General features: G+C 38.8%; 2 protein-coding genes across 2 annotated transcripts; one reads left to right on the top strand and one right to left on the bottom strand.

Moving 5' to 3' along the window:
• Positions 1-24308: 24308 nt before the first annotated feature.
• LOC139741350 (exonuclease 3'-5' domain-containing protein 2-like) lies at positions 24309-35564 on the bottom strand. Its single transcript, XM_071651930.1, has 6 exons — positions 35496-35564; positions 33243-33365; positions 32261-32405; positions 31593-31756; positions 26644-27429; positions 24309-24837 (listed from the first exon to the last, which is right to left on the bottom strand). Exons 2-6 carry the CDS (start codon positions 33320-33322, stop codon positions 24309-24311), a joined length of 1704 nt encoding a protein of 567 aa, XP_071508031.1. The 5' UTR covers positions 33323-33365; positions 35496-35564.
• On the top strand, positions 33421-54627 carry LOC139741353 (lysosomal cobalamin transporter ABCD4-like). Its single transcript, XM_071651934.1, has 14 exons — positions 33421-33436; positions 33984-34002; positions 37269-37387; positions 40299-40426; positions 40647-40789; positions 41521-41637; positions 43869-43994; positions 45080-45225; positions 46161-46282; positions 47372-47463; positions 49120-49424; positions 53139-53338; positions 53874-54099; positions 54440-54627. Exons 1-14 carry the CDS (start codon positions 33421-33423, stop codon positions 54625-54627), a joined length of 1947 nt encoding a protein of 648 aa, XP_071508035.1.
• Positions 54628-72089: the final 17462 nt, after the last annotated feature.

Here is a 72089-nt window from a genome sequence, read left to right as displayed (position 1 = left end):
GGCTTTCGCACCCTACCCCTTGCAATATCTCTCATCAGTTTGCTTGACCGGAATAATTGGTGGATAATCAGATACAAAGATCTGGATGTTCTTTTGATCTAAGCAAAATTCTGATTATAAACGCTAAGTGCAACCATAAGCATGGGCGTAAATCCCGGGGGGGATGGGGGGGATATATCCCCCCCACTTTTGAAGGAGGGGGGGATGGCCTGTACAAATATCCCCCCCTGAAATTCTCCCAAGAAGAAGACGTAGGAACAAAAAAAAAAAAAAAAAGATGTGGTGATATTGATTTCAGCATGATGGATTATTGCATAGCCTATAATCTAGGCGGAGAATGCAGTTATTGTCTTTGTAATTTGCTGTTAAGCTAAACGTATGATGCAGCGAGATGATTGTCTTTGCCAAGCGATACATCTGATGCGGCGAGACTACGAACAGTGGACGCATCTACCGCGTCCGCTAGGCGCCACGATCGGTGGCAGTTTTTTTTTTCCGAGAAGACTGCCACCGATTAAAAAAACAACAACGACAAACAACTGGATCATAGGCACTGTATTCGCGCGCATCCACTGTTCGTAGTCTCGTCGCATCAGACCAGCTGCATCCCCACCTAGGTTATAGGCTACAAACTGTAATGCATGAGCCATGACGTTCGCACGCCCGCCTCGTGACGAGAGCATACTGCTGTGCTAGCAGCGCTCGCGTACTTCTCTCGCACGCCAATGCATGTAGAGCAATATCGACCGTAATGCATGCTTCGGATGTTGAACTACTATTGTAGCCACACAACCAGATGGCAACCAGCTGCATGCAACCAGGGAGGTGCTCTTCCCACCTCCTTGATGCAACACTGTCTGTAGGGCCATGGACGTAGGCAGGGGCGGATCTAGCTTTTTATAAAGGGGGGGGGGGAGAATTTTTGAAAATCTGTGTGTGAAAATGGCATTTTCTTGCTAAAACACCACTAATAATAATAATAATAATAATAAATAAAATAAATACATAAATAGAAAAAAATAAAATTACAAGTTTAAAAAAAAGATAAGATTTTTAAAAAATGGTCCCCGGATTTTTTTTTTTTTTTTTTTTTTTTTGGGGGGGGGGGGGTTGCAACCCCCCCTCTAGATCCGCTTCTGGTAGGCGTGAACGAGTGCACCATGCCGAGCGCGATACGACTCACGTCGAGCTCCGCATGAGTTATCCAAAGATCTAGATAACAAACGAGTTCGTTAACAGCCTTGTACGAGTTTCAGTCGTAGGAATTGCAACACATTTACCCTCTCCATATTGGCAGTGATTTTGCTCAGTTAGTATAATTCGTTTGCCTCCAGAAAAAACAAAAGGAACGGGTGTCGATTACCATATTTTGCCATATGCAAGTACCTCCTTTAATCTAATGAACATTGCTTTAGATTAATGGTTCAGACCTATTAACCAGATTTCTTTTTTGTTTTCATGGGAGATGTGCAAAAAACACAAGAAAATTCACCTGTTAACAAACATACATCAATAGATTAATAAGACAAGTTTATTCGCAGCCAATCTTATTGATATGCAACATTCATCTCACGAACAGAAAAATGGATTCTTTAATCCCTAATTAAACAATCCCACAGAAAAGGCAAGACATTCTAACAATTTGCCAGAATAGTACGAAAAGATTTTCACTTTTTTTCCAGTGAATAGGACCTACTTGGAATTGAGTACTGAAGCAGATATTGTACCTTACCAAATCATTTTCACACGTTGGTAAGAATGTATAAAACCTGAAGTGCCGTGATCCTTAATGAATTTTACAACTGTATTTATGAGCCTGTAATGTTGTTCAAAAATAACGTTGCTTTTCATGTCATTGTGCTTAGTAGGGGCCAGATATGAAGCCATTAACTTGACAAAGATGGAAAAAAGGTGAGCAAAATAAATAGAATTATCTCTACGAAAAGGAAGGGCAGAACTCATTTTGATTTCTGTAAATATGAATGGTGTTTAAATGGTAATAAAATATACAAAAGAATCTTTAAGAAAAGATCTCAGGAAATTATTCAAATTGTCGGCATCATATGCTCAATTATGTTTGAACTTTCAAAGGCTACAGTATGTAAACATCTGATAGACCTGGGCTTCCAGTCAGTCCGCAGCGTGTGCGATAATGAGGCACGAACGACAATTTTATTCAGAATCTCGTTTACGCAGTTTGTGCCCTTGAGACTGACGAGATTTCGCGATACTTTGCGAGAGTTTTTGCAGAGGTCGCAACAACAGCTTTCATAGCTTTCGCAGTGCATTGTTTGACCCAGGATGGTTAGTTAAATTATAGAGCTGATTATGCTCATTAATTTAACACCTAATTTCCCTATTTTTGATGTCAATATAGTAGTCCATTTTAGCATCAAAGTAAACGATTATTTTGCCAATGTTCAAGAAGCTTTTAGATCATAGTTTGATGTTTTGCTAGTTCCTGACTGGTATTGAAAATAGATCTCCGTAATTTCTTCGATTTCACAATCGTGAAACTTGAGCGAGTATGATCAATTAAAAAACGAAGAGGGGCACCATTTTTAAGGTTGTGAATGTTCCTGTTGAAAACAAGGCAAATTATGTTTTCTTACTGGAAGTGGGGTAGTGAATGAACACGCGTGGAATGTGTTGTTGATACCCAGACAATGGTCGTGGACAATGGCCAGGATTGGAATGTTTCATGAGGGATTCCACTATCGCAGCTAGTCTTTGTTCATTCTGAAATGTGGTGTGTGCAAGCACATGGAAACATGTGCTTACTTCTTTCATGAGCATGCATTTCACCCTGTGTCAAGAATTCAGACTAGCAGTGCTCGGGGCAATCCACATGAATAATTGATTAAGCATTCATGTGCCTTGCAGCAGAGCTCGGGACAGGTGGCAGCCAGGTCCATTGTTCAGGGTCATTGTAAGTACACACTCACATACACATCATTGGTTCCTGTGTAAAGTTCAAGTTTTGTATAGAGAGTGAAAATTCGATCACAATCTGGAACCTAACATTTAAAACTCACAGCATTGAGTCAGTAGCCAATGGATACTACGCAATGCGACACGCCGCGTCTTGCGACAGATTTCGACCAATCACAGACCCGGAATTCCGGTGCGAATGCGAGGATAATCTTTTTAAACTCGACGCTAGACATGTCTCTGAATTTTGCTAGTTCCTGACCCGTATTGAAATGAAGATGGGAAAACGTGCCCTTATTGTGATACTATATACTTTAGCGGACATAGTCTTCACCATATTTTAGAGGGGCATGAAAGATTTCAGGTTAGTTTTTTGGCGTCAAACGTGAAGGAATATTTTTGAATACAATACCGAACTTCGAGAGGGATTTTGATATTCTATATTCTTCTTTTCCGTTTATTTTGATCATGAGCATATTTGCTTATGTTTTTTCTTTCAGTCGATACTAAAAGTGTCGAAAACTGACGAGAAATACTCGTTCTACACGGATTTATTCATGACCATGTATCTGCTCATTACGTATGCAAGCACCGCTCAGCCGAGCATACGACTTGAATAAATACGTGCATTTTCGCTCGCGCTGCGGACTGACTGCTTCAGAAGTGCTCTGATATGTAGGCCTATGTTGCGAGATTTATAGTTAGTAAACGTTGGGTTGTCTTCAATTAAAGTACGGTTTGCTTAATCTATTCCTGTGAGGTAACTGAAGTTAAAAGGTAAAATTTCCTTCAATACGAGATGAACATTCAAGTTTTCAATCTCCGCCTATACGGTCCTTATCAATAACCTTGCGTTTCTGAGAATGTTTATTGTTTTGTCATTTTGTCCCCCAAGCAATTCCCGAGATGAGGACAAATCTCGAACTTTCTTTATGGAAAGTTGGACAACTACCGCCAGAATTATGCACCGGATCGCTGAATTGCAATCATAAATATGCAAAAGCTACTGGGTCCCTTTCGATAGACTTTGTACACTTTTGAGATCGACGTTTTATTTCCTTATATTTATCAAAGAGTGTGCAGCAGATCTTTCACTTACAAAAGCTCCCTCATAATTATGCAGAGGCGTCGATGGAGGGGGAGGGGGATGGTTCCCCAATAAAAGTATTGGGGACAAACAGATCATTTTGCTCCTCCTCGTAACTCCCGAGATGTGGAAATGTTCTTACTTTTTTTGATAGAAGACTGTCTAAATATTTCACCCAAAGATGGCTAGATTTCAATTCTGAAAATACAAAATCTCCCTCGCGTAAGAGGGGGATAGGCCTAACCCCTCCCATACCCTCCACGTTCAATCATTTCTACTTAATACACTTTAGATTGACAGATTTCAAAATGTTTCATCCAAAGTGTGCACCAGGCCTGTTACTTCAGTTTAAAGAAATGCAAATGTTCCTTGGGTGGGAGGAGATATCTAGATACTTTCAATTAACGGAGGATCCCCCCCCCCTAAAAAATAGTATACACTTCTGGGATTGAAATTTCCCCAGACTACATCATAAATGTGTTTACGAGATATTTGTTGCTGCCAGTAATTGCCGGCAGTTGCGCCCGGTGCGCCCCCATCCATTAATTTCCAAAGCGAAAAAAGTACAGCTACAAACGGCAGTTTTTGGACTGTAAAATGTCAAATTTTTCAAGCTCGCTCGCTTCGCTCGCTCGCATTGAATCGTCATGCCATTCTCCTGATGTTGCTGCCGGGTAATTGCCAGCAGTTGCGCCCGGTGCGCCCCCCTCCCCCTTATTTTTCAAAGCGAAAAAAATATAGCTATAAACGGCAGTTTTGGGACTGTAAGATGTCAAAATTTTCAAGCTCGCTCGCATCAGGGAGGTGGGAAGAGAAAGACCTCCCTGCTCGCATTTAATCGTTATGTCATTCTCCTGACGTTGCTGCCAGTCATTGCCAGCAGTTGCGCCCGGTGCGCCCCCACCCCCTTAATTTCCTAAGCGAAAAAAGTACAGCTATACAAACGGCAGTTTTTGGACTGTAAAATGTCAAAATTTTCAAGCTCGCTCGCTTCGCTCGCTCGCATTTAATCGTCATGCCATTCTCCTGATGTTGCTGCCGGGTAATTACCAGCAGTTGCACCCGGTGCGCCCCCCCCCCCCCCTTATTTTTTCAAAGCCAAAAAGATATAGCTACAAACGGCAGTTTTGGGACTGTGAAATGTCCAAATTTTCAAGCTCGCTCGCATTTAATCGTTAGGTCATTCTCCTGATGTTGCCAGTAATTGTCAGCAGTTGCGCCCGGTGCGCCCCCACCCCCCTTAATTTCCTAAGCGAAAAAATATAGCTACAAACTGCCGTTTTGGGGCTGTACAATGTCAAAATTTTCAAGCTCGCTTGCTTCGCTCGCTCGCATTTAAACGCTATGCTATTCTCCTGATGTTGCTGCCGGGTAATTGCCAGCAGTTGCGCCCGGTGGCCCCCCCCCCCTTAATTTTCAAAGCGAAAAAATGTAGCTACAAACGGCAGTTTTGGGACTGTAAAATGTCAAAATTTTCAAGCTCGCTCGCTTCGCTCGCTTGCATTAATCGTTAGGTCATTCTCCTGATGTTGCTGCCAGTATAAAATTGCCAGCAAATGCGCCCGGTGCGCCCCCCTTAATTTCCAAAGCGAAAAAAATATATATAGCTACAAACGGCCGCTTTTGGACTGTACAATGTCAAAATTTATGATCGCGTTCATGATCTTCAGTGTAAGAATTAAGACAAAAAATTTCTCTAAATGATACCATAATTTCTATAGGCAAAATTGTTCAATAATAATCTACATAAAATGTACTGCTACCTTAAACATGTTGGACTGTTTCAAGTCGATAGAACACGCAAAAAAAAAAATGAATCAAATTGCACCATTTACAACATCAATATGCAAAAAGTTCTCACTGTGGGAGGGGGAAACCCCCCTCCCACACCCTCCCCCCTCGCTCGCATCACTCTCTCGCATCTAACCGCTCCCCCCGAAGATCAAATCCTGGCTACGCCGGTGATAGGCCCCACTATTTAGTAGGCCTTCACAGTGATGTCGCACAGGCGGAGCAAGAGCTGAAATACCACGATGTAGTCATTCAATCATCTATTAATATTTCTTTTTCTTACTTGTTTTTTATAGGAAAAAAAATCCCAAATTTCACCAAAAGTGTGCACCAGATCGCTGAATTTGAGGTCTGAAAATGCCAAATTCTCTCGTGTGGGAGGGGGATACCCCCTCCCACACCCTCCCCCCCCCCCCGCTAGGCCGCTCCGCTCCCTCGCACAGATATTCGAACTCAAAGTCCCTCCCCTACCCCCCATCATTAAAACGGAACGATGCCCCTGTGATGATTGCTTTACTGACTTAAAGCAAGAAAATCGAAGAATACAATTAATAGCTACAGGAAAATATCTACTATACGTTATTCAAGAAATGGATATCCTAATTAGCATTTTATTGAATTCATTTGGGCATTATTCAGGGCTGCGCTACTTGTTTGAAAGGGGGGGGGGGCAAAATCGCCTGTCAGTCAAGAAGAAAGAACATCAAAAGACAAGAGAAACAACAGCAAAAAAGTCTTCATACTTTTAAGGTCTGATTTTCCGCGGAAAGTCGGCTGACAAGAAAAAAACAAACAAGCAAACAAAAACAAGAACAAAAAGTCGTCATATTTTTGCTGCCACTTCCCTCCCACTTTGCATGGAAAAGAATGGGACATTTGATCCCTGCAAAGTGTGTGTGTGTGTGTTTGTGTGCCCCCCCCCCCCCCCCCCCCCCCCCACGGCTGCGCCGGTCCGGTTATGGGCTTGAAATCGTGGTGATGGTGACTATCGCCAATCATCCCCCCCACTCCTCAGTACGGATTTACGCCGTTGACCATAAGGTGTGACAGATACGCACATTATGTTTACTATGTTAGGCAAGATGATCGGCCAAATCAATGGAGTAGGATTTCAGAATGGACTGATTGAAAGAATTAATTTCGGAAATTCGGAAACACGCAAGATGACGGTCACTCACCTGCAGTTGTATGTCGATGTCTCCGTCAATTCTCAGACGTCTGCTCCCGTGAAAAGTTCGGAAGATACTGACACACGTTTGGTCCAGTCATGCAGTATATAAAGCCATGCGGAAGCACCAAAGTAAAACGGTTTTTAAGTGCCGACAATAGCGAGCTTTAGATTTTCGACGCGAACGCTAAGACGACGCTAATTAGGCCCAAACTGGTGTGCTGCATACGCGCGATACGCTGTTTCCATTGTCCAACCCGGGAGGCTACGTCGTCTTAGCGTTCGCGTCGCAGATCTACAGCTCGCTGATAAATCACTGCGTACCAGCAATTTTTTCTGGGTTGTGTTCCATCTTGTTGCCAAGACAAGAGCAAGAAACATATGTCACGGTCTTCCGGTCATCTGTCTTTTTCAAAGACGGATCACCGGGAATAACGGTATGAAATGTAACCCCAAGCTCCCTCTTCAATCAACAGGAAACAGAGAAAATACCCAAACCCAGTGGGGGTTTTTTTTGTTCTCTCTCTCCGTTTGTCTGTCTTTTCACAGACATGGTGATTTCTGGTGTTTCTTACAGCACGAAATTATAAAATCCGCAGTGACTGATACAGGAAGAACGTTTTGCTGTTGTTGATGTTGTTATTATGTGGTTGTTGTTGTTTTGGGGTTGTCTCTCTGAGCGAGTATGCAGAATGTTTCTTTCTTTGTCAATTTCGATTATATCTAACGCATGTTGTCGGCAAAGTGTAGCCGACACAGTCGAGCAAAGTCATCAAGTGGATCATAATTTTCAACTTGGGTTTTGTTATTGACAATCATTATGTTAATTTGCAAAATGAATTCAAATGCCGAAAATGAATCGAAAGTGTAAACGTGAAATCAAACTCAAGATAGGATACACTCGTAATAACTACCTGAAGAAAATTACGATTGTCTCGCCGATCTCGCCAATGAGGCAAACTGCTATTCGCACTTTCTCGAGTATTTTACGGAAATTTTATTTGCTTTAGCAATACATGTATTATATATATTTTTTTCCGTTCCATTTTCATTTGTGCTTCTCTTTGGTATGTATTGTCATGAATAATTTATGCATTTGTACGAAGTAGGTGTGGCCTGTTCGGACCACGTTGGAAAAAAAAAGATGGATCCAGACGAGACTGGGACGATGTGAGGCGAGGGAAGAATAAAGTTTTTGTTACTTTGCGTCTGATATTAGTAGTGGTGGTTATTTATTTTAGTGTCAGAATGTGTGGCATACTGTTGTGCCACCAGCATTTACCTCCCTTCCGTAATAATAGTAATAATAATAATAATAATAATAATAATAATAATAATAATAATAATGATAATAATAATGGTAATATAATAATGATAATAATAATAATAATAATAATAATATATATTATATATATATATATATATATATATATATATATACATGATACATGTATATATATATATATATATATATATGTATACATGATACATGTATATATATTTCTCTCTCTCTCTCTCTCTCTCTCTCTGTCGTTCTTGCTCTCCATTCCCAGTTTAGCCAGCTCAGGATGTGTGGTCCCGCTACGCAAAAAAAATAAAAAATATTAAGTGACTATATCATGTATGATGAGCATTGTGTGTTTTTCGTGTATCGTATGCCTGTGTGCAGCTCTTTAAAGGCAGGGTCAATGTCTTTGCCTTTCCAATTACGGATTTCTTTTTTTCGTTCTGTATTTTCTCACTCTTTTTTGAAAGTCAAAATCCCAGAGAAAAAGATTTAAAATGTAGTATACAGCTTTTGTAACTCAAAGCTCATGCCAAAGATTTTTAGCAGCACTTCACATGTACATATTACTGCACAATGTATTGTTCACTCTATGTAATATTGATTGGCCCTTGAGGGCCCGTCTCTCAAAGTGCCATGACGGCATGCACACCACTCTGCAGTGCGCTGATCTTCAACTATGAAGGATGCACTTCTACAGAAGAAGAAGAAGAAGAAGAAGAAGAAGCTTCGTCGGTTTGTCGACAAAGCTTTGAGTGATTCAGAGTTCAACATGTAACCCTTATGTGATTCAAAGTTCCTTAAAATATTATGTACCCATGTAAGCGTTATGTATATTGTTTGTATTACTTTACAAGGGAATAAAATCATTTGATTTGAATTGAATTGAATTGATTGTCGAATTTATAATTGTATAGAATTCTCATCTAAAATATTGATCCAAATGTATGTACTTGGGGTTTTCTCGTGTAACTATCGATACTGCTTTGTTATTGTTTCTCCTCTACATGTAAGGGAGCCGTCTGTAAAACAGCGTTGTTGCGACAACAGTGTTGAAAAGAATCGTAATCCTCCTTAAAAGTATCCATTTGTCTGCAATTTATCTTTGTGTGCATATTCTTTATGTTGAAAAATTAAATACAATGTAACAATGCAATTTTCCGAGTATGCATACTCTTTTACAAACACTCGTGCATGACTTGATTTGCTTGGTACCATAATTAATTTCAGCAACACATGAAGCCCATCTCATTATGTTGTTTTATTGCCAATCAGGTACAAGTTCAAGTGTAATAACTTGCCATGCCCTACCCCTGATATCAACAGAATAAAGAAAGAAATACAAACAAATGATCTTGCACATGGATTCTACGACAGATATCAGATAATAATGATAATAAAAAATGACCCCCAAAAGATGATAGAATAAAACTAGATCATCCTTACGCGTCATTTTCATTTTTTTCGTGTTGGTTTCATTCCTTTGCTTTCGTTTTCTCCAAATACCGACAGCAGTGGACAAAATCTGACACAGTGCAGAAGCACGAGAATGTGGGCGAAATTTAAAACTTTGAAGCGACCTATACGGTACAGCACATTGTGCGATGCCCATGACACGTCTGATGGTCTACTTTCTTTGACACAACAACGGCAAGAAACTTCCTAGCCATGGAGTATAGAAATTAATTATAGAGATTAGGTACTTAAACAGATTATTCTTATATTAAAGTTATGATTATCAGGACACGCCCAGTAAAACTCCACTCCCCATGTGATCACTAAAGGCCGGTATGCCCTTGCTGGAAAGAACACAGTGTCTCACAGTGTGAGAAACACAGTGTGAACACAATGTGAGTCATCAATTCACAGTGTGAAACGAAACATTACTTTGCGAACGCTCTGTGAAAAACCACGCCACATATCAGTGTGAAATCATCTCATACTGTTAATTTCGAGCGTTTTCACATAGTCGACTAGTGGGACACTGTGTTCTTTCCAGTAGAGAGATAGGAGAGCTCTATTTCTTCCGGAGCATGCTGACTGCGGTGCACCCGCCTTTAAGCGCCCCCAACGCCGCCATGACCTGATCCTCGTCGACATCTTCGACGCCCTGAGCACGCAGGTCCTGCGAGGTCTCGTACACTATCGACAAAGGGGACGCCAAAGAGACAGAAAGGAGAGAAGAAATCATGAAAGTAAATGCTGGTGTCTATGTTTGATCAAAGAAGCAACATCAGAAAATGGCATTACAACAGTTATTGTAAGGCCACGCATTTGCAGTTATTCCACTGTGCTGGAATTCTCACACGTTCTAATGCGATAACGCTATGTTTAAGTTGTCTTTAAATCTACTTGAATATACACTATATAAATCATTCTATATTACATAATAGCACTAAACACAATGTGTATTATATACATATTTAGATATGCGTAATTGTATATTATAGTTAGGTATGACAGATCTACTAATTCATAAATCTATCATTTTGAATTCACACACTGGCAAGAGAAATGGTTGACAGTTGCTTTGGTTGGCATTGACAATTTCTTCAACCACTATCAACCAAAGCCTTGAAGAAGAAGAAGAAGAAGAAGAAGAAGAAGAAGAAGAAGAAGAAGAAGGGGGTTGTAGATTGTGATGTAATTGTGTTTGCGGTAAGGTAAGTTTTCGTTTGAGGAATATCAGGGATCCCTGAATTTATGAAATACAGCTAGTACTCCACCTGTCATAATACTGTAAGTTGATACATGTACATGCACAATTTAGAGTATGATGACGGCTGGTTTATTTCATGTTTGTATCCATTCAATTGTTTATGAATTTCGTTTGCTGTAGTTTTGGAGATGCAAGAATAACAAAGTAACTCTGCAGAGGACACACAAAAAAAATCATACTGTAACAGTAAAATCGATATAATTATCTATATGAAAAGTTTACTAGATTATATCTAATAAAATAAAACACAATTGTTGAAATATATTACTGATAAGTATTAAAAGTAATGATTAATTTCAGATACATTTCTTGTTTGGAAACGGTCATATTTCATTAGGATATATACAAATCATCTCTTACCTAGCTGTTTGAATGGAACCATGTTAACGTAGTGGCATCCCTTCTTCGCAGCTGACAGGGCTGTCTTGCCAGCGTGTGCCACAGCAGACGAAGCACTCTTGGCGGCATTACCCACGTCGCTCGCAGCCTTGCTCGCCCAGTCGCCAACGCTCTTAAAGGCGTCCGAAAACCAGCCTTCCGCTCGCATCCTGTCCAGTTGCTGGCCCGGATCATCTGTCGTGCGATACGTTTGGTTGGTTAGGAGGTACTCTCTAAAAAAAATCGAGTGAAAATTTTCACTCTAAAAAGAGTGAATACAAAAAAGAGTGAATTTCGAGTGAAATTGGAGTGAATTTTGAGTGAAAATGCTCATTTTCACTCATTTTGGAGTGACGTCAGGGATCACTCCAAAATCTTCGAGTGAAGATTTCACTCGAGTGAAAATTTCACTCGAAATTCACTCTTTTTTTGTATTCACTCTTTTTAGAGTGAAAATTTTCACTCGATTTTTTTAGAGAGTATTTCCTTTTACTTTTAACGTGTCCATTATTCACTTTATTTTTGGTTTTGCCAATTCTTTTTGATTATCACTATGGACATCATAATTATTCTACTGTTAACTGCTAACATCATTCAAGCTAAAGCCTTGATTTTTTTCCAACAAATTTGAATTCCAGTCAACAAAACATAGCATGATGATTACGTTGATAATAAGTGAGCGACATGACAAGATACGTGGCCTTGTCATTATACTCTTAAGTTCTAATAAAATGTATTAAATATCAATTTTGTAAAACAAGATGTGGAAGCAAATTAATCAGAGAAAGAAATGAAATGAGATTATTCCACTTAAAAAGCCGGGATTGTATCTATGGATTGTTCCGGGTTTGTGTTATTGATTATAATCACATATTGGAAATGAATATAAACTTTGGGAAAATCGTGCAACTGCAAATATGAACATTCAAGTATTCAAGTATTCAATAGTGTATTTATTAAATTCCATCATCAAAAGGAAAAGAAGTTGACATAATCCAAAGTGATACAATTTTTTCATTTTTCTTACACTCGTCTGATAAAGGATTTTTTTTTCAAATACAATATAAAGTATATGCACGAATGATATCATAAAAAGAAACAATGGACTTTGCCATGGCAACAAAGATAGTAAATAATCACAATGATGGAAAACAGTGTTCTACTAAGAAAGCCAAGCTTGTAAGACGTGGAACACTGGGACAAAAACATACACATACACTCTTTCTCACACATAACACACATAACACACACACACACACACACACACACACACACACACACATAAATGCAGATGGAGGGGAAACGAAAAATCAGCGAAGGGTAGGGGAAGGGCAAAATTTGGGGAAAACAGAAACGGTTCGGCGACATGCACATGCGTTTTAGATCTGATTTTAATTTTTTTTTTCATGGTTTGGGTTTTTTACGTTAAAATCAAGACTCTTGGGATGATTATCTTGGAAATATTTATATGCAACAGATACATACAAATACATACAAATATACTCATTGACTTATTTCGCCATTCTTTGACACCAACGTGTGTTCTTCTACGGGCCAGGCGGGATTCGAACCCGAAGCCATTTTGCCGCATCCTAGCAAGCACTGCTTCATTATTCATGTGCGATTTTAAAACAAAAATACTTCAACAGCACATACAATAAAGGATGAGCAGTTTGACCCAATGCGCATAGAGTAACAGAGCATTATTTACCATTTGCAGATGAAACAAAAATACAACTTTAGTGCTTCAAAATTGTTCGAAGATGTGAGTTAGGGCTAGAAACAACCAATGTAAAAATTTGAATCAGTGTAATCAACGGTAAGTATTGTTAAATATGTACAAAATGTGAACAATATAGTTGTAATTAACTTGTTTATATACTAAACTACTTAACTATAACTTACTATAGTTATGGTTTATTGAGAAAAAATTGTGATATCTCCTTGTATTTTAGGCTTTACTGCAATTTTTTTATGTGGTAGGATGTTTTGTGATACCTACAACTGACCTGCACATATGCATCAAATGTGATAACTCGAACATAATTTTCTGAATCATTGCTTCCAATGGTAAACAATACCCCCTGATTCCTCAATGTAATACACAGAATGTTTGTATCAAGTGGCATATCCGAAGCCAACGTCTCAAGGGTCTCAGAGCCTAAGCAACTATAAGATACCCACAGCACACCCACTGTCGTGTTTGGTGTACTATACCTATCATAGCTAACACACTGCAGGAAATCAAAGAGCAGGACCCTTTTCATGTTTAAAGGGGATGGCTAGTATCTGATCAGTGGAAATCAGTGGGAATGCTGGGGATGATTGTTCCAATCCTTGTGGGATTCATTTAAAAGTACATTATATATCTATTGTTGTGTGAAAATCATAAATTTGCTTCAGAATGGTCTCATATTCAAGTATAATGTGCAGTTTAATGTTTCCAGGTTAGCATGCCTGTACAGTGACGGAGCGTTAAATGAATCCCACAAGAATTGGAACAATCATCCCCCAGCATTCCCACTGATTCCCACTGATCAGTTATTAGCCGTCCCCTTTAAGCTGCTCGTTAAGTTACGCACGACCGGAATATGAAGTGCCAATATGTGTGCACATTTTTTTTTCCTTACGTTTTAACAAAATTTAGTACGACTGTATGTCAATATTTCAGCTACAACTTGTACATTGAGGCAAAAATACACTTTCAACTAAACACGTGTGTTAACTTGTAGACATAAACGAATAATCATTATCTTCTGAAAATTTTCGACTTAAGCTATTGAAATAATGATAAAGAAACCCACTTGGCTTACCATATTCCAGTCGTACGTAAAGTCTTGTGTATCTTTACGAACAGATTTATGAAACAGGGCCACACGTGCTGTAAACATGAACGGCTTACCTCGTAATTTCTCGTAGAACTCGGAATGAAGTCGATCCTTGCACGATCCCTCGTGTAAGACGGCCAGGAACAAGGCAAGGGAGAGTATTATAGTGCACTTCATTTCTGGAACAAAATAATAGTAATTAGTTTATGATGCTCAATACTAGTGTGTAACAACTCTCATTTTATCATCTAGAATGATGATGTCGATGACGATAATAGTAGTAGTAATGATAATAATAATAATAATAATAACAAAACGATATTATTACTAATGATAATGATAATAATGTTTACAATAATAGCAATAAAAATAATAGTAATCATAGTAATGATAATAATAAAAATAATAATAACAATAATAATAATACAATAACGATAGTAATAATAACGCTTTAATAGTAATGATGATTAAAAAAATGATCATAATGATAAATGAAATGGTGATGTTTTATTGCACATAAAAGTCTCTTCAGCCATTGTCAGCGTTGGTATTGCCCTTCTACTTTGCTAATGAGGGCACTAGTAACCTGCTGATATTATCACCCAAGCATTACCACGTATACCCGTTTGTAGACTTTACAAGGGTCAGTTTCAAAGAGAACTAATATTTACAATAAGCGCAACTTAATTGGTAACAATGCCATCAACAATAATTGTTGAAGCATCTTGATGAAATTCAATTGCCCTGATTGCAGGACATCTTGTTGAATGATGTCCAAGACTCTAAACCGTGGAATCAACCATTACGTACTGCTTCCAATAATTACTGAAATTTTGCTTATTTGCTTTAACAACAAAGCGAAAGCCATACAAGAACTAAGAAAATCGACGCGGAAGAAAAATACACCTTTTCTGCACCAATTCCCGTTTTATAGTTTCAGAAATGAAATTGTTAAAAACTTCAAAAAACTTCAAATATTGTTATAGCAGCAAAGATTAAAAAAAAGTTGCTTGTAATTTTCTATTAAAGAAATATTTTACTTTGTGACTTTAAACAGAGCTATAAAAAAACGGATGGGAAACTTTTTACTTGATAATCTCACTTCAAATCCCTTTACAAATTAACAATGACTGTTATCATGGTTATAATCATTGTTTCGTCTTTTTTTCTTTTTGTCCATACAAGTCTATTAATGTAACCAATAGCTAGGTCATCTCTTGCAAGCGGGCAACAAGCCATCTTGAAAAAAAAAATAGATCATTGCTATCTTCATAAGTCGTTCTTTAGAAAAAAAGCTTATACACCAAACTGTCTTGGATGCAATTCACTGATGTCACTAAAGAAATTTTGTTGAAAGAATTACAGGATCCCGGCCCATTAAAAAAAAAAAAAAAAAATTGTAGATAAACGTATAAGATCTTCTAGCCTCTTAAGAGAGGTTGGGAAATTAAGATTTATCTCTAAAATGCTTACATCGATCAAAATAGCACAGGTCGTTAATGCCTAACGAATTTAAATGGCAAAAGATCATGTCCCGTCAAGGCGCTTGTTATTATGAATCCCAAGTTTTCCTATTCATGTGTGCGTCAATCAATAACCAAAATATTGTCTAATAAAACAGCTGCCCGACAGCTTTATCGATTCATATAAAAAATCTATGACAAAAGCCTTTCGTTTATACTCGCCAATCAGGCTTTCGCCCCCTCCCACTTATTCTTATCAACTTGCTTGACCTGAATATAGGTGGATGATAATACAAAGATCTGGATATTTTATTTATATCATTTTTAATTTTGATATTTTGGTCATCAGGTGTCCTTTAATTGTGTAGTTTTACATTTTAATCGAAGAAAGATTTTATGATTATGTATGTTATTATGATATGAAATATGATACTGTACAAAATTCTGCAATTCAGCCATCTCCATGGCTGCAAATGAATTCTTTAATAAACCATTACCATTACCATTTTTTTTTAATCTAAGCAAAATTCTGATTATGAAAGCTTAGTGCAGGCATAAAGTTTAACATGCAGATACACACATTCAAAGTGTACTATGTTAAAGGGGATGGCTAGTAACTGATCAATGGGAATCAGTGGGAATTCTGGGGGTGATTGTTCCAATCCTTGTGAGATCTTTTGGACTCGTTAAAAGAAGTGTAAAATTCAAATTCATCTCTGAAATTTTTACATTGATCAATTAGCACATGTCAATGCCTAACGAATTTAAATTGCAAAAGACCATGTCTCGTCAAGGCGCTACGTAATTTATGAATCCCAAGTTTTCTTTATACTCATGAGTACGTAACTCAATACCTAAAAATACTATATATATATATATATATATATATATATATATATATATATAATTATGTAAAAGCAGTCGACCGACAGCTTTAATTATCCGTATTAAAAATTATGACAAAAACCTTTTGTCTTTACTATACTCGCCAATAGGGCTTTCGCACCCTACCCCTTACAATATCTCTCATCCGTTTGCTTGACCGGAATAATTGGTGGATAATCGTATACAAAGATCTGGATGTTCTTTTGATCTAAGAAAAATTCTGATTATAAAAGCTAAGTGCAACCATAAGGTGTAACAGATACACACATTATGTTACTATGTTAGGCAAGATGATCAGCCAAATCAATGGAGTAAGATTTTAAGAATGGCGTGATTAAAAGAATTAATTTCGGAAATTCGGAAACACGCAAGATGACGGTCACTCACCTGCAGTTGTACAGTATGTCGATGTCTCCGTCAATTCTCAGACGTCTGCTCCCGTGAAAAGTTCGGAAGATACTGACACACGTTTGGTCCAGTCATGCAGTATATAAAGCCATGCGGAAGCACGAAAGTAAAACGGTTTTTATCTGCCTACATCAGCGAGCTTTAGATCTTCGACGCGAACGCTAAGACGACGCTAATTAGGCCCAAACTGGTGCGCTACACATGCGCGAGACACTGTTTCTATTGTCCAACCCGTGAGGCTACGTCGTCTATTAGATCTAAAGCTCGCTGATAAATCACGGTGTACCAGCAAATTTTTCTGGGCTCTGTTCCATCTTGTTGCCAAGACTAGAGCAAGAAACATATGTCACGGTCTTCCGGTTATTTGTCTTTTTCAAAGACGGATCACTGGGAATAACGGTATGAAATGTAACCCCAAGCTCCCTCTTCAATCAACAGGAAACAGAGAAAATACAGAAACCCAGTGGTGTGCTTTTTTTTTAAATCTCATTTGTCTGTCTTTTCACAGACATGGTGATTTCTGGTGTTTCTTACAGCACGAAATTATTAAATCCGCAATGACTGATACATGAAGAACGTTTTGCTGTTGTTGATGTTGTTATTATGTGGTGGTTGTTGTTTTGGGGTTGTCTCTCTGAGCGAGTATGCAGAATGTTTATATCTCTGTTAATTTCGATCATATCTAACGTAATTGTAGGAATAGTCGAGACGACACAGTCGAGCAAAGTCGTCAAGTGGATCATAATTTTCAACTTGGGTTTTGTTATTGACATCTTCATGTAAACTTGCAAATAAATTCCAAACGCCGAAAATGAATCGAAAGTGTAAACGTGAAATCAAACTCATGATAGTATAATGACCTCGTAATAACTGGCTGGAGAGGAGTTACGACAATCTCGCCGATCTCGCCAATGGGGCAAACCGCTATTGGCACTCTCTCGAGTACTCTCTAAAACAAATCGAGTGAAAATGTTCACTCTTGAAGGAGTGAATAACAGAAAAGAGTGAATTTAGAATGAAATTGGAGTGAAGTTTGAGTGAAAACTTTCATTTTCACTCATTGTAGAGTGACCTCAGGGATCACTCGAATATTTTCGATTGGATTAAAAAGGAAGACTGTACCTTATTTCGAGGGTGCTGAATCCGAATCTGGATGATGCAGCTTTTGCATCCTCGAGGATTACGAGATATTCAAGATGGTCACCAAAATTAGAATTCCCTTATACAGTAAACCTCGCATGAGTCGAAGCTCTCGGGACTGACAAAAATGCGTCGACTTAAGTGAACTTCGACTCTCGCGAGAGTCGATTTTTTTTCGACTCACAGTTATGTGCATGTATTATAGTACATTTGCATGCATGTGTGTTTGTGTGTGCATGCGTGTGTGTGTTTGCATTCAAATTTGTCTGTTCTTGAAGATAATGTTCTTATTTTGTTCTAAATTGAACATGGAATTTGTATCAATACAAGTACTAGTAGTTAAACGTAGTTCTGAGAATGTCTGCGCTAATGTGGCAATGTGCATGTGCTATCGTATGTCCATGGTGCAACATAGGTAGCCATCTCTGTCAACCTACCCTGAGAGACAAACACTCTCCAGGCCCATCCCACCTCCGTTGAACAAAACTATACAGCCAGCCGGGCACGTACAAACAAGCTCCGCCCACTTGGCCTGTCACTAAAATATTAAAGCAGCGATTGGTTGACCAAGGAGTTCTGGCTTGACATGGATAAAGTATGGATGTGCCCAGTGTATGGATAAAGTATGGATGGATGTGCTGTGTGTATACATGTATACATGTGCATGTATTCGACATGCGTGCTGAGCGGTACGGTGAGTGTGCATGCTTATACCTGCAGCAGGCCAGGGACGGGGTTCTGCGACATGCCGATTGTTTTTGTTCTCCTCTAAATGTAATGAGAATGCCAGACAAATCTTCTTCGGCTCAAGTGATGTAAACTACGCGTATTTTGTACAAAAGGGACTGAATGTTTTACTTCGACACAGCCGAAATTCGACTCTCGTACTTCGGCTTATGCAAATATTTCTTAGAGAAAATACATAGGGAAAAATCGGGACTTTTTATTTTGCTTCGAGTTAAGTGATTTTCGACTCACTCGACGTCGACTTATCCGAGGTTTACTGTATTTCCTTCATACATGTAAATGGTGAAAATTGAAAAGACTTGGTGATTTTTACCGATTATGAGGGTGCTGAATCCGAATTTAGAGGCAGCTCTTGCTTCCTTGAGGGTTTTTAGATATCCAAAATGACCTCAAAACTTAGAACTTCCGATCTAAGTATTTCCTTATAATGGTGAAAAAATTGAACGTGAATTGATTTTTTTACCCTATTCCGAGGGTGCTGAAGCCGAATGTGGCTGATGCAAACCAGTGGCGGATCCAGGCTGGGGCGCCGGGCACGCGCCTCCCCTGTATTTTTTTTTTTCTTTGATAAAACAAAAGAAATAAAAAGAAAAAACGGGGGAGGGGAGTGCCCCCCCCCCCTTTAATTTTGTAAGGGCACCCCTCCTTTACGGGATTCCTGGATTCGCCCCTACAAACCTTGTATCCTTGAGGGTTTTGAGATATTCAATATGGCCGGCGAAATGGTCATCAAAATCACCCAGCACACAAGAGAGGAAAAACAATAGTTGCAAGGCAACATTCAAAAATAAGCAGATTGCATTTACTTTAAACATTGATTTCAACCATCTAATGAAGGAAAAAAAACAGGAAATGAAAACTGGACAAACAACGATCAATGGGCTGACGTGACTGGAGGTAACTCAGTATCATAGGCCTAAAGACCACCCGGGGGTGTTTCATCAATTTCGTCAGCGCTGACAAGTTGTCAGTCACTGACAATTTCAGCAAAAACCTTGGTTTTGATTGGCTGAGATGCTCTGGTCACTGACTGTTACTACAGTATGTCCAAAAAAAAATTACAACGGGGCCCTCCGCAATGACATCTTTAAAAATATTGCATCAATCTAAATACAAATTCAGGGTATGAAACTGTAACTCATTGCCCACATCTTACAAAAAACCCCATTCGATTTGCTTCAGTGGTCAAAGAGAAATACGGAATTTTGTAGAGGATGTCGGGAATCTCTTCCGTCCAAATTCTGTCTATCATTCATACACAAGAGCATTGAATTGCTAAAATTGGAAGAATCAGATTCATGACATGCTTTACAACAATCCACATTTCTCTGTTACCGCTCAACCAAATTGAATGGGGTTTTCTGCAAAATAGAGCTAAAATGTTATATTTTAAGATCCTGAAGTAGCATTCAAAAGAATTAATCATATTGGGTGTTATCAATGCGAAAATCTGATTGTAATTTTTTGGGGACATACTGCAGTAAGTCGCCCCCAAAATTACAATGAAATATAACATCTTAGCTCTATTTTGCAGAAAACCCCATTCAATTTGGTTAAGCGGTCACAGAGAAATGTGGATTGTTGTAAAGCATGTCATGAGTCTGATTCTTCCAATTTTAGCAATCCAATGCTCTTGTGTGTGAATGATAGACAGAATTTGGACGGAAGAGATTCCCGACATCCTCTACAAAATTCCTAATTTCTCTTTGCCCACTGAAGCAAATCGAATGGGGTTTTCTGTAAGATGTGGGCAATGAGTTATAGTTTCATACCCTGAATTTGTAATTAGATTGATTCACTATTTCTAAAGATATCATTGCGGAGGGCCCCGTTGTAATTTTTTGGGGGGACATACTGTATGGTTATTGTCAGTGACTGACAACTTGTCAGCGCTGACTAACTTGATAAAACACCCCCCTGATTGATCATTGCCAGTACAACTGTCGGAAAATTTTCCGTTTCTCGATATCACGTATCAACGATGATCAGTCCATGTCATCTCATCCTTGTCATAGACGATAGAGTGCATCAAAGATGGCGCCGGTATCTGGCCTAACAATAAACTCGGATATTCATCTCATTCCATATGCTCATTTCTCCCGACTGCCCAAATGCAGATACATGTACAGTATTATGGTTTTCTGAAGCCTCGCCGTACTTGTTTCCATATCTACAAGAATAAAAACGCGCAATTCATCCGATAAATGTCGTATGGAAGCTTTCACTTTTATCGTACTACAAGCAGGCGACTTGATGCGACATCGTTAAAACCTTGAAGTCACACTTATGACTAAAGTTTGTTTGTTTGTTTGTTTGTTTGTTTGTTTGTTTGTAAAGATTTTGCATCAATCAATATTATGTACATGTATTCTTTTGAATATTCATCATTCTGTATGTGTTTCCTGTTATCAAGATCTATTTCACCATTAATTTGTAATAAGAATGATGATTGTGAATAAAGTGACTATCAATAAAGTGAATGGTTGTTCATTGCTGTCACGTGACATGTAGGCCTAATTTGTACAATAGTGTATAACCTTTTCTCTTGGATGTCATGATTTAATTTGATTACGCTGTTCCATACGGGATACAGTGATTCCCATAGATCTTGCACAGAATTAACCAGGATATCACAGGCAATTGATTCATGTATAGCTATTAGGTGCTAGTGTTGGCCGGCTTGTAAAGACACATAAACAAACCATAAATATGTATGAGAGGGACCTGAACACACACACATACAGACCACCACCCATCCACTACCACCACCATCATAAACATCCGTGCCCCGCAACCACATCATTAGCACTACCGAGATCCCGAACAAAACCAACAGGTACATATGTACAGCCATGCTGCTGAAGCATGACACACAGTGTAAAGATATCATTCGATATTTCACTTTTTAATACTGAATCCGAGATTCAGCACGCTACATTGAGATATTTTAATGATTGCCAATATGGACATCAAAAACTTAAATTTCAGTGTTATGTTTTCCTATTTTCCCACAATTGCTACCAAAATCGCAAATTTCTTTATATTTTCTATATCAAACACAACAATTATAATGTACACCGTAATATCGAAAAATGACCCCATTTACCTCAATAGGAGGTTGATGCACCTGGGAACCTGAATGATCAAATTCTGGCATCCTTGAGGGTTTTGACAATTCCAAAATGATATAGGAACACAAATTGCTGATACAATTCAAATATTTTGCAAGTAAGCTATGGATTTAGAAGGCAAATTACAAGTAAGGAAGAATCTAGGGCTCGTAGGGTTTTCATATTGAAGATAGCCCAAGAATTATACATGTAAAAAAAAAAAAAAAACCACCTCACAATTGTCAAGTATGGGTTTTCTATTTCAGATGATATTGTCTCTAGTAGAGCACATCCAATCTGGAAAGAGTGGGTCATATCTAACCCATAAGTAAGAATGTGTTGGTCATGGGATCTATTTCTTATGTAACCCTGCTACCTATGTACATACAACTATACTGAAAGGATTATCTCAGCACTATATCGGAAAGTTTAGATCAAACTTATTGCAAAAAAAAAAGGCTATGCTGAACTGTGTGGCAAGGTTCTACAAAAGAGAGTTATCAAGACATTAAAGCACCATACACATTTCTGTTTCATTAAATATCATAATTACCTAGTCCTTCAGCATAGACTAAATGATATAAAAGATATCAAGATATAAAAGCAAAATATACATTTTTTCTTCATTGGAGCAACTACATGTATGCAGTGCAAATGAATGTTGACTTGTATCAATTCATAATACCCTGATCATCACCAATATGGACAAAAGATATCTAATATATCAGACAGAAAAATATGTCTGTCCGGAGGAGTTTTTAATCATTTTTTTACTTTTACGGCTCTCCTCTGTAGACAGACGGAAGCATGTCATATACTGTAAAACGAGGAATTTTCGTGTGCACTTTAATTTCGCGAATTTCGCGAGCGCCAAGATTAGCGAAATTGAAATGCACGCGAAAGTTTTTGTTTACACTATATGCATTGAACGCCAGTGGCACTTTGCGAAAATTTCATGCCACAAAAAAGGCTGTCAGCTCCAATTCACGAAAATTTCATGCCGCGAATATATCATGTTTTACAGTATGTCGAAGTAGGGGGACTCTTAACCACTGTCCCTATGGAGTATTGGGTGAGGTACCTCACCCTTCTCAATTTCATCTAATTCTCAGTCCTAGATCAGCAAATTTTGAACTTATATAGTACAATTTTTTGTACACTTGTAAAATCAACATCTCATACAATGCGCTCATCAGCTGTTCGAAATACCCAAGATTTGGGTGAAATTTTCATGGAAAAAGACACAACTACCAGCCCACCTATACAGTTGTAACAGCTCTTCAAGATATGAATCCACTAGCCAATCATATGCGAACTACGTGCAATGGGAATGGTCCCTTTGGCCAATTAGAGCATGGCTTATGTAAGTACATCTTAAATGGAGCATTACAGCTATGGAACGGTGATGCTGGGATATCGCCAATATGGATACAAATTTCTGTGATCTAACCTAGTTACTGTATTTCGACTGCACAATGTGGAAAAGTTACCCCAAATATTGCTGCATAATGTGTCATGTCATGTCAAACTTGTTTGAATATAAAACAGCTATACAAAATTGGGTTCATGTTAACGTTTGGTCAGCGTGTAACAGCGGGCAGAGCACCTGTACGGGAGCCAGTAGGATAGCCTTCGGTCTGTATAGGAGGGGATTCCGTAAAGCCAAATGTAGTCTCCGCGGAACATGTCATCAGCGATAAGATACAGACCAATCTTTCGGTCAATCTAAATACAATGTATGTACCATATTTTCATATTAATGTTTCTTTATTTTTCTTCAGATTAGTTGAAAGTACAAAAAACAGCAACAACAAAAGAAAACATAAAACCTTTCAAACCAGGATACACTGATCATAACCTTTATGGCCAAAATAATATCTAAGTATTTGCCATAATTATATGCTGTAATATTTCTATCATTTTTCTTCAGACTACTTGGACATGCCCACCTCCAACCATCTGCCCACGACATCATTTCTCAATCATTGCTGGGGTACTGATATGATTAACAAAAGACATTGGAATGCACCTTTGTCTTGATTAAGGAGAACTTGCATGTTTCACTAATATGAAAATATGCAAGTCATTCTCAGTCTAGGGAAAGGTACACACAAAAGTCTTTTGTTAATTACGTTTGTACTTCAGCAATGATTGGCAGATGGTGTCACTGGCAGAGTCTTGGTTTAGAAGAATTTTTTGTGGGCATATCCAAGTAGCCTGAAGAAAAATTGTAGAGAAATTATCATTGAAACAGATATTTATTTGGCAACATAAGTGATGTTGAGGATATCACAAAATAACACAAGTCAACATGCAGTTGCATTATATAGTTCCTTCAAAATATCTAATTGCAAAAGATTTGCATGGTTCACTTGCTGCACACCGCGGCCTCGTGGCGATGATCTACAGACCACAGTGCTGGCATAAAGCAAGGTTCCATGTTCTCAAGAAAGTTTCTCCTCCACATCTTCTCAAACTCCGCCAAGCCTCCTTCCGCTCCCTCCATCACCCCTTTGACCACCTTCCAGCCATGCGAACCCTCGTAGCTCCGGTTGTCCACCTTGGTTTCTATGTCGACCGCTTCCGCAAGGATCGCATCGTCAATCTCCCCCACCTGGTAGAAGTCCTGCAGGGTTTCGGTCAGCTCCTGGAGGCGATGCGGAGGAATGCTCTGCGACTTCTTGTGCCGCATCAACGCCCGGGCGCAGGACCGCACCCGCACGCGGACGGGGTCTTCTACGAGTTTGGCGTTTGTCTTGTTGCTGATTGGAGCATCGTAGCGCTGTTCCAGGTTCTGTCGTGTTAAGGTGTCGAAATCGCAGCTCCTCTGGTGGCATGCAAGGCAGAGGAGGATGACATCGTGTGATGAGTGCTTCTTGAGGTAGTCTGGAAAATGCCTTGAGTGAAAAGAAACAATGAGACTATTAGGATATAACACACAAAATAAAGCCTAAGGATTATACATTTCAATAAAAGTGACTTTCTTCTACATGGGAAACCCGACATGCCTTTGCACAATCCTTCTTTTTTTCTTCCCCTGTGCTTACCATTTAGACACACAGTAAAGACAAAGTTTTCAGGATGAATGAAAAAAGCTTTAACCAACCCAAAATTATAAAAATTACAGAATTATCTGACATTTTTAAAATTTGGTGTGGAAACAAGTTTTGACTTCTGTGATGTTGACCCATGCAAGGCTGACAATATGTGTGAACTTAAATTCATCATAGACTCAATGTTGTCAGTTTTACAATATTTTCTATAAAAACTATGCTATGCTTTTAAGCTAATTTTGCCGTAATAATCACAGATGATTAAATGAAAACAAAAAGTGGTACACACCTGAAGCTCTTACTGTTCATGTAAATTCTATAGATCAGAACATAACATTAATAAACTAGATATATCGCTACGGCTACTGATATGCCTCCGCCATAATGCATGGTTCTCCTAATAGGTCTATAGTACAATGTCTTGACAATGTGTGATGACAGTTTCACACAATTGGCAAAATATTAAAATGACAGGTTTGACACAAATGTGCTGAATGTTCACTTTCCTAGAACTAGGTTCAATTGGATGAATGATTAAAATGTCAGAGTGCAGGTATTTGGGGAACTGATGATTTTTACTTGACTTTTGACCCTTTTATAAGTTTATGCATAGAGTAATTTTCAAGGTATTGAGAAAAAGTATAATTTCAGTATCAAATGGGAAAATAGCATTGTCTAAACCTGGCCTTTGACCTTTGACCTCACAGTTCCAAAGAGAATCACTGTTAGGTTGAACATGCATAAATATGTAAGTTTCATGATGATACCTTGAGTTACTTACGAGATATGGAGGAAAAAGTGCAATTTAGTACTTTCACTTGACCTTTTACCTTTTGACCTTTGACCTTTTGGCAAGAAACTTCCCCAAAAATATATATTGGGTAATACATGCCATACATCAAGTTAAAAAAAAAAACCTTCAGGCATATTGCATTTTAAGGAAAGTAGTGATATTTTGAGGAGTTGACCTTGACCTTTGACCCCCTGACCTTTGACCCATGACCCCCAACTTCCCTAGATAATCACTGCCCATCGGTACAAGCATATGTACTAAGTTCCATGAAGATACCTTGAACCATTTGCGAGATATGGAGAAAAACATGAAATTTCAAAAAAAAAAATTTCACAAAATAATCCTGTGACCTTTGACCTTTGACCCTGTGACCCTAAAATCCACACAAAGTATTATCCCCCAAGGATATACCCTCATACCAAGTGTGATGTAAAACCACCACACAGTTCTTGAGATATCGACAAAAACAAAACGGGACGGACGGACGTACGGACGTACGGACGGACGGACGGACGGACGGACGGACGACCCGAAAACATAATGCCTCCGGCTACTTTGTTGCAGAGGCATAACAAGCTCATATGCCCTTGGGCTATTAACTTTTGTCATACTACTCAAAGCAGTCAATATCAATGCATCAGTGTTGAGATCACTACTGTCATAAAAGTTACCCATTAATCATCACAGCTACATCTGCAATACCAGACACTGAAAAAAGATCTTTTCTGTTGTCCTAGTAAGATATAAAATGACTTTGCATTAACATTCTGAAAACCATTCAAAAATTCCTTTGCCATCACAGAATATGACATACAAATAAAAAGGAAAAAAACCCAGGAAAGGGCTATTGTAGATACCTTCGGTACTCATGAGGCACTATGTTCTTCTTAATGTACGAATCTTCTCGTCCACATACACAGCACCTGTTGGCCTTTTCCAGAAGGTAGTACTCCCCATCAGGACCAGGAATTCCGGCCGGTTCAAAGAGCAGCCGCACGCTCAGCGGTTCCTCTGTAACGAGCTCTCCGATCTCCCGCTCTACGTACCAGAGCGCCTTCCTGCGGTTGCAGACGCACAGCAACCTCCCATCGGGAGCCAATAGGCGGGTGTTGTCATATTTTGCCGACTGCCTCGCCTTGTAGGCCTTGCTGAGAGGCGGCGGGTTTCCATTAGCGACGAGGTTCTTGCTTGGTTTTGGTCGCGATGCAGCCCTCTGGGCCAACCTCTGCGATCCTGTCTGTACGTTTGGATTCTTGTCTAGTAACCCCTGACAGAGAGACGCCATGCTCTTGTGGGCTTTGTCGACTGCAAATGCCTCAAGGCTGCCAAGTTCCATCTTGATGGCCACAATCCGCAGAAAGATGGCAGCACCAATAATAGCATCCATTGCAGCGTAATCCACCTGGTGACATGACAGTGGATCCGCCTCCCAATTGCTACAGCGGACTGCGTCGTCCTTAAGCATTTCATGACTGCAAATGATGCCGGCCAGGTCATGAAGACCCAACGAGCGCCCCCGTAGAGAACGGGGTAAATGTCTGAGTGCCATCTGCCGAAGGTCCAGACATCCCTGAGTCTCGATGTCATAATCTTTCCTGAGGCGGTTTGCATCATCAACTACTCCAACGCCAACTTTGTATATACTGAGTGTGGGGAAATAAGATAAACATACACAATTAATTTCTATTCACGTACAAAACATAATAATAAAAATAATAATAAAATATAAAACACAATACAAGACAATATTCAAGAAGTGCATGTGAATTTAATTGTAAAATGAGACCTTTCTTTTTTCTCATATTGCTCATGAATTTAAGGCATTTCATTTGAGTGAGGAAGATGGCACCTTCTCTAGTTGTGCAATGTCGCAGCATGCAGATGCTATCAAAAACTTGTCAATGCAATCTCGCTGCTTTGGCACTCAGAGTCAATCAAATCAAGTCGGCCTTTGCAGATGCCTTGAGGACAGCATAGATTGCTAACAACATCATACACAATTGCTTAGTGCATACATGTATATGTGACCCTGCACCTCAAAACAAACAAAAAGTCGCCTGACATGAATTTTTAGTTAAGACCACATTCTGAAAGAGCAGACTTTAAGCTTTAAAATGATGTATAACTCAAATCCAATGGACTCTCCTAACCTATCTAAATATTGGAAAGAAAGCACAAACTCAGGAAAAGTGTGAACTGAGAAAAGAGGCTCTGAAGTACAGTGTCTACTCAAGCGCTCAATCTTTACCAAACCGTGCAGGCTGTGCGATGAATGGGACAAAAAACAGGAAGTAAACCACCAGAGTAACAACAATGAAGGGATTATCAGATTAAACTGAAATTAAACATGCCTCATTAACACATTCTGTCCATAATTAGTGCCAACTTTCAAAGCAGTAACACAATCCTTTCAAAAGTTATTACAGTTGAAAGTGAAGAGTGTGGACAAGGTTTTTCAGAAATGAAAAAGGGATTCTAAAGACACACCTAATCACACTATTCTACCAAAAATGTTCGAGATAAACTGCTATTAAAACACACTTTCCTGCCCTTTTTATGATACCAAACTTTAGCATAATGTAAAAGAAGACACGCTCTTTCAGAAAATATGAAATAGTCAAGTTCGGCTAGGTTGATGGGCAAGTCCAAGATAAGGTCCCCTCAGAAGGCAAAATTTCATCTTTGCTCAATATTGACATGTTTTGTATCATTTTAAAGCTTATGAGTTGAAGTTTTGATTTCCGTGAAGGAAAAAATGATATTATGTAAATTTATGCAAATTTCAAGGGCTTCATTTGCATAAATGTGAAACACAGCGTTACGTATGGGACATTTATAAAAATTCATATTAATTCGAAGGAAAGCAAATAATTATTGATTAATATGTGGACATAAGAAGTTCATCACATAGTTTAACTTGGTATGAAAATTTAGGGATTATGCAAATGATTATGCGAATTAGCTCGTGTCCTATCATGAGATGTCCCATACGTAACAAAATGAGGTCATTTTTTTAGGTTTTTACTGAAATTGCTAAGGTTATTTTAATGGCCTTTTGGAAAGTTCTAATTTATTGTTTAGAGAAATTAAATACCAGAGAAAAAAGAAAAAAAAGTAAAAGAAATATCTTTTATTAGGCATTGAAATAATGTTACGTATGGGACAAATGCGTTACGTATGGGACATCCTCATACATATTGCATGTGAATGCATGTAGCTAGCTGGGAAGGTCTCTCAGTACACAAATGGTCAATCATCCTGAAGAAAGCATTCCAACATTGTAGCTACTTTTTGAGTTATAGACACTTGAAACAATACATGAACTTGACTGAACAATTTTCAGAAAGGGGAGGGGAAAATGGCAAAATTATTACACAATGAAAAATCAGCATTAAAGGGATGGTATAGTTTTTTTGTAGAAATGGGGATTCAGTTTTCAACATTTAAAGAGATGATTGGAAACCAATTATATGAATTACTTAAGAGCATAAAACCTAAGACTAGAGGAATTCAAAGTTTATGTGATGGAGATCCAATTTGAAATGGTTGTGATAATATATATATAGAAGGAAAAAAAAGTAAAATGATTTTTTTTTTAATTGCAAGTGATACACAAATTGTCCTTATTCAGTTTTCAGTAGTAGCCACAACAAAATTCATGGGTATACATACTGAGTTGTGACTCGAATCAATGACCTGACTGCTAGACAGACATCATATATCTACTCGATCACTGGGGTTCCACGCAGCAGGTATTGCTTATTTATTAAACTTAATATTTCTTGTGTCAAGTTGTTTTTTATTGAAACTAAATGGCAAACTGCCCTTCATCAATGCAAGTAAACACTTTAAACTATTCAATTTTTCAATAGTAACTATCCTGATAAAAATAGGGCTTACTCAGGTTGGTCATAGAAAATATAGAATATGATTGAATGTGATTAAGATGGTAAATATCTGGGGAATATTGTTCCTGTGTCAATCTGGATCAGTATTTGAGTAATTTCAACTGATTCCACCTCAATAATTATGCAAAAATTTGTTTAAATGGGTATTTTGCAAAATTATTTTGCAAAATACCCATAAACATGGTTCTCCACACACTAAACGAATGGGAGACAAAGGGCATGCATACCCAGGTTGGTCATAAAAATATAAAAATATTATTGAATATGATTATGATGGTGAATATTTGGGGAATATTGTTTCCTTGACAATCTGGATCAGTATTTGAGTAGTTTCAACTGATTTTACTTCAGTAATTATGCAAAATACCCATAAACATGGTTCTTCACACACTAAATGAATGGGGGACAAACTGTCCCATACGTAACTGTCCCATACGTAACACGTCATGTCTGTCTTTAATTAGAACCTGTAATTAGAGCTTTTTGCCTAATGACATGAAACCTACCTGTGATAATATTGAGTGTTGTGACTTTCATCACAGTGAGTTACAAGTTGTAGAATGAAATACTTTCAGAGAGTTTTGAGGTTGAAAAAAATGTTCAAAAAAACAAAATTTTTCTGGTCCCATACGTAACGGCACATATTTTCTCTTCTAGAATATAATTGTCAAGGTCATTTTTCTCAATTTTTTACATGATTATACTTCTTCTAGATATCAATCACCATGATGAAGTTCAATATGATCAAAGGCCATTAACACTATTTTTCAGGTCATAAAAGTCTCTGAATGTCCCATACGTAACGTGCGCGTTATCTTGGACTTGCCCTGATCCATTTCACTTATTTTCAGTCCTCACAAAAAATCAGTGTGTGCGACTTTATGTTCGTTTTGAGGTGCACGGTCACATATGACCTTTTTTCCAGCTTTAGTTTGCTTTGGGAACAATATGTGAAATTTTGCTGCTGGTGGTCAACCATGTTGTTCATCAGTTTCTACTTGAAATAAACCTGTAAACCATGGAAATTGCATTTTGGCAAAAGGCTTGAAAAATAACTACATTACTTGAGCAAGCCCTCAAATATCAATCACACTCCATTCATGCCGCATTTTGTCAATATTAGCAGAAATTACCTGAACCTCTCCCAAATAGAAATGAAAATATTCCATGAATTACTACTGCTATCACCCCAGTCTTTTCTTGTTGCTGTAGATTGGCGCAAATACTTCCCATTGTCTTGAAATAAATAGTCCCACCAACTAAGTCAAAGGTCTATCAAAATAAATAAGCACGGTGTCAGTTTGTGATGTGACATAATATGTTTCTTCATTCTTACGGCATCATGTGCTTAGTGATGCTGGATCTCTTATGTTTGCTAGCAGGGATGAACTGGAAGAAATGAATTTCATTCAACACCAGTTTCGAGCAAATTGTGGGATAGATCATTTCGGCCTCATGCCCTACATTTTGTAAGAAGCGACATGGAATCTCTGATAAACAGAGAAGTGTGGCGCTCTCACACACAGGTCCACGTCAAACATTCTAATTGAGGGAGCCTTTTCTGCTGCTTAAAAAACAGAAGGGGATTGTACAATAGCACACACCTTTGGCTTAGGTAATCTAAACTGGGCCTTACATTCAATATTGATATAATGAACTTGATTAACCCTCTTACCACCACTATTTCAAAATGCCACTGATATTATACACTAGCAAGATGCCGATGGTAACAGAAAGGTCAAAGGGCAGGCATCCACATAACTTGTGCCAGCCCAAAGCAATGTACAAGGATGACATTCACTTTGCTTGCATCAATAAATGCATTTTCCTACGAATGCTCAGTGGGGCGCAGTGAGTGTCAGTGTAAAACACGAAGAGGCCATGACCACACCCCTCACCTCCGGTCCTCCAGGATCTGGAGGATGCACTCTGGTAGTTCTCCTGCCATCTGGTCCAGGCGGAAGAGTAGACAGGTGGAACTGTGGGGCGAGGCGAGCTGGAGTAAGGCGACAGGTTTCCTCTTTCCATCCATCGTCACCCACTCACAGTCCAGACCAACCACCTGCAATTGGGATGGAAAAATTACTTCCCTCCGCTCTGGTACTACGAATGTACTCACTTTCCATCTTCCCCTTCCAGAAACTTTTTTTTAAATTAAACTGTGGAGTACAGTGAACATGAAAAAAAAAATTAAAAACAAAACAACAAAAAAAAACATTTCTATAGTTGATTTGTTTGTGACAGTGTATGTGTGTATGTGCGTATGTGTCGTTGAATCTATTGATTATTTATTTGGTAAATGATATGTGTTGTTGAATCTGTTGATTACTTATTTGGGAAATGACACATAAAAAATAAAAACAAATATCAATGACAACCTACTGCATCGAGGAATTTTTCAATGTTCTTGCATCAATGTCCAGAACAATCAGATTAATTGAGAAGTACCAAAACTTTTTTAATGTCCCATGTATATAAAGCCAATACTCCATGATCTGCAAAGTACCAAATTGCACAGAAGGTAGTACATTGTACAACACATTGCACCTTGAAAGTGAAAACCTACCTTTAATGCCCGTGCAGATTCTGCAAACTCCTCAATGACGGCAGGAAGTTGGTCAACTGAAGAGATTATGTGCACATGGTATCGGTCAACATCTACAACAGGATGATAGTACTTGTCCTGCGCAGGTGACTCCTGCAATCTCTTCCTATGAAAAGAAATATATCGTACACAACATAAAAGTCTTTGGAATGCAAGAATCAAATGGAATATCTAGTTTAAATGTCACTTCAACAAGAAGACAGAAAATAAATAAGAAAATTTCAGTTTCAGTGTATGTGTTTGTGGCATATTTATACAATTTCTTTTTAATCATCAGTAGTTTGACCCATTGAGGACGGAACACATATTTCCCATAGACACCTGCCCGAGTATTCTTGGGACTTGTCTTCAACGGGTTAAGTCAAAAGTCAAAGTCTCAATTTAAATTTTTTTTTTTCTGTAGTCTCCATTATGACTCCTGTTGTTACCCAAACTGCAAATAGACTCGAAACCAACCTGTTTCTATATTTTAGAAAGACTTCATTGAAGTGGGGATGGGGAGGGGTTTACACTAAAAAAAAAAAGTAAAAAATCAAACAAGAACAAATGAAAAAAAAACACAAATTCCAGCAACTATGTATTTATTGGACTTTGTATAACCCTAATTCTTTCTTTGAAAATGCATGTTTCTAATGGCAACGGAACTTCACACTCTTCATAATTGTAATAACTAGTAATGACCAGTAATGTCAGTCATGACAAAGACAAAATGTGTTATACTGTTGAAGTGATATTCATAAGAAAATGATGCTGATGATGGCAGACAATCTAGATAAATTTCATGCGAGATATTCAGCATTTTTCATTGTGCTTTTGAGAATCACAAATTACAACACAAAATATTTGGAACCCTGATGATATGGAAGGAAAAAAAACATTAGCACTAGCAATAATAGATATCAGTCTTTTCAAGAACAAGAAGACATATAAATATGGAACAAACCTTTTCCTGTATATCAGATATGACAGACAGACGGCTAGAGCTCCTATGGAGACAGAAGCGATCACGGTGACACGAGGCATCTTTCTCCTTTCACTTTATGCACTGGCGGCGGTGATATAAAATCTGAAAAGAAGATTAAAGGACACAAGAACAATCACTCTCTGTCTGATACCGCGATATGATTTGTGCAGCCTGCAAGTGTTCTAGCTACACAAGCAGCACACATTTGTTAGGCTCTACCTAACCCCGGGTTGCTCCTTGTACATCGGTACACAGTTTATACTGTGGGTGAACGCTTTGTGTTCGGCGTTCGGGCTGGTCGCAGTTAGGCTCTACCCAATCCACAGTCTCTGTGAAAATCACCTCGACTAAATAAAGACTTTAATTGTTCAATAGACTCCCGTTATAATGAAGTCATCGGGACTGGCTGTTTCCTTTCATTAAATCTATATTGAAAATTTGTTATATCCGAACAAATAAACAATAAATAACATACACTTTGTAGAGCAGATAATGTTGTGGTCTGAATCATTATTTTGTTGTAACTGGAATTTCATTATAACCGTGTTCATTAAAGTCTAATGGGAGTGCACTGTACAGAAAGTCAAATACTGTGATTCAAAAAAACAACTTCAATAAAAAAAAGAATGGACTTAAATGACAATGTTGAAATGAATTATACTAGCACTGCACAGTGCTAGTGCACTGCCACTAGATCAAATACAGATCTACTATATCTAGTAAGTACCCTGAATAAAAAGTTTTTGCTTAAATTTAATATTGCCGTTTTTTTTAATACAATCATTGCCCATACTACAGCCTAGCCCCGGAGACCGCGCCGCAAGGCGCGGTCCTGGCGGCTACCTCGCAGCTGAGCGGTCCGAGCAAAAATCACGAATAACTCCATTGCCACATTCACGGCGTGCTGAAGATATTCGCCTTATAAGACAACATTTTCTGCATCATAAGCAATGAAATGCATCAAACAGTCACCGAAATTAATCATTTAGGTTTAATCGACTCATGTAAGTATTCCTAGTAGTTTTTGTTGAAAAATTAAGGAAATATAGCGCCGAAACGGCACCGTTTTGTACAACTCCTCGATCTGAATGCGAAAACGGCGCAGCCCCAACGCTGCACGTTGGGGCTGGTCGCAGTTAACTACGGCCATGGTAAAAGTACTAAAACATTAGTAACGTGCATGTTTAATTAAATGTTACCTTCTTGTTGGTCTCTTTGGTTGAATCGATGCAAACAGCTGAAGAGAGGAAGTTCAATGCAAGCCTTTGCTTTGTTTGATATTTTGGAGTTAAAAAAGTTAATTTCTGTCTTCCTAAGAATCTTAACAAACCTGAAACATTCAGCAAAGTTTAGGGATCGTATACAGTTAGTTTTGGTTGAGACCTAATTTCAGGTTTCTAACATTTTTTTGGTGAGATAATGATGAGAAAACTCTTATGAAATATGAAAGAGCATGCATTATGTAATTCCATGAGGAATTCAACATTTATTTGATGAAAACTGGTTTTGAAATGGCCGAGATATCCAAAACAGAGCAATTCTAATAATGTTATTGTTAAGTGTGGGACCCACACTTTATTACGGTCGCTTTGTTTTACCTTGTTTTTGGATGTTTCGGTCATTCCAAACCCGATTTTCATTAAATAAGTTTTGAATTCCTCTTAAAAAGGTATTCTCTGTTCTAGATCTATTTCATACGTCAGTGTTTTCTTGGTATTTTGCAAAAAGTTAAAAAGCCCAATTCTCATCTCCACCAATACTGTACCATCCCTTTAATTTACATACCGTTCGGGCGCAGCGTTAGATTCCAAATCTATTAAAACGTGATGCTCATTCAGTCTTTAGAAAAATACTGAAGTAAATTTAGTCTTCAGATGCCTTCTGCACACTCAATGGTGTCTATAGATATGGTGCACTGCATACTGAGTTCTTGCTCTTTTAAGCCAAACATGGCCATGAGTCTTACATACACGTCCGTGTAAATTGCATTGCATTGGCATTGCATTGTGATTGCATCATTATTACCAATAATCGCACATCCAACAACCAAACACAGACGCCAATTCAAATATGTGGGACTATATCGAGCAATCGCGCTGTACAAAAGTCAAAACGTTAAAAATTAGATCTATATCATTATCAAAGTCAGGAAAGTGTGGATGCTGATAATGCTGGCTACCCACGACCTTCCGTTAAAAATTATGGCATAAACCATTGCTTACAGAGACTTACACTCATCTCTTTGTGGGTCTAGTCAGCTGTAGAACCCCACGGAGGTCGAGGTCGACGCTGAGTTGTGTGAGCTGCCGCTAGAGCTGCGGCCCGCGTCGGGCCGGCATGCACGGGGAGCCGGCCGGCCGGGCGAGGCGGCAGCAGGCGCTCGGGATTGGCAGTGGGTACCGGGCCGTGTTCAGAGTGAAACACGCACGTGAAAGAAACTGACCTTGCCTTGCCTTGCCATCAATGCTACGTTCTTTATTCCGCAGCGGTTGCCTGCTCCCTGCGCCATGCCTGCCGCAGCTGCTAGCTAGCAGGCGTAGACACTTGTCTTTTGCCAGCGACTGATCACGTAAGCGATGCATTCGCTAGCTGCCTACTGGTACTGTAGTAAGACAAATTCTTCTTCTTCTTCTTCTTCTGATTAAGTCTGCCTCCTTCAATAGACTGAAGATTCTTGCAGACTGGAATGTATCATCTGTCTTTTCTAAGGAGAACTCAAGACATAGCATTGCACAGTCGGGCTCATAGTCACAAGTGCGTGTAAACTCTGACACTTTAGTGACAGTAATCTAGCGCAAGTTGTTGGACATGGTCCGCCTGTGTGCATCAAAGCAAGCTGCAGGGTGAGTAATTATGAGTATGACTACAGTTCATGAGTTACATTACAACCTGGTCCTAAGATGAAGTATTGGAGAGATATTTGATATAGGACAAATACAATGTGGATCTCCTTCCTGGGTGTCCTATTCTCATGACATAAAGACTCGACTCTGAGAGTCTGATCTAATGGGCATTGCTGGCATTAACTCATTCCACACCACGGTACTGAATAAATTAAATGAATGAACTTGAACTTGAACTGAGTTGAATTCTGAAATCCCATCATAGACCACCAGGTTCCTGTACTTAACAGGTTAATAGTAGATGCACTACGATATCACATCAAATTTAGTACCGGTAATTAAACTAAACTGGCGCTGCACAGTCAGGGGTTTGAAATAAATCAAAATGTACCAAGGAATCTATCTAGTTTTCAACAGCCTCAATACAATGGTTGGTCTTTGGCCAACCGGCCAGAGCTCCAAGTTTGTTTAATTTCATCTTTCCATCTGAGAAGATGGTTGTATACTATAGCTCAAATTATATTCAATATCATGTTGTCTTGGAGTCTAAGTAAATTGCTATAGCGGGGACGGTATGATTACACACAACCGGGGTCCTTTTGGATCCAGATGCAGGCGGGTTATACCGGCACCGACTGAGCTAAATAAAGTAAATCAAAACGTTTGTTGGTGTAATGAATAGCTGTGTATTGAAAATGTTTACCAGGTACTCACTTGCATTCCAATACAGGTAGTCAATGTATGGATTTTCTTCTTTTTTTTTTTTCTTTTTTCTTTTTTTTTTTGGGGGGGGGTGTTTTTGTTGTTGTTGTTGTTTTTTCCTCTGTGAAGCCCTATAGTAAAGTAGGAACAAGCTTTAAAATTCTGTCTTTATTGATTTTTAGTGGCCTCCGGCCAACAGGCATACTTTTCAGCCAAAATGCGACAATCTTGCAGTTTTCGCGCTTTGACTGGTCGCATAGATTTGCAAAAATCTACATTGTGTGCATGCACTCCAGGCCAGGGCAGTAGCTACAATTGCATAGGTGAGGATGTTCTTCTCATCACAGCCCACCCCTACTCAGTGCTAACTTCAGGGACAAATGGATGCAAAGTTCTGTCGGCACTTCACTAGATTTTTCCTGTCCATACAATACATGTCACTTCCTTGCTCCCATTCCAGGTACAGGCTGGACATGCTGTTCCTGAACCGATTCCTGCACCTGGTCCCAATCCTCTTCCGGTCCTGCCGATCTTCCCAGACAGGCCTCTTTTTGCTCCTGCTTCTTGTGGCTGGAGGAGGTACGCCTTACAACTTCATTTTATCTTACTTTTTGCAGAGACTCCAACCCCAAGCACCTTCTGATCTGGAGATTCTCCCGCCCGAAACCCCTAGCAAACGGGAGACTCCAAGTTGATGTGTGAGAAGCGCGAAGTTCCTAGGGTTCTAGATGCTCCTTGATGCTATCTGTTCTTACCTATTGCTATCGTATGTTCAAAAAATAAGCCTTAGATAATCTAAGGCTTATTTTTTGAACATACGATAGCAATAAGTAAGAAATCATTTCCAACGGGAGACACAGAGCCAGGGCTGGAGAAATTAAATCTCAAGCGGGAGAACGGGAGATTTTGCAAAAATGGGTTTTCGGCGGGAGATCTCCCGTCGAAAACGGGAGAGTTGGAGTCTCTGTTTTTGATAATGCGTTTTATTGCTAACACTGGATGTTAATGTTAGGGACAGGGGTGGATCCAGGAATTTCTTTAAAAGAGGGGGCGCCTTTACAAAATTAAAGGGGGGCGCACGCACCCCACCCCAATTTTTTTCTTTTTATTTCTTTTGTTTTTAGATAATAAAAATAAAGGAAGGGCGCGTGCCCGGTGCACCCCCGACTGGATCCGCCACTAAGGGAGGTGCTAGCCAGAGTAGAAATGAATTGATGATGGTGATGATGATGATGATGAAGACCAACAACAACAGCAGCATTTATATACCCCCATTCATCTACACACACACACACACACACACACACACACACACAAACACACACACACAAATCAAATTCAAAGTCACCTTGCTCCCCAAATATACATGACATACGAGTGTATATTTATAAAGTTGCTGGAAAAGATAGGTCTTCAGATAGGTAGGTCAGATAGGTCTTCAATTCAGGTTTGAAAATACAAGGTTGTTACAAAGTTCTCTGAAGTTTGATTGTTAGAAATCGGTCTCTTTCTGAAGTCATGGGCGACATCACCAGGAAGTTATGGGCTTAAAGGTCCAGTTTACTTTTGGGAGCAGTGATTTAAAAGACATTTGAGATATAACATTTGACGCATATGTGTAGGTCTGGCAAGTATCACAAAACATCCTACCATATAAAATTAGCGCAATAAAGCCTAAAATATAAGGAGATATATCAGTATTTTTCTCAATAAACCATAACTGTAGACGGTTTAGTCTGGAAACATTTTTATTATAGCTATTGGTCACATTTTGTTACTTACATAATATTGATTATACGGATTCACATTTTTAGAGTGGTTGTTTCTATCCCTAGCTCACAATGTAGAACTATTTTAAAGCACTAATGCTGGGTTTTTGTTTCATTTGCTAATGGTAAATTATGCTACAAGTGGTACCCAGGTGCTTTGACAAAAGAGTGCATCAGCTCTCTCAGCGCACGAAGCAGGGGCGGATCCAGGAATTCTGTAAAGGGGGTGCGCAACTAATATTTCTGGTGCCACTTCCGGGTTTCATTTCATTTTTTCTTTTTATTTCTTTTGTTTTTAACGAAAAATAAAGGGGGGCGTGCGCTGGCTGCCCACCCCCCCGGATCCGCCACTGAGAAGGACCTCTCCTGCTGCAGTTCACTCTCTTTCTATGTGCTGGCAACAGTGAATACATGTACTTATCACTTTTTGTGATCCAAAATCCCGTATAAGAGCTACACTTTTTAATAGCAAAAAAAAAAGTAGAAAGACGTGTTTCTGGAATGCGCTTTAGCAGAGTACTTATTTGAAAGACCCAGTACTGTAAAACGCAATATTTTCGCGGCATTAAATTTTCGCGAATTGGAGCCGACGGCCGTTTACGCGGCATGAAATTTTCACAAGTTGCCTCGAACATTCAATGCTTACATGTATAGTGTAGACAAGAACTTTCATGTGCATTTTAATTTTGCGAATCTTGGCTCTCGTGAAATTCACGAAATTAAAATGCACGTGAACATTCCTCGTTTTTCAGTATGTCAGAACCCAGGCATTGTACTACAGAACCCAGAATAGCCTGTAATGGTGTCATATGTAAGCCCTACATTGAAATTGAAAGAAAGGGTAATGTGATGCAGTAGTTGGTTTGTATGAAAAATATTTAGGGTTCATACAGTTATCTAAGTGTAATAAACTTTGAGTGACATTATTGTTTGATTTGCAGGCCCAGAGACAACAAACTAAGAGATAAGTCCTCGAGATGAAGTTAGTCATAAGTTTACAAACACAGAGGTCATAGTTGGCAGGAACAAAGAAAACTATTTTATCATCATCTTTAATAGCCCAGGACTTATGTGCCTTTGTATCTTGGAGCTATTCATGTACAATGTAGTACCCAGTAGTTGATATTTGCAGCTCCACCCCCCCCCCCCCCAACTCAACACTGATAAGTCAAAAATCAAGTACAGTAGCAATACATGTAATATGAAAGTCTGGTTTATCCTCCATGGTCTGCAAACAAGAAATTAAAACATGGTGTTGAATTTTCAGTTTGTTGTCTTTTTATTGCCTTAGACTGCAGCTAGAGGTCATAAGGTTAAGGACATGACTTTTCAGCAGATACAGTTTACTCACACAGTCATGTAGAATATAATGCTGCATAATTTGTATTCATATGGGCTGCCATTTTAAACAAGAATTTATAGAAGAGATGAGTGTAGTGACATACTAGAAACAAGACTAAAGAGAGCAGTATTATGTTTTCTAACAAAGTTGGTCAATTAGTATGTAGATGGGACATGAAAAATGTCAGTCTCACCAACTTTGATATTGAGGTTCAGTTTCCCATTGGCATTGCTAGAGTATCCATGAAACAGTCTGCCCAGAAATGTACAGCTGTAACATGCACACACACACACACACACACACAACACAACACACATGGACACGCACACACACAAAATCAAAGCTTTGATTTCTTCTGTTCTACTGTTTCCACTCACAGAGCAAGTGGCCGCATATTTTGTAGGCTTGATCCCCAGCCACTTCTACGTAGTCCTCCCTGCTCAAGACTGGCATGGCTTCATCACTACATTGTGGCAGTCCCTTCTTTACATCATACTCATAGCACTGGTAAGCAAGTCTAGCATCCATTCTCTGTGCCATTGCATATATTATTTTATTTTTTTTAAGTATAATTTACAGCTGTATCTCGGAGAACATGTTTTTGTAAAAGTTATTTGGTTTATGTGTCAAGTTTTGTTTGTAATCTCTGTAAAGATTAACCCATTGAGGACGAGTATATTAATATCTGTACCTGGTTGTCTCTTCTTGTCTTTTCTTGTCTCAACAGATCAAGAGCACAAAGACGTACATCAGCAGACTCCTGTACGTAAAATGGAGGGGATCTCTAACAACCCACCTGCATTCTCTCTACTTCAGGGCATTCAACTACTACAAGCTGAACGTCCTGCAAATTGGCAACATCGACAATACGTAAGTGGCACAAAACTGGTGGGACTAGCGTTATACTGTATAAAAGGAATTTGAGATCAGTCATTGCTTGTCTTTGTATAATTGTTTGCACATTTGTATGTTTTGTGTGTGCTGATATCTTATTTTGATTGTTACTGACCTTTTCAGGATCCTAAGTTTGCCATTTTGTTTTGTTCATGATTTGAAAGGTTTGTAGAAGATATTTGTTGATAAATTGTTGTCTTATATTCTGGTTATTTTTATCACATTTTCAGATGTCCTTTATAGTTTTGTGCCAGAGATGAAAAAATAAAAAATAATAGGTGTAAAGTGCACCATAATGAGTGAAAAAGACAAGTATGCATACACTTCATTGATTAACTCGTCATTAATGTACAGATGAATGGATGTAGCAATACTGTGAAAATGGTAATTTCACATTTGTATACTTCTCTGCGCTTGGCCGAGTAAGATAGATTTTCCATGTTTTTATTCCACTTGATCAAAATAATAAAGCAGAAACTATTTAGCAAAAATTTGCTGGCTTTTGATTTCATGTTGGTTTCATGCAGCACGAAATGAACAAACTAATTTCACACCTCAAAGATGTCCACGTAAACCAAGACATTGATTTTATTGAAGGAGTGGCTCATAAGAAAAAAAAAAGATATAAAAATAAAGAAATTCATATTGTATCAATATTCCTAAGAAGGAGACAGTCTAGACTTCTCCTTATTTTCCTTGCTGCCCAGAGATCAAAGAATAAGTCAGGACGTTGAGAGACTTTGCAACCAACTCAACCTGGTGGTCCCAACACTCATCGTCTCCCCATTCACCATAGCGACGTACACCTACCTCACGTACCGGATGTAAGTACAGCATCCCCACTGAAATGCACTGCCTAAATCCAGAAGTTGTAGACCTCCCTTTGGTTGTTTGGTCATTATCACTTACAGGGGAACTCCAGATGATTTTTTAGACTTTTTCTTTTGAACCACTATAAATTGGTTATACCGGGTACAGAGTTTCAGAATTTATAATAATTGGGATTGGGAATTAAAATGTTTTTGAAATTTGTAACAAATGACAATGAACAAGGATGATGACATAGCAACTTCACCATAAGAATGCATAAGTGGGAGCTCACAGAAGCAGAACAAAAGAAGAAATCATACATCAATTCTGCAGAGATGAACTTGGAATAAGCAAGCGGAATTGTAATGGAATTACATTGCTACATTTCTGAAATTATGCCTATGTGAGGACCACAATTAATTCAACAAATCTAAACATGAGCTTTTGATTTTAATATGTACTACATGATGTAAAAGCATGAAAATCATCTGGACTTTCCTTTTAACCTTCTCACTTCCAATGTATGAAAATGACACCGACATACTTAGTTTAATGGTTAAAAGCACTGACAGGGTTGAATTGGACAATTGAGAATTTTTAATTGGAAATGACCTGAATCAACATCTGTGTTTGTGTAGTTAAAAAAAAAAGAAGAAAAGATGAAGGCTGTCTGCACACGTACCTTCTACCCAATAGAAATCGCAAAAACAGTATGCAAAGAGACCTTGTAGTATTTCACGTGGCATATTTAGGCAGAATAGGAGATTAATCTAAAATAGCAACACGTAATGTCATTATTGTTTCTACATTTTGTCTCATTTTGTAAAGTTTATTCTGGGCCCTGTTTTATTTGGAGATCAGTAAATGTTGCAATTACACTAATAGTTTCTAAAGAAAAAATGAAATACTTTTATCTGATTGGATGTTGCCCTGTATTACCATGGAAACCGAGATAATTTACTGGAGATTGCTATTTGAAATGGGTTCCTTTTTTATATCATTTGGGATGCATAGAAAGTATTAAAGGAAAACCAGTTATTCACAAGCAATATCAGTCTGTGTTCATTCATTATTAAATTTTTACAATAATTCATTACTATGCACACTACCACCACTGTACTCATACTACTGTAAAAGCCCCATCGAAAAGGGGAGAGCATACTTTAGTCGTCTTTTTCTGTTAAGAAAGTCTTTTAATCCTGCCTAGCATGTTTCTTCTTTCTGAAGGTTAACATTGTACTCCAGTAAATGGTCAACATTTAGTCACCACTTCACATGAGAAGTTGTGATTGTGGATATGGTATTTATTTTCCCATGAGAATGTCTCTCACTCAGTGTAAACACAAGGAGATATTCTTGCTATATTGTTCTTGTGTAGTGTTGGTACTTCTCAAGCTCTAATCCAGTGACTTGTCAACACTTGAACTACACCAAACACCAACTGTATGATTCTTCACTTCAAAATCTAGTCCAGTAATTGTAAACACCTGCTCTACACCAAACACTCTGTAAACTTCTTCACATTCATGTGTCCTCTTTGTATTTGCTTATCTTTTGTAATACAGGATACTTGACAAGCCCAAAAATCCATATGCCCACAGTTCTGTTTATTTATGCATTTTTGAAGGTTAAGACTTCCTTCAACAAGCAGTTGTGCTCAAACACTGTAAGAAAACATTCTATTTGTTGGTTTGAAACATGTTTCCACAAGGTGAAGACTCTTGCAACAACACTTCTTTAAATACAAATGCCCAAGTGGGATTTAATGGTGTGTTCTTGTTTGTGGTTCTCCTTCTCTCTCTTTCTCTCTCTTTCTCCTTTTTGTCTCTTCTTTTTATACATCCCCTTGAATTTTTACATGTAGTTAGTGATTGACAAGAGCCCTTAAGGAGCTGAGCCACAGTAAGATGTTCAAACTCACTTTTAAAGGATGGTATAAATTTTGTTGAGATTCAGATTTTACCTTTTTGCAAGATAATTAGAAACCACTTTGAAATATAAAACAGCATACAATTCTAAGAGGAATTCAAAACTACTTGCAGGCCGTTCTCGCGTGTGCCATAATGTGTACTTGCGCTACAGTAGAGTTGGAGAGAGAAATTCAAGCAGGAGCTCATTCGCTGGCATGGAAGACATTTCTTGCTTGTGTTCCTCCTAGGATTCCCCATTGAATCTCTCCGGTGATCACCCAGGTCTAGCATGAAACAGGCATTTGAAATCCTTTCTGTACATCTTCCGTCCTCAGAACTGGCTACCTTGGTCCAGTGGTCATCTATAGTTACTTCATCATAGGAAGTATCATCAATCGCTTCATCATGTCACCGGTGGTCAACCTCACATACCAGCAGGAGAAGCGGGAAGGAATCTTCAGGTGAGCCATCCAATCACAGCGTTTGCTGTCGTACAATGCATATTCATTTTCCTATGAATATTGATTACCTCATGAATATTGACCAATTATCAAAATGATGCTCATGGCATACTAGAATTCATTTGCTGTTACAGAATATTCATGACAATTTTTTATACTGTATGTTATTCCTCTCATCTCTGTTTTCTGCTGTGTTTCAAGTTAGATGCATGCACTACTTTAGCAAACTGTTGTAATGTTTTTATGACTGTTGGGATCGAGCACAAAACAAGCCTATTTATGAAGCATTCCTGATATGGTAAGACAAAGTTAGCAAATGACTCATGAAAATTGTCAAGTTGCCCTGCACCTTTTTGAATGATGTGTGACACATATTGGTAGCCGGGTGCCTTTGAATGTTTCTACAGATAAATGGCCCTATAAATCATCATCATCATCATCATCATTATCTGACAAACTTGCCAGCATCCTGAAAAGGAGATTAAAAAAAAAATGGCTCTCATCTTTTAGGAGAATTCATGCTATCCAATTAATACCATTAACTTCTTACCATCCCTCTCCTCTGCCTTACCCCGTCGCCCATCCCTTCCCCTCCCTCTCTCCCTTATCCTATCCCATACGTCTTCCCTACCCCCTCCCCTACCTCATTTCCTTCCTGTCCCTTCCTTATTTCCAACCGCATCCCAATCACTTACGTTCCATTCACTCTTCCCTACCCCACCCACCATTCTCTTCCTTCCCTCTGCCCATCCATCCCCATCCCTTCTCCTCACTTTCCCCTACCCCATTCCTACTATCCCTTCCATACCCTATCATCTACCCCAACTGCCCTCCCATCCCTTCCCCACCCTTCCCCCATCCTTTCCCTTCACCCTACCCTATCACCCTACTTTCCTTCTCTTCTCTCTTCCCTTCCCTATTCCTACCCTCTTCCTCCCCCACACCATTTGTTACATTATCACCTCTCTCCCCTCCCCTCCCCCTCTCCCCTACCCCACACCCCGTCCCTTCCCCCTTACCTTCCTGTTTATCTCCCATTTCCATTTCTTACATCATCACCCCACTCCCCATACCCCCACAAATAGATTCAAACATGCCCAGCTGAGAGCAAACTCAGAGTCAGTGGCATTCTACTCGGCTGGCCGGGCGGAGCAAGGCAACGCGGACAGAAAGCTGTGGGACTTGCTTGGCATCCAAATCAACCTAACCAACTGGGAATTCTGGCTCAATGGTACATCAGCAATTATCAAAGAAGAAAAGAAAGAATCTGATAGTGTAGAGAAAACAGCACAAAGCAAATCGGGACAAAACAAATTAAAACAAGACAAACTTGTCTTTTCTTCACCTATGCACTTTCTGTGTTGCTCCCAACTTTTGGACTCTTAGTCTTTCCATTAAGAAGAGGAAAGAGAAAAGGAGAATGTCAGAACATATTGATAAATTGCAATTTGTACCATCGCAATATAGCCCTCATAAAGTGTGAGATATTTAGCCTGAGAGAAGAGTGCAAAATGAATAATTTGGTCAAAGAAAGTTTAATAGTGTACCTTTGTTAAACAGAGACATCTACAGTTGCTTAGCTTGATTAACTCGTGCCTGAATCTTTTGACATGAAAAACGTATATTTTTTTCGTAAGGGTTGTTACTCTGATTTGAAACTTGTGTAAATGAGTGGTTGGAGAAAGGCTGGGCTGATGACTGTTCCCACCCACCCCCCTCTTTGGCAGCAGCAGATTTAGTCTAAAAGTTACTCTTGTTTACATAACTGTGCCTTGGAACCCATTTTTATATTCAAACAGAAGATTGCACTTTTGAATCTCAAATCTTACTCTCGATTAAATTTGTAATCGAGAACCAAAGTGACAATATTAGCAAAATAATGTAAATATTTTGCGAAGTGACAATATTAGCAAAATAATGTAAATATTTTGCAGGAGAAAATACAATTTACAGCACATTTATGTTACAGGAGACAAGACTTCTAGTAAGTAGCTGCCTTTGTGAATAGCAGTCGTCTTTAGAAATTTGCGATAATAAAACCCAGATGAAATATACCTCTCATGCAGTAATACAGGCACTGGTGTATATCTCACACATTGCATATTAACATACTCTTTTTGCTAACAGATTTGTAACACTTGATTATAAATTTTCTTCACATGACAGTTGCAGTGAATCTCTTTGACTACATCGGCGGCATTCTGAGTTACATCATCATCGCTATCCCCATCTTTGCTGGGATCTACAGCGGACTCCCGGCCATCGAGATATCTAGTCTTATTAGTAAAGTGAGTACAGTCTCAAAATTCCCAAACTGTAGACAAGTTTCAAATCAATTCTTAAAACTCACTTGACAATCACTTGTATTTTTATTATATATAAATCATAATATTGATAAATGTATTCTGTCTTTTAATTGAATTTTTTAATGCGCTAAGAAATGCCCATATTAAGTGCTATATAAGTGTTATCTTATTATCTGTTATTATCATTATTGCTCTAATTCTGACATTTTTGGCCCTTTATGTACACAGACACTCAGTAGCTTGACTTGCTCAACTTTAATAGCATTTAATTAATTCCTCCAAATTTTGCCAAGATGAATAGATAGATAGTAGGTACAGTGTAGTCCCCATTTTTTGGCAATATTAGTTGCCAGACATGTGTGCCAATTAAAAAAACAAAACAACACAAAGCAGTCCTAATAAAAGGTGGGTCCCAGCTTTTATTAGAACTGCTTTGTTTTTGCATATCTCAGCCATTTCAGAAGTGATTTTCATCAAATAAAGTTTGAAGTCCGCCTAGCTTTGTATGCTCTTTGATATTTCACAGAAGTGGTTTCAAATTATCTCGCAAAAAGACAAAATCTGAAATCCCTATCTCAACCAAAACTATGCCATTCCTTTAAATCAGCATAATAAGCCAAGGCACCTGGACTTTGCCTCCCTGCCTTCTTATTGTAAACAAGGTACCTTGATGAGTTTCAACAAGTTGCCTACTATAACCTTCCATAGGGAATCTATTGTGACAGGTTGTTGAATTCAAGCTGGGGCAGACCTGTATGTGAAGAGTTCTATGGCAAAACAAGCTAAATCCATTCCTGTTAAGTTGAGATATTTGTGATTAAAGCAGCTATAAAACAAAGAAAATAATAAGAAAATACAGGATATTTTTAATCATAGCTTCTAGAATATTCCTTGTTATGTTACATGTGAGGTGTTACTGGAAAGGTTAAATTTTGCTCTATCTGATGATGGACTTACTTTGAAATGTATAAAAATGGCACTTAGACCATTTTGCAATAATACTTTTCATTCCAATACATCAGTTTTGTGTAGGGGAGGCATTGTAATCTGTGTCTTGTGTTGTTTTTCCAGTATTCTTTCCAGACAATGTATCTGATTAGCTGCTTCTCCCAGCTCATTGATCTGTCTAACAAGATCTCGGATATTGCTGGCTACACACACAGGTAATTTTTAGTCCCACTGCTTCAAAAAAAATTTTAAAAAGAAATGTTGTTTTAATAACCCGTTGAGGACGAGTTTCGAGTATACTCGGGCAAGTGTCTATGGGAAATGTGTGTTGTAGCAAAATCAGTCCATCCTCAATTGGTTAATTGTTACTTACACCGTTGTACACTTTTGTGACAGCAGTTTGAAAAACAAAAAATAATAATAATGATAATTGCCCAACTACAAGAAGTTTTAAATTGTTGCTATGGTAAGTATATTGTAAGTTGTAGTAGTCTAATGATCTGGGTTTCTGACGTATTAGAAGTCTTGCCGTATCATAGCACTGAAAAGATCCATGCGAGGTCAAACTGCTGTAGCATGTGCATGTGCATGAAGCAACTTCTCTTTTGACATATATATGTGACCGTGCATCACAAAACGAACAAAAAGTCGCACACACTGATTTTGCGCGAGGACTGAAAATAAGTGAAATGGGTCACCCCAGCCGATCTTGAATTTTTCATATTTTCTAAAAGAGCAAGTCCTCTTTTACATTGTGTTAAAATTTGGGGTCATAAAACAGGCAGGAAAGTTTGTTTTATAGCAGTTTATCTTGAACATTTTTGGTAGAATAGTGTGATTAGGTGTGTCTTTAGAGTTCCTTTTTCATTTCTGAAAAACCTTGTACACACTCTTCACTTTCAACTCTAATAACTTTTGAAAGGATATTGCTACTGCTTTGAAAGTTGGCATTGATTATGGACAGAGTGTGTTAATGAGGCATGCTTAATTTCAGTTTAATCTGATAATCTCTTCACTGTTGTTACTCCTGTGGTTTACTTCCTGTTTTTTGTCCCATTCATCACACAGCCAGCACGGTTTGGTAAAGATTAAGCGCTTGAATAGACACTGTACTTCAGAGCCTCTTTTCTCAGTTCACACTTTTCCTGAGTTTGTGCTTTCTTTCCAATATTTAGATAGGTTTGGAGAGTCCATTTGATTTGAGTTATACATCATTTTAAAGCTTAAAGTCTGCTCTTTCAGAATATGGTCATAACTAAAAATTTATGTCTGGCGACTCTTTCTTTATTTTGTCGTGCAGGGTCACATATATATAATATATAATGTACGTTGTACCTCCATAGAGAATAATCATAGGCTTAGTAGGGCTTATGTGCAATGGAATTTTAATATATGTGATTAGAAATAAGTGATGTTGTACAACACATTTATGAAGGCAGCCAATCGCAAACAGGTAATAACATCACTTGTCCATGCCCCTTGCCATCAACCCCAATTATGTCCTACAATAACATTGGTTGTAGATCATATCCTATTCTAAAAATCAAAAGAGTTGAAAATGTCACACCCCAATATTTTTCCTACCCCTTAGTCCCAACTACTCACTTGATATATCATTGCAAGTGCATACCTTTGCAGTGATGTCCAGAAAACAAAAGAGTGTCACAAAGGTGTGGTGATGTGCTTGCATAGGTGTGCTGAATATGAATTTTGTATCCACTATGGCAATATTTGTGTCATTTCCTAGCATTCTTAACCATGGGGTAAGTGAAAATAAACTTGGAGAAAAAAGAGAGGGTCACATTGTTTGGATTGACATTAAGATGTTTTAGATTTGTTTGCTTTTTTTTTTCCGAATTTTGTCATTCCAGAATTGGTGAACTGCTCGAAAGCCTGGAGAGCTTTCCTCCCGATGGTGGTGCGGCTGAGAGATCAACATCCTCACCCCCAAAGACCAGCGGGGCTCTCCACCTCGGGGCGGACAATGACCTCCATCTCCTGACCGACACCCAGTTCCTCATCACGGAGACAGAGCGAGACCGGGAGTACATGTCGGAGGACCTCGGTCTCACCGGTGAGGAAGGTGAAGAGTGCAGCAGCGTGGACAGCCTCATTGCCTTCCAGTTGGACCAGGTTGCCGTGGCGACCCCGACCAAGGATGATATTCTCATCAAAGGTGCGATGGAATAACTTTGGAAGGATGCGAATCTTGCATCACTTTTGGGTGCAAACTTGAACTGAGCATGATCCCTTTAACACATAAAACAAACAAGACCACATTAGCTTAATGTTTTTGTTTTTAAATAATTGTGTGGCGCAGCTCCTCCTGACCAAATCTTTTTGGTAATTCCATTCAGCATTAAGCGTTTCCTGATATCAAACCATTGTGACATTGGATCTTGTCTAAAGCCATTGCCTACAGGAACCTTAACCCATTGAGTATTGTCGGGCAAGCATCTATGGAAAATGCGTGTTGTAGCAAAATCAGCCTGCCCTCAACAGGTTAAAGATCCTGTACAAAATCTATTGATGGAAATTTGAGAATCTTTCAGGCAATGGAGTGAGAAGTGACTTGTTGTTCTAATTCCAGAAGTACAAGTTAGCATCAGCTATGCCAATACATTATCCTATTTTTAGAGCCCTGACTATACGGCCGTAATCTGGCAGAACTGCGTATCTCCTTTAACACATTACGCCAGAAATCGGGTTTAAAGATTCAATGTTACACCTTTCTAAACTGAGATACGATGAGTTGCATTTTTCCTCTTTTCTCGGTCATAATTGGTCTAAAGAATTTATTTCCGGCAAAAAAATGACAATTTGACCTTTTTAAGTAGTAAAAATTACCAATTTAAAAAACTTACGCAGTTCTGCCAGATTAATCGTCGCCAAATTTTTGCGATCGTAATCTGGCAGAACTGCGTATCTCTGGTCACGTGCCCGGGTTGATCAGCCAGAACTGCGTAAGTTTTCGGCCATGCGGGGGGTTTTTCAGGCAGAACTGCGTATCTCTAGGAGTTACGCAGTTCTGCCTGATAAGCACGTGTTTCATCAGGCAGAACTACGTATCTCTTTTCGTGGTCAACCACGTGCTTATCAGCCAGAACTGCGTATCTCCTAGAGATACGCAGTTCTGGCTGATAAACACGTGGTTTATCAACCAGAACTACGTATCTCGGTCTATTTTCTGCGGGTTGTCTATCGTATTTTACCATCCATCCTCTCACTATTCAGCGGATTCAGTGTCAAAACAATGAATATTTTAGATCGAGTACAATTTTGTTGAAATATTTGTATTGTATAAAGTCATCATTATTGATTCACATTTAATTTCATTTTATCCATTCATTTGTATGTGGAAAATAACTTGCTTTCCCCAAATGTTGTCAGTCTGTGTTCATGTTTCAGTATTATTTAGCGGCACAAGAAGTACTGCTATACATCAAAAGCCTGGCTGCTGCTTGGGTTATTGTCGATCTCATGAAGCATTGCATTTGGATTAAGAATAATATTAGACTAGGTTCTAGATGTTAAGCTATATTGTTCATCAAGACTACAGGTACTACACTGTAGACCGTCTAGACCGTAGTCTATTCAGGCCTAACGATACACTAGACATCTAGAGACTAGTAGAGCGGTACGTAGGAATCTGCATACGATAGGCCTACTGATCTCATTATCCTAGTATTCCTACTCTATGCCCAAAGTAAGAGTAAGCCTAGACCCTTTTGGCTGAAGGCCTAAACTCTAAATATTTAAACTAAAGAATACTAGGAGCTAGGCCTGACTAAAAGTTTATTTACAGCTTTATTAGAAAATAAAAAAAAATAGACCCTAGTTCTCGTTTGTGTCGACTCCTACTGTAGGCCTTATTGTCACTACAGTACTAACGTTAGGGTAGTAGTGTTCTAACCGTTACTATCTACGCAGGCCTATTAAAAACGTACGAGAACTCTCGAACTCTGTCTACTCGATTGTCTAGGTCTATGTAACATCCAGACGTCTATTTTGGGGCGTCATTATAACAGACTAGTAGATCAATAAAAATGAGTTTCTAGATTTTCTAGTCTAGACTCTAGATCTAGACTCTATATCCAGGTAGGGGCTAAATCTACAGCTAGACTGTTTATTGGGGATCTAGGCCTAGAAGGTACTAATGTTATAGTAGATCTAAGAACAACGTAAAGCCTAACCTGCCTATCTATAATGACTAACGGTAAGACTATAAAGTCTATAGCCTATAATGTCTAGTAGTACTAGGCCTAGTACAAGTAGTAATGTATAGAACACGGATCAAAATCTAAGTTTCAGATCTATTTCTAGGGCTAAATGTTTATAATTTAGCGTTTAACCTGTAGATTCTAGATTCTTCATATTACAGATTTCAAGAATGTCTGGCCGAATCAAATCTAGAAAAAATAGAAAACTGAGTAAAGACAGAATAACCGGCGATTCAGCCTAAGTTAAGTAACGGTAGGCCCCAGTAGTCTAGTAGGCCCCTACTGCACAACTCTACTGAGAGTACCGGTACGGTACCCGTATTAAAAAGTAAACTGTAAAAGTGTTAGTATTGGTCAATTTCTGACGTCTGTAGGATTGGATCGAAAATGCCATCGTTATGGACGGTATCCCAGATATTCATTAAACTTCTCGAGATCAGTCCCATAGATCCAAGCCCACTAACCGCTTATTACAATGAAAAACAAAATAAGAAGCTATGGTCAATGGATTACAGATATTGTTGTTCGCGTGACCTACGCTACCGCACAGTACATTGATTTCACGTACACTAACAATGGACAAGTGCTGCAGCAGTACTAAGTAGGCCTAAAGTTGACTGGAGCGTGATGTCAGACAAGATGCAAACTATAACGTTTGTTAGATCTAGAAATGCTCTAGGCTTAAAAAGCATTAGATTGTAGCAAAACTTAATAGTAAGGCATACCGCATATTGACCTGTTTTGAAGCCTGCCAGTCTATGAAGGGAAAGAAAGTGGCAATTTCCCCCAAGAGTAACGAGGGTTATTGCTTTAGCGCGACTGTCGTCGTGTACAATACACGTAGCCGTACCACGTACGACGTGTCTAGCTAGCTAGCTAGGCACTGCTAGCCTGAACGCGTAGCGCGTTCGTCACTACCAAGGTCGCGCACGCGCGTGTTAAGATATACCATGTCCGTGCGGGATGCAGGAACACCTTGGTCCAAGCGTTGTCGTAAGTCGACTTACGCAGTTCTGCCTGATTAACATCGGAAAATTCATTTCGAATCTCGACTTACGCAGTTCTGCCAGATTAATCGCCCTCTCTCCTCAGGAATTTTGCCAAAATTACTTTCTAAAAATAACTTTCTGTACCGATTCACAACTTATTTTTTGGCCCACTTGAAAGAGCATGAGAAAAAACACACAAAACACTCAAAACCTGAAAATCGACCAAAATCGACTTAGGGAGTTCTGCCAGATTACGGCCGTATAAACATAAGATCCTCATGAGGAAAAAATTGGGGGAAAATGTTTTAATTTTAGATGGACATAGACTTACACTGTGCAGATCAATAACAAGTGGTCAAATTGCCTCGATCAAATGGGAGAATAGCCTTGTTTGAAGATGGCTTGTAGTAGTAGTGGACATTGAATACCCTTGGCTATTTGTGCAGAAAGATGTCATTCGTAGTTAATAATCTATAGACATTATCCTTGTATGCTTATTTCCTCTTTGTAGAAGAAGTTTCTGTGTACGATTGCAAACATGTTCATGTAATTATGTAAACCAGCATCTATGCTGAGCTCAGCATTTCAGCTGCTAAACATAAGCCACCATCTCCACTGAAATTTGCAATCACTATACCCTTCTCCTCCCCTTCCCCCTCCAACGTCTTTCCCCATATATAGATCTGACCCTGGAGGTGGTGGAGGGACGCAACATCCTCATCACAGGGGCCACCGGCAGCGGCAAAACGTCGCTGCTGCGTGTCCTCCATGGAATCTGGCCTGTGCAAGAGGGTACCGTGGAACAGAGGGGGGTCGGCCCTCTGGACGTCATGTTTCTCCCCCAGAAAGCATACCTAACAGATGGAACCTTGCTTGAACAGGTACTAGTAGTTTCATGAGTTTGAGCAGAATTTATCATTGAACAGATCAAGAAAATTGTGCAAGCTCTATGGTCAAGAGCTGTGTGTTGACTTTTACCGGCTGCATGTTAACTGCCTCACTTACTATGATTCACGCGATACTATAGCCACTGTAAACGTGTTACTCTTGTGGCAAGAGTTCGCACACCAAGTAAGTGTTCACTCACTCAGTAAGGGACGCCTATTAGCTAGTTAACCATGCATCATTTGTTTAGGGAATTTGTCGAGTGAAAAATAAAAGTATGCATCCTACAAGTCTCATTCAGCAAAAAAAAGAATGGCATCTACATGTATGGCCAAGTCAAAAGGAAATGCATCCAGTCGGTTTGCCAACAGGTTCCATGATGAAATAAAGAATGGATTTCTGGCCAAAAATTTGTCCCATGTTCTATAAAACAGATGATGCAGTAGTCGTTTTGTGTGCCTGTCGGATTAAAGTGGAATAAAATGAAATGTAATGAGATGCAATATGCCTATTATTCTGAACCATCCACAGATAATGTATCCTACCAGAGCACAGAGGTATGGAACTGTAGGACTGGACCAAGCTCTAGAGCAGCTCCTTGGACAGATCCTGGACCAGGTTGGTCTGGAAGGCCTGGTCCAGCGTTGTGGGGGACTGACAGCCCCTGTGTCATGGAACTGGTACGATGTCCTGACCCCCGGAGAGGCCCAGTGCTTGGCCTTTGCCAGACTTCTCCACCACCGACCAAAGTTTGCCTGTGAGTCCACTCTAACAGTTCCTCATAGAGTTTTGTCAGACAATACAAACAACAACAACCAAAGAACTTTTGGGGGTATTCTGTTACTTTTGTTACTTAAATCAAACCAAAATGATTGTTGTCAGCTTGTAAGTAAAATAAGATTGATCATTGCCTTCAATTTCTGACTTGCTAATTATCCGAGAAAAAAAGAAATATGTCACTACCTTCATGCTGATTCTAAATAGTTGTTTTGTTTTGTTTTGTTTTGTTTTTTCTCGACATTGTCCTCAGTTGCAGGTAAATTAATTTTAATTTCATGTTATTTATTTAGATGTTAATTTTTTTTTCCTCTTTGCAGTGCTGGATGAAGCCACCAGTGCCGTCCCGGTGGAGAGGGAAGCGCAACTCTACGCACTCTGCCGCCAATACGGCATGACGGTGGTCAGCGTTGGCCATCACATCACCCTGAAGAGATTCCACGACGCGGAGCTGACGCTCACCGGTCAAGGCGGATGGACACTTGTGGACATTTCCCACATTGAATGATTGCATCTTTTTGTGTCCGTGTGTTAATTTTTCGTTTGCTCTTTCGTCTGTCCCTGCCACATCATTGTACACTCAAGCTGGTCATCACAAGAAACAGACAGTCGTCCTGTGCGTGTTTTGTTCTACAAATATTCTGACAATTGTAGCAAGAAGGCACGGCTTGAAATTAGTGGTGGCCTTGAGCCGCTAGAATTAAAGGTACAGTTCACCTTTTGGAGCAGTGATTTAAAAAATGTTCGAGATATCACATTTGATGCATATGTGTATGTCAGTTGTACCACAAAACATCCCACCATGTAAAAATTGTGCAATGAAGCCTAAAATAAAAGAAGATATCGTTATTTTTCTCAATAAACCATTAACTGTAGACGATTTAGTCTAGAAACATTTTTATTATAACTTTTGTTCACATTTTGTATATTTAACAATACATACATCTAAATTGAACTGTACTAATTCAAATTTTTACATTGGTTGTTTCTATCCCTAACTCGCATTTTAGAACTACACTTAGTTTGAAACACTAAAGCTGGGTTTTGTTTCGTATGTCACAACACTGAACTTCTAAAAAGGATAACATTTGGTGGCCCAATGAGGCAACTAATAATCAAAATGGATTTTTAAATTTCCCTTCATTTTGGGCCACCACATTTCTTCTTTGGGCCACCAAGAGTTAGAATTCAAAGATTGTAGTGGTCTGAATAAGCCACCAGGAGAAAAAAAAAAAAAAAGTTATTGTCAAGCCCTGAAGAAAGCATACAAAATATACTCAGATGATGATATGGTTATAGGTGCTTTGATGCCATGGTGCAGTTGTTGCAGCTTTCAAGATATCATCAGAAATCCTTGTTTTTAGCCCTGACCTGGGCGTGAGAGGTCACAGATGATGAAGTAGTGGTTGGGAGGGGATGGAGGGATTGCAAGAGAAACCTTTTTGGGTCATCTCAACACTGCCCTCCCAGTCTTCTGTCATCTTCCAAATCCAGATCCTGATCTTATCGTCGATGTCTTCCTAAAGTGTCTTCTTTAAAGGAATGATGTAGTTTTGATTGAGGTGAGGATTCAGCTTTAAATTTTTGTGAGATACATCATCAAAACATGTTGGAAACCTGAAGCCCCGTCTCAGCCAAAACCACCATCCGTGAAATTTGCCAAATCAGATTTGGCATGCATTTATGGGTGCTTAACTGACACCATTGGATTGTAATGGTTTTGTTTGATATGTCTTTGGGGGAGCCTGTGACAGAGACTATGCTTTTGACAGTCATATTGATTATTATGCATCAATTATCTTGATCAAAATTGTAAGGAAAAAATCTTTGTCAAAGATATATAAGATCATTAAGATTCAAGTGGTAGAAAGGTAAGTGAGGAATGTGTGTCCTCTAAGGGATTTCCTTGTCATTAGACCAAGATTGATTTCAGATAATTATGATTTTGATTACAAATAATAATGGTGCTATTCCCAAATACCATAAGGGGAAATTTTCCTGTGAGTGAAAAACTTTCTTCTTAATCTGTCTGAAATACTGATTATTGTTTCAAGTGAGTGAGTTCAGTGTTACTGACTTTATTGGGTGAGATTAATGTTTGATTCAAATTGATGAATTCTTGCCTCAAGTTGTGTTTATCACAACTAATTGACAAAATATTGACCTTCATTGACATGAATAAGCATCAATCATTCAGTGTGTTAATAGTCGCCTTGATTTAAAAACAAAAACAAAAAACAAAAGCAAACACGGGCAAATCTGTCCAACCCAAGTATGTATGCCCATGATTTTCTGTCATGACTACTTCTAAAAGACTGAATAATTGCCTTTAATTTTCTTCAGTAAAGGGCAATTTGTTCATCAGTTGCAATTAATGTTCAATGTTGATACATTGTATCAAATTTGTGTGTATAAGACAGCAGTTCATGAAACCATCACTGTCATTTTACGTAGTTATGTGTGCTTGCCATTCGGTTGCCAAGTGAGAATTAAAGTCCTCAGAAAGCTGTCATTATCGGTCTTTTCCAATCATTCCAAGGATTGTCATATATTTATTAAGAACTATGAGTAATCATGTATCTTGGGTGCGATTGATTTGTGGGTTTTACACTGCCCATGTTATATTAGACAATTGTCAGCATTTCTTTTGACTCTTTTAAAAAAGTGTTGTTGCCAAGAGTCAGTACCATGCTTTATACCTAGTAGCCTGCTAGGAAAGCAGTTGATTTCCTGAACTGCTTGTATTTGCTTTGTTTGTGAAATTAACCCCATCTGGATTTCTTTTCTGATAAATCATAATACATAAATGAAATATTTTTTTAAAGATCATAACCATATCAATCCACCAGATTAAGATAAGTAAACAATTGAAAAGTGGGTACAATGTAATATGTACAGTTTGTATAAAAGAGTATCATAAATTCATGAACACAATATCCTGTATTAAAGCACACTATAATGGCTGTCTTGTAATTTTGACCATGACGTCACTTGTGTAGTACTCCTCCACATAGTAAAAACATGATCCATCACTACAAGATTTTTGATGACGAAATACATGTTCTGTATCGCATCTGTGCGCAAGCTCTACAGTGAACTCCCGTTAACAATGTCAAAATACTTGTTTCAACAAAGTCAGAATTCAAGTCCCAGAATTACCATCTATATCTGTATGTACTTTACTGTTTGGCTCTAACAGCATTTTGTTAAAAATAATGAAATCTATTGGTCCTGAGAACTTCTTTATAAAGGGAGTTGCATGTGCATTTTGTTTTAAGAAATGACAGACCTTTAACTTTTGCACTTTTAAGAAAATTGAAATCTTCAGATTCAGCATTGGGCGCGAATAACTACATTCACTTTTTATGCTCTGCGGCAATATTACACATGCATTTATGAAAGCAATCCAATTATCTTAACATGCATTGTATGCCCTATAGGTGATGTACTGTACCCAAAGAACAATGTACATGTAGTATTGTATGAGGGAACCTCTTTGTGCATGTGTGTAACTCACACTGCTATGTGGAATACTGCCATCTAGTGGCAGACCTTAACCATACATTGATGTTGTCCAACGCTGCATCCATGTACGTAGCGTAAAGTATCATTCTATCAAAAGTATTTCTTTGAACTATGACTGGCCTATAATCACTGAAAAGTGTTTTATAAAGTACTAATGTCTAGAATGTTGATCATGCTATTCTGATGTACCTGAAATGATGCCATGTGGTCTGGAAAGTGTAATTTTGTACATTTTTTTACAAAGGAAAAAAGATCTATATTAAAACAATGTACAATGATAACCAAATAATGATTCGTTTTCTCTCTCTCTCAGTTTCTTCTTTTTGGTTCATTCTTTTATGTTTGTTGGTTTATTGATGTAGAGAGCTAGAAAAATCAACAGTGGTGGAATAGTAAAGAATACATTGTATGAAGATTAATTGCGATGTCTTCTCAAAATGCATGGCAAAGTGTGATCCCGCCATCGAGACAAAATAAAAGTACATTGAAGAGCTTACTTCCAAAAGGCGCTAAATCCATTGAAAATTATGAATATAAGCGCCTTTTTGAAGCAAGCTCTTATTATGCTTGTTAAGGAGGCTGCAAGGAATTTCCCGCCAAGAGCTGTGTAAAATTGCTAAACATCACAGCGTAAACTGCGACCGGGGACTGTGGCCCCTTTCGAGCGGCATCTCGCAACCACCAAGCGGTGCAACGCTGCAGCGTGCCGGTAACTGTCTTCACGCAGCGAGGAAATCTTCCGGGAAATCGTATTGCAAGTTGTGTGGAAGGCTGGCGCAGACCGGTAAAGGTGGTAGGGGATGAGAAGGCAAAAGCTGAGCTACCCTGACAGCGTCAAAGGCTGAATAGAGATGACTTTGCCAAGAGCTATTGTCCGTACCAATCGACAAGGGCTGGTCGACCTGTAGATAAGACCACGGACCATCAATCCTTAGGTCATTGGTCCGAGTCTTGAGGTAGCAGCGGTTGTTGACGCAGACAGACTGGCAAAAGTGTAAGATCGCGAAGTCTTCGCGAGCTTTTGTCATCCAGTCACACTGGCAAAAGATTGAGAACTTTGGCGTGGGTGGCATGGGGGAAATATCCTTGGTTGGAGTGGGAAGTTTCGTGGGAAGTTTTGCGGACACACTGGCAAAACTTCGAGATCAGATCGCGATCTTAAACTTTTCGATCTTTAACCAGTGTGAACGGACGACAAAAGATAGCGAAGACTTCGCGATCTTTCGCCAGTCTGACCGCGGCTTTTGACGTTGCCTAGAGTTCTAAAGCAGGTAGGTTCCATGGTTACCTGCTATTAAAAAAAGAAAAAAAAAGCGTGCATTACTTCAGACCGTAGTTTACCACGTTTCGAGACTAATCAGTGTGTCTTGCATAGAGGGGACTGTAGCACTGTATTCCAGGCCGATGTCAAAACTATTCTGTACGTACAGATGGATAGATAAATAGATATATATATATATATATATATATATATATATATATATATATATAGAGAGAGAGAGAGAGAGAGAGAGATAGATAAATAGATAGATAGATGGATAGATAGATAGATAAGTAAATCGATGCTCTAAAAAGATACCTGCAGGGGAAGAGTGAAACAGGCGGGATTTGAACCCCTGATCTTTTGTTTGAAATCCAACGTACTATTCCACTGCCTTAACCATCACACCATGATATTAAGCACTGTAAGATATCCGCGGGAGATAAAGCGGGGCGGAGGTCATTTATGTTTCAGCGTAACAGAAACATCGCCCTGCAGCCCGGAATAGCCGAGGCCTTATACCCCATCAATCGGGTATCGATGATAATGATTGTTATCGGATTACGTCTCCTCACATGTAATACAGTACACAACGTCTCTATGATCTCTGCGTACGTCTGCTTGCACTTGGGGACATGCTAGTAGTTACGATCGGAGCAGCATAGCACGCTTGGAACGTAGCGGGTCACAGCGACAGCTGCCGCACCGCCGCCGTTGTCCCTGAGAACTGAATTGAATGTTTCTTTGTCGTTTGTTTGTTTGTTTGTTTTTTGTGTGCTTGTTTTTGTGCGCGAGTGTGTGTCTGTGTGTTTGGAGGAACATCACATGTATTGGCACAGTCCACAAAGTGACCGACTCTTTAAGAGTTGTATGAGTTTGTATGTGTTTCCCCTTTTGCGACAGTTCATGCATTTAAAAAGAAATAAAAAAAAAAACTTGACTATTATGCCGCTTTAAAGAGCACGTTAAGATCAAATGAAACGCTCAAAAAAGAAAAAGAAAAATCTTAGCATTGAAGATAAAATCAACAAAAAAAAACAAAAAGTGAACTGACACAGTCATACCAGGCCTGATCCCAGATGCGGTCCAGACGGTCTGCTACTACCACTACCGCGGTCCTCACCCGACATCGGTCTAGGGTTCGCCGGCTGTGACGCACAGGTTTATGGAGTGTTGATGGATTGGCTTCTAACGGTGTATCCACTTCTATCTTTGAAGAGGAGGAGAAAAAGAAGACCACGAGACATAAACCGAATGCTGTTTGGCTTTTTGTGAGAGCTTCTTTAAAGGGAAAGTATAGTTTTGGTTGAGATGGATCTTCATGTTTTTAACTTTTTTTTGTAAGATAATGAAAACCACTTATGAAATATAGAAGAGCGTACAATTCTGATATGAACCAAAGATGTTGTTTTTAGGGGGATGAAAATCGGTTTTGAAATGGCTGAAATATCAATTTCAAAACCGATTTTCATCGATTGAACTTCGAGTTTCTTTTAGAATATGCTCCTCCATACTTTATAGTGGTTTATTTCCGATTTTCATCGAACATACTTTTGAATTCCTCTTAGGAGTGTATGCTTTTGATATTTTATAAGTGGTTTATTTGAGAACATCGGTTTTGAAATGGCGGAGATATCCAAAGACAAAGTGGTCCTAGTGAAAAATGGGAGAATGAAAGGTTGGTCTCGGCTTTATTGGACCACTTTGTTTTTGCATATCTCGGCCATTTCAAACGCGATTCTCATCAACTAAACTTTGATTTCCCATCAGAATTGTATGCTCTTTCATATTTCACGAGTAGTTTCTCATTATCACACACACACCATTGGCGGATCCAGAGGGGTGCATGGTGCGCTCGCCCCCTCTTTATTTTTTTGTTAAAACAAAAGAAATTAAAAAAAGTGGGGGGGGGGGAGCGTGCACCCCCTTTGTAAAGGCGACTATTCCTGCACACACACACACACACACACACACACACACACCCATACACACACACACACACACACACGCACACACACACACACACACACAAACACACGCACAAATCTGAAGCCCCATCTCATCCAAACTATACACTATAATATCATCCCTTTAACGGGGAAGGAGTGGAGGGGTCATGGATCACGAAGGATCTTGACGCCATTCAATTAAAATGTCGGGTTACGAAGTGCCCGATTACACCCTTACCCCAGCTTGCAGGCAGCATAGTTATATTCTCTCTTCTATTATGTATGTTTAATTGGATTTGAATCGAATGAGATATTGTCGTTTCCTCTTGTCCCAATGACGGTTAAAGAATGAGCAATAATGCGTGGTTGTCTTAAGATACGAATTACAGTTTTTGTTTGTTTTTTTGAATTGAACCGACACGAATTATCATGAACATGAAAATGTGTCTCGCACTAATGAAGTTCAGCATAATCTACAGCTCATTCGTTTGTATGCATCATTTGATTGCTTCTTTTAAAATATTCACCTTTTGTATTATACAGTTGATGTGTCGTTCGATTAAGTGTGTTAAATATCAAAATCAGCGTTTTAGGCATGCATAATTAGAAGTGTGGAATATGATCATGTGGACTATCAACATCTGGGGCCTGTTCCATGGAGATTAATTGTAAGATTGATCTTACGATTGATGCGATTCAAAAACGTTACTCTCGATCTGCTATTAAATTTGTGCTTTAAAAGCGTAAGTATCTTTATGAAACAGACTTATGATCAGGATTGATCTTACGCTCGATTCGCTGAATTACGCTCAATAAATCGATCGTAAGATAAATCGTAAATCCTTATGGAAGAGGCCCAAAGTATGTAGGCCTATTTCGTATTTTTGTATTTCAGTTTCCCGCCATTTCTATTTGACCCGAACTACCCTGACTATTATGAAACGAATGGTCCGGTTCACGCGAGAAGGTCGAGATCGACCTTGTTCATGAACTTGGCTAGAGGTCGTGAGGATATCGCATTTTGTTTTTCGAACCTCCTCGTAATTTCTTGTAATCGATCCGATTGCATGTGTGTCACGATGCCCATCTCAGCTATACACATTATTACTGATCCCAAGATATAATCGGCCTACACGCGCACTATTAGGGCGCCTCAGAGTATACGGGCATATCGGCTGACGTCACAAACCGTCACATGCGACCACACACAGACACACACACACACACACACACACACACACACACACACACACACACACACACACACACACACACACACACACACACACACACACACACACATAGCACACGCACACGCACACGCACACACACACGCACAAACACACACACACACACACACATACACGCATACAGTGTACATACAGAAGCTCCTCATGAACTTCGACAATAATGAACAGCTTATCAAAAATACATTATGTTTTTCTTCCTCTTTTTTAGGCTTAATGTGAATGATGTTATAATCGACTTGATTTCTAACAGTAAATTTTCCATAGGTTTTGGGCTTCACAGGCAAAAGTTCACTCTCCTAATGTTAATCTTTTGTTTTACATGATGGGATTTGTAGAAGAGTATAAGATTCTTTTGAACTCAGGTTGTGAGTATCTAGTGTTTGTGAGATTCGAGTAGTAGTTCTGTAATATAACTAGGGGCTTGATCTGTGAGTGACTTGTATGCAGTCAGCGAAATCTTGAATGATATTCGTCGGTGAATTGGAAGCCAGTGCAGATCTCAAAGAGGAAATCCAGTCGAAATATAAGTTAGTCTGATAAACAAGAGTAAAATCTTACGAGTTCAACGGTAAAAATTTGACTGAAGTAGGATGAAAAATAGTGAAGTTATAACATTTTGAAGCTTTGTTAATTTCTGCAAAAACAGTTCTTGTACAATGGATATGAATATACAAATGAGTGAGCTAACCATGTCACGCCCTCACAATTTCCCATTGATCATGTACAAAAAAAATGATGAAAATTCAATGTTTCTGTCATTGAAGTCTGAGACATAATGTTATCCTGGTTGAATAACTTCAGAACAGTGATCACAGTTAGATATACGAGGATCTGAGCCTCGGGCATCATTGCGTTAGAACGAAAAACGGGAAATTTCACAATTTTATGTACAAACAATATCGTAAGTTGTGAGGGAATGCAACATGGTCACTTTGCCTTTTGCATAATAATTCACATTGACTGTTCAAGAACTGTTTCCCCCAAAACAGCGAAACTTCAAAATGTCATAATTCCTTATTTTTCATCCGATGTCGATCAAATTTGTACCGTTGAACTCGTACAGTCGTAATATTTTACTCTTTCTTACTTTCTAAAATCCGTGGATTGAAAGTCAATGTAATAGGTTGTAGTCAGGGACCAATCCAAAATCGAATGAGATTGAATTCTAACTCTATTAGATTGAAAACTTCAATCCAACGTTTGGATTGATCCCTGACTAGAATCTATTTCAATCTAAGGAATTTAGAGTGTGGTCAGACTAACTTATATTTGGACTGGATTTCCTCTTTAAAAGAAGTAGAGAATCTATAGATCTACCTATACCGATCAGCTTACCACAGGTGTTTTGAATAACAAAACACGAAAATTTAACTTCACACAAATTTGTAACTGGCCAGGGTTGCGAGTGCACATCATGAGCTTGACACTCACGAGTTATACAGCCCACGAGTTCACAGCTCACAAGTTATACAGCCCACGAGTTCACAGCTCGCGAGTTATACAGCCCACGAGTTCACAGCTCACGAGTTATACAGCCCACGAGTTCACAGCTCACGAGTTATACAGCCCACGAGTTCACAGCTCACGAGTTATACAGCCCACGAGTTCACAGCTCACGAGTCATACAGCATAATCACACGTAATCTGTCGTGGACCAACGCGGACTGTATCGAGCTTTGTCTTAATACCCAACGGGTATACGTCCACGGTTGATTTCCGAGGGGGGAATCATTCAAAGAGTAATGAGAATGTAGCTACATGCACACCTCCTGATGAAATAATAACAGGTTTGTTAAAAATCATAGATTAGCAGCTGCGATCTTACACATTTCATTTGAGAGAGAGAGAGACAAATTCACACCTCAACCGTCACCCCTCTCATTAATAATCTCTAGCTTTCGATAATGACATAAAAAGGAAACCCTTCTGTTTGAATTATGTGATATCAAGCTTGGGCTTCCATTGAGCTTTGCTCTGTGAAATAGAATAAAATGTGGGAAATTGATGTTGTCTTTAAAGAGTAAAAACGAACGAACAAACAAACGAACGAACAAACAAACAAAAACTTAATAGGGTGATATAAAGTTACAAAATAACATCAAACTTGACCCCACCACCTCCCCCGGAGGGAAAAAAAATGTAACGAACATTGAATCCTGTGTGCATCTTCACGAGCAAATACGAAGTCATTTGCACAAGTCACGAAATAAAAACGTAAACAAACGTACAATGTCCATGAAAAAAAAAAAGGAGAGAGAGGGAGAGAGGAAAGAGAAATGAATGGCGGGAATGAATCTATTTGAATAGAAATCGAAGAAGGAGTATTGTGCTCAGGAGATAAAGCGGCCGGACCGTGAATGACAGAAGGAGAAAAGAAAAGAGAAGAAAGAGAGGAGAATGGAGGAAAGGAGAGATGAAATAAGAGCGAGAGAGCAAAGTTCGCACCACGGAATAAAAAAGGACAGTCAAGTTCTTTAACATGCAGGGGGTCATTTTCCCCCCTTTAATTCATCACCGGTGATTGTGTGCGTCAACATATCACCCTTTATTTGTGATGGTTTAGTACAAAGAGAACAAGCTTTAAAGAGATCAAGAAAACTGCATGGATAGAATACCCCTCGCGGAGCTCCGGTGTCTACCAACACAATGATGCACGCGTCATGGCCCATATTGCTGACGGCTCCCGCCCGCACTGAGGGTGCGATTGTTTTGGGAGGGGAACGCGTTATTCAGCGGAGTCGGATGATATGTGGGTTACATCTGAAAAGGACAGCGGCTTCACCGCGTTATGGGATAACGTTAACGCACTTTTATGTTTGTAGGCGACGTGCTGGTCATGCTGATAGTAGGCCGACTCTCTTTCCATTTCGTGCTTGGCACAAGATTAATTTCAACTGCTGAGCCACAAGTAGTAAGTGATCTTGTGACCCCCCCCCCCCCCCCCCCCCAAAAAAAAAAAAATGATGATAATAATAATAATAAAGATAGAATAAATAAATAATAATAATAATAATAAAAATGACAATATGTCCAGCCCCAATCATATTATCTTTACAATGTGCCACTCTTTGCGATCAGTACCATTGAAAACAATTTTGTACATGTATACTAGTATTGTAATAACCAAAATTCATTCATGCACAGAGAGAATCAGCATAGAACCACAAACAAACAAGACACTAATCAAAGGAGTTAATGTCGTGTGCTTAAACCTGGGGTCAAAATCAATAGAGGCCTATAATAATAGAGGCCTATGTCGCGTCGGTGTGACATTCACAAACGATGTTACAACAACGCCGTATTCCTCATTAAAAAAAAAAAGTATCTTTTTTTATCTTCCACGTCATTACCATATCTTACTCCCCGTAGTTCTTGTTGTATCAGTGTTATTTGACACTTTGTTGTTGTTGTTGTTTTAAAGAACGACTCTTTATCAGAATAATAAAGGAACTGATTAGAAAAGTGTCCTCAATCGACTTACTAAGCTGTGGACCGTTCATTCAGAGTTTTAGTATAAGGTCGTGATAGCATCAAAATGTATGACCATTTTTAATCATGGCCAGTAGCGAAACACTGGATAGTCAGTATTTAGTTACGTCTTAGAAGATGCAGTTTCTCAATCAGTTGCAATAAAAACAACTCCATGCAAGCATTAATTTGAATGAAATATCAATTGAATACTGAGTAGTTGTTGTGTGCATCACATTACGTCATACCTTGAAGACTGACAGAAAAACTTCAAATTCTTCACCTCGATAAGGTTCTTCACGTCGTTTCTTCTTCACATGCTTCACGCGTATAACTTTGCTTTCATCGGCTATAATTATTCCAAGTATTATCGAGGATAGAAATGATATTTGAATTATGACCACTCATTGGTTCTTCGTCCCGAGCCCTCTTCTGTTCTTCCCGCTTTCTTCTTCTTCTATCCACTCTTCCTCCTCCTCCTCCTCCTCCTACTACTACTACTACTACAACTTGTAGGCCCCACTTCGTTACAATTTAGGAGTCTCCTCTACTATACTAACTACTACTACTTCTACTACTACTACTACTACTACTACTACTACTACCACCACTACTACTACTACTACTACCATACTACTACTACTACCACTACTACTACTACTACCATATACTACTACTACTACTACTACTACTACTACTACTACTACTACTACTACAACTGCCACTTCTCTTGGCCCTCCTTCTCTCCTCACTCTTCCTTCTCCGTCACATCATTACTTCCTTCCATTTTTTGTCTGCCCCGATTACTCAGTAATCCGAATCCCTCTCATCTAGAAGTAGCAGTAAGGTACAACTTGTACTCGTTTCTCCCAAGGCTTGCGAACTAATTCATTAATTCTGATCTGAATAGCGCCACCTTTGGTATGAATGCAGTGAAGAGATGCCTTCAGGTATCGCGTTCATTCATGTTTTCAGGATGTTCTGTGATTCTTTTTCTTTAATCGTCCTCTACTAACCCACGGTATCATTAGACTCTTCAAACTTTTTCCTCAGCTATCTGTATATATAGTAGACCTTCACTCCTAGAGAAATCAATGACGTCGTTGTAACCTAGATTTGTGGAGATGAAAGTTTGTTGGTTCCTCACTCAAAATTCATTTCATGCACTATAGAGATCAAAATATTATCATCCTTGAATTTGGTATGATGACTGGATCCCCCTCTATTTTACACAAACGTAACGTGTAACTTTCATTCTTCCCTTTGTACACAAATACAGCATTGTGAAGTGGGAGTGTCAACCAAATGCAATTTCAAATAACTTTTTTTTTAACCACCTAATGATGACTTCAAAAGTGATCAATTTTTGGTGAACCATTTTGTAAACTGTGTTCCTTAATTTGTTTCACTGTGATCAACATAGATGTTTGTCGTTATAATTATCCTTCATAATCATAATCACTCCTTCATCATCACCAATATCATCATCATCATCATCACTAGTACCACCACCATGACTACCATCATCATCACCACCATGCACCATCATTATCATCACACCCCCAATGACACTGGTACCATCACCAGCACAATTACCACTACCACCACTACCATCATCATCATCACAACCACCAACATCATCATCACCATCAATGCCACCACTACCACCATCATCATCACCACCAGTACCATCATCACCAGTTCCACCACCAATACCACCACCAACATCATCACCTCCACCAACACTGCTTATCACTTCTATCATCTCATCATCATCATCATCATCATCCATCACCATTATCATCATCACCACAACCACCACCACCATCACAACCATCATCATCATCATAATCAATGCATTCATCATCATCTCTCACTTCAAAATGTATATTAAAAATATTTTCCACCTGCAGACAACTAAATCACACATCTCATGTAAAAGCCACCACTGCTACCTGTTGAATGCAACACAAATAAAAATCCAATCCAAGTCATTTCACAAAGTCCATTTCTGTCATATTTCTTCGTCGTAATTTAATTGCCGATGTATTGTTTCGTCCTTAGGTATTACATTAACTATAATCGTGCCAAGCTAATATGATGTACAGTACATGTATGTCAATAAAATGACCTACCCTGAATAAACATAGTAATAGTTTTCACCATCTTCTCTCCATAATTTGAAGAACATTTGACGAGAGAGAGAGAGAGAAGAAAAGGAGACTTGTGATTAATGGGTTACCATCATAAATACAGTGCTAATGTACATGACATAGTATAATTTGGAAGACGTGAGAATTGCATAGGCCTAGTATATGAAAACCACAGCGTTTGTAGAATTGCTCGGTTTACTTTCATCCCAAGCTACGCAAGTAAGCTTGACAGAGAAAACAATTGTGTTTGAAATAAGCGTGACATGATCGTCTTAATCACAATGTGAGATAAAAACCCGATTTTCAAATTATACATTTAGAATAAACAAAAAAAAAAATAGGTAGAGATTGCCTGATTATTAATTCCATATACAAAACGGAAAACTTGATGCTCGTATTGCTTTTATATTCATTTGTTACAAGACAATGGCAAAAATGATCGGTGAGAAATACCCCAGTTTAACTGAAGGCTTTTCACATAATGTTGTAAAAACAAATGCACTTGATTTGGAGAGGATTAGAAAAAAAAAAAGCTTGACCTTTGGAGCAGTAATTACATCACATATCATTTGCTTCACTAGGAAACAATGCTCTCCTTCCACTTTCTTCTATTGGGAGATGCATTTCTGTTTTTCCTGGTAAGGTGATTAATGAGTACAGGGCAAATATTATTGCCAATCTATCAATTTAACTCAATTCGCAATTCAACTATGATAGTCACCAGTGCCATTATGGTACACATTTGTATAGGAAAGAGAAAGAAAGTTAAAAAAAAAAGAACCCTCAAAGCCATTATTATAACTAAAATGAAATTTATTGCCTCCAATCTGGATTTGAAATGCGCTAAAAATTCAACATAGTAACTTATATAGCTTACATTAAAAACATTTACATGATTATAATGAAGAACTTCAATGATCTTTACAAGTGAATTTCCTAAACTTAGAAAGTGGCCTATGCAATTTTTTTTAAGTAAACATTTTAACATCTTAAAACTTAAGATTACATGCTAAGGTTTGTCCTCGAAAGACACTAGTAATGTTGTCATCTTATGATAACCATATATTCAACGACATTTTCAACAAGATTTACAAGTACATCAAATGAACATTTATAGTGACTGTCTACTACAATTCTACACTCTTAGCCCCCAGCCTCTCAAACACAGCTTCATTTGCTGTCTCTTCGTGTTACTCAGTAGCTACTTGTACGTACGGTTAAAGTTTATCGAACATAAATATAATGAAACTAAAATCAGCTTTTGTCAATGCACAGGCAATTTGACCATTACTTATCTTTTCACGATACAATTACAAGATCCTTTAAAAAGACGACAGAAGTGACCTGTCATATCATCGGTGCTATAAAGCAATACGAATTATTTTTCCTTCTCCTTTTTTTCAACACGAAGAGATTTTTTGGGAGGTTCTGAAACACTTCTCAACAGGACACGAATGGGATGTTGTGAAAGCTCGTCAGCTGTGAGAAAAATATGTACCACATTTCTCAAATCTCCTCGTCTCATATAGGACCAGCGTGCCATGGGGATGGTTTTCTCGTTATCTTATCTTCTGTTTTGTTTCTGTGCTCCTTGTTGTTGTTGTTTTCTTTACAAATCAATCTCCCTGAATTATGACCAATATAGATGCATGCAATGACGGCCCCAACAAAGTGACCAAAAGAGGGAAAGAGAGAGAGCGTGAGAGAATTGAAATAATGTGTTTGCTTTCAGATTTCAGAATATTTCCAAGAATCAAACATACGAGTCATCACATATGACATTTCATTATGTTTTGCATCAAATGTATGAACTGCCTGCGCAATTGATTTTTGCAGGCATCATTCCTGATATAGGCATTTGTGTTTTTAAAAAGAGATTATCTCTCCCCACTTCTTTTGTTTTCTATTTTTATACCCTTTGCTGTTCATACATTTGGTTTTCCTGCAAACAACTCATTGGATGGCTTGACACTCTTCTTACACAAGTGTCTTGATGAATCCATATCTTATTGCTTTCAGATGCATCCTACAGAATGTAGCATGATGCTTTCGTCTTGTCACAACTGCCAATCTACCGAGCGCTGCACAATTTGGCGCGAAATTCAGACATATTATCCAACGGGGCCAAAACTTTCAGGAGTTTTATCCCTGACCTCTTGCTTCCGTTTGTCACCTTAACCTCTCGTTCGGCACATCGTCTTTAGAGGAGACACTTTGTGGGGCATGGCCGTATTGACCACCGTTTTGCAATCTTTAGTCGAGAAAACAAGTTGCATAGAGTCTACATGCTCTAACGGCTGAGCGGTTTGTATGCATCGATAACCTACTTGTATTTCAAAGTCGCGGGTATCTAAACCTCCGCAGAATTTCTCCGCCGCACATATTTCCAAGTACCGTCATGAAGAATATACTATTTGTTTATATATATTACTAGTTACAATAACTATAACAGCTAATCATATATACTACGATCTAAAGCTACACTTTGCATTTTTGTGTATCTACAAGTGTGATATAAAACAATTGACCTAAAATATATACAAGTACATTACATATATTTAACAGTACATCATGATAGCTTCAACGCTTGAATATTAAATATGAAAATGAAAATTAATCATACCAAATAGAATATTCATGATAGCAATAAACATAATCATAAAATTCAATACATTGTCTCCATGTCATCATTGTAAGATAGTGATATTTCTGAAGATTTTTTTCCTCGACATTTACAACAATTAATTTCTCTGTGACATTTATAACACAACTATAGTTCTTGAGAAAAAGAAGAAAAAACAGTAATCGAAACAAGACACAACACATGGTGAGACAAACAGAACTTCCATACGAATGATGCAACTGCAATTCAGCATCACGACATAGCTTGCTCTTTGTGCACCATTAAAAAAAAGACAAAAAAAACAAAAACAAATAAGCAAGTACTCAAAGACATTAGTCACTTTCTTGGCAGCAGCAAAGCAAAAGTCACGCAGCCCTCAACAGGGTAGGGCACAAAGGCCGGCGTATGAAGACCCTCCCACAACATCCATCTCCCGCTTTCCACCCATCTCAACGCCGAGCCAGACGTTACGACCACATTCATCGACTCGTTTTTTCGTGACGCTGGGAGGGGGAGGAGTTGAGGACGTCGAGGAAAAAACCAAAAAACCTGTGCTTTCGACGAGAGACCTTTTTCCCTTCGGCAGGGAATCTCCGCCAAATTCTCACCAACATTTTGATAGGCCAGGTGCATAGCTGATTCAGATTTCATTTCAGACGAGATTTGGACAAGCCAAGATCGGGATTCTGGAATAGAAGTGAGCCGACTGCTTCACATTTCGCATGGAGAGCTTTATCATGCAAGACGGCAGCTCTGCTCACATTATGAAGAGGGGGATTTGAATCTTTTCAAGATGACGGGACAGCAAACAGTGTTTGTTTTGCGTTTTTGATTTTTTTTACTCCATGTAACATTTGATCTGATCAAGGCAAAACAGGTAGTACAATCATGGATCAGCTAAAAGGAAACATTCAATACAAGCTGGGGTAACATATGCCATATCATTTGCTATTTCTATTTTTATGAGGGGGGGGGGGATGGGGATAGGGAGGGGGAAGAAAGAGGCGGGCTCCCTCATCCTTAACCCATCCTGAACCACCACCTAAGAATACCTGAGATGATGCATAAAAGCGGGCTGAGACTGGTGATGACAGACTTTCATAGTGCACCTGTGTCAAGAGCAGGGCGGGGCTCTGCAATGGAACCCTCCTCCCTTAATAAAATCCAGGTCTTTCTCTACAGGCACTTCATTAGGTTGTGAAGGCTGGAGCACGAGCGAGTCAAAAAAAAAAGAAGAGGACATAACATTATATCTTAACCCATTGCTTGCTAGGATGGTGTGTATACATCATTACATCAATAGGAGAATTTTACATTGTGGATGTAATGGATTCATGCGTTAGCTGCAATGTTGTCACGCTGTACCTGCTATACCCTGGAAGCTCCAAAAGCCAGTTTTGAAGGAAGGGGATGGGGTGGGGTGGTAAGGAGGCTGGGGGAGGGGGGAGGAAGGGGAGTCAGTGATGGATTGCACTTGATTGGTGTCTTACTTCCAGCACTTGAGCAGATGTGTTAACACGTGGGAGACGGTGTGAAGTGAATGGGGAGGGAGGGACTAGACGTGGGAAAATATTTTAAGAAGATGAATACAGGGATGGGTTGATGAAGGGGGAGAGAGAGAGATGAATGTAAGAAAGAAATGGAAGATCATGAGGTAGAGATAGACAGAGAAGGAGACAGCAAAGAAGAGTAGATAGACGAAGAGGATGCAGAAAAAAAAAGAGAGAGAGGAACATTCGAC

This window comes from Diadema antillarum, unplaced genomic scaffold (assembly GCF_040938485.1).
Source record: "Diadema antillarum isolate AM-2024a unplaced genomic scaffold, OU_Dant_1.0 seq00000923_RagTag, whole genome shotgun sequence".
In the NCBI taxonomy this organism is placed as follows: Eukaryota; Metazoa; Echinodermata; class Echinoidea; order Diadematoida; family Diadematidae; genus Diadema; species Diadema antillarum.
The sequence above is the reverse complement of the archived record's forward strand: the minus strand, read 5'-3'. Positions and strand labels throughout refer to the sequence as shown.

Excerpts from the sequence above, each read along its gene's own strand:
- LOC139741350 (XM_071651930.1), bottom strand. The coding sequence starts at position 33,322 with ATGCCTCGTGTCACCGTGATCGCTTCTGTCTCCATAGGAGCTCTAGCC. Across the intron at positions 27,430-31,592 it reads CAGATCCTGGAGGACCGGAG|TATATACAAAGTTGGCGTTG; the intron begins GTGAGGGGTGTG and ends CCCCACACTCAG. Across the intron at positions 24,838-26,643 it reads GTGCCTCATGAGTACCGAAG|GCATTTTCCAGACTACCTCA; the intron begins GTATCTACAATA and ends TTTTCACTCAAG.
- LOC139741353 (XM_071651934.1), top strand. Across the intron at positions 41,638-43,868 it reads ACCTACCTCACGTACCGGAT|AACTGGCTACCTTGGTCCAG; the intron begins GTAAGTACAGCA and ends TTCCGTCCTCAG. Across the intron at positions 53,339-53,873 it reads ATGGAACCTTGCTTGAACAG|ATAATGTATCCTACCAGAGC; the intron begins GTACTAGTAGTT and ends AACCATCCACAG.